The 72089-nt window shown below is 40.7% G+C and overlaps 1 protein-coding gene across 1 annotated transcript; it reads left to right on the top strand.

Moving 5' to 3' along the window:
* Positions 1 to 26665: 26665 nt before the first annotated feature.
* Positions 26666 to 45550, top strand: ITM2A (integral membrane protein 2A). The gene is made up of 6 exons (XM_043973983.1): positions 26666 to 27075; positions 33291 to 33416; positions 33774 to 33968; positions 35609 to 35719; positions 41397 to 41547; positions 44533 to 45550. Exons 1-6 carry the CDS (start codon positions 26995 to 26997, stop codon positions 44619 to 44621), a joined length of 753 nt encoding a protein of 250 aa, XP_043829918.1. The 5' UTR covers positions 26666 to 26994; the 3' UTR covers positions 44622 to 45550.
* The last annotated feature ends 26539 nt before the right edge of the window (positions 45551 to 72089 follow it).

Below are 72089 nucleotides of genomic sequence, written 5' to 3'. Positions count from 1 at the left end.
AGCAGCTCTAGATCTAAGATCCTTGAATCTTCCTTATGGTTTCTTTGCTCCTTTGCTGTTCCCTCACTCCCAGCCTAGCAGACTTTTCAATTTCCGCCAATGCTCATTTTTTCCATGTTATACTATGAATGTAGAACAAAACCTTTTTTTAAAAATAAACCCACATGGGGGCAGCTAGGTGGTGCAGTGGATAGAGCACCAGCCCTGGATTCAGGAGGACCTGAGTTCAAATCCAGCCTCAGACACTTAACACTTACTAGCTGTGTGACCCTGGGCAAGTCACTCAACCCCAATTGCCTCAATAACAAACAGATAGATAGATAAATGAATAGATAAACAAACAAACAAACAAACCCATATGACAATTATTCCTCTATTCATTCCTCTCTTCCATTCTCAAAGTTTAGTCTTTCAGGAAAGATGCGTAGATTACTACACTCAGTTGATGCTATCATACAGAGATTCCCATGTGCCCCTCCAGCCTCAAAGAACAGAACTGGGCGCAATGGATGGAAGTTTCAGATTTAGGCTTGAAGAAAGGAAAAAAGGCTCGACTGAAGAGTTTGCCCAAAGTGGAATGAGTAGGTAGGCAGTCGAGTGAATATGATGCTGAACCTAGAGTTAGGAGGACCCAGGTTTAAATCTTGCCTCAGACATTTACTATCTAGGTAAAACTAGGCGAATCACTTCAATTCACTTCTCTCAGCCTCAGCCTCAGCTTCCTCACCTGTAAAACAGGGATAATCACAGAATTGGAGACACAGAGGGGATCTCAGTATCCATTTAATCCCATTCATACCCAAAGGGATACCCAGTGTAACATACCCAACAGTAACTATCCAGTCTCTAATTGAAGACCCCCAGAAAGGGGGAGCCCACCACTTCTTGAGGCAAGCCATATCACTTTGGGACAGTTCAAAGGGTTAGTTTTCCTGCTATCAAGCCTAAATTTGCCTCTAATAATAGCATTTTCATCACAGTTGTCATGAGGCTCAAATGAGATTATATGTAAAGTTCCGTAGAAAAGTCCACTCTTCTGATTCCCATAAATTAGTGTCCTTAGAGAGAGACTGAGAAGTTGGGGGGCATAGTGTAGACAGCGGCTATTCCTACTCACATACAGATGGCTTCCCACCCCCACCCAGGTCCTTGCCACTCTACTGTACATGGCTGTCAGTCAACCATCTTTCTTTTCATTGATATCCCAAATGATCTCTGTAGAAAACCCAAATGTCACAAGACCCTGACTTTAATGGTGCTTCCTGCCAAAGGTTGCAGTCATATATCAATCAAGCATACAAATGTTATGTATTTTAACTTTGGGGCAAGTTTTTTTTCTCTTTTTTTGGGGAGCAATGAGGGTTAAGTGACTTGCCCAGGGTCACACAGCTAGTAAGTGTCAAGTGTCTGAGGCCAGTTTTGAATTCAGGTCCTCTTGAATCAAGGGCCAGTGCTTTATCCACTGCGCCACCTAGCTGCCCCGGGGTAAGATATTTTTAATCATCAGTTTCTTAATTTAATTTTTCACTTATTGATATGTTGTGGAAAGGCAACTATTATGTAGGGAAACAAATTTCCAAGTACCAGGATTGTACTTTTTAAAATTTAATGTTCCCCTTTCTCTCAGTAGAATTGAATACAGATTGGTCTTCATTAAAAATATAAGTAAGAGGGGGGCAGCTAGGTGGTGCAGTGGATAAAGCACCGTCCCTGGATTCAGGAGTACCTGAGTTCAAATCTGACCTCAGACACTTGACACTTACTAGCTGTGTGACCTTGGGCAAGTCACTTAACCCCCATAGTCCCCCCCCCACAATATATATATATATATACATATATATATATATATATATATATATGTAAGAGCAGATCTGTGTTTAGCAACTTAGTTTTCTTCGTTTTTGGCTTTTTGGTTTTTATTTTTCAGGGCAATGAGGGTTAAGTGACTTGCCCAGGGTCACACAGCTAGTAAGTGTTATGTCTGAGGCCGGATTTGAATTCAGGTCCTCCTGAATCCAGGGCCAGTGCTCTATCCACTGAGCCACCTAGCTACCCCCTAACTTAGTTTTCTTTATCAAATTTGTACTGAAAATTAAGAAAGTCTATAAAAGGTGGATTTAAAACAAAATCAAATCCTAATGATTGTGACTTGGAAATACATGTTATCAACTATGGCTTCATACCTCATGCAGATGACTTTCTTCATTCAGGAAGATACATACCTTATCAGAAGTTCAGGGTTCTACTGACTAACTCACCGAGATGGAGAGATAGAAAAACTTGTAGCGCTGCTTTTCTCTTTTGTTGCCACAAATCTCTTTAATTGAAAGCACCTCCAAATGTGTTATTTTTGCAGGTGCACTGTGGTATTTCTATTCTTAGCAAAACAGGTTTAAAGGAAATTCATTCAAAAGCCCACCTGGGTGCCGAAAAGAAGGACAAGAGAAAGCCACCACCAAGCCTTGATTACCCAGGTAATCATCAATTTAGAAGCAGAGGATCATAAGGGGCCTTAGAGGTGAATGAGTCCAACGCTTTTGGGTACCGTCCCATTAACCACAGGATTCCCACAAAATTTTGTGACATTAATGCATTCCTCCAAAGTTGCCCATAAAGTGAGCTCCTCCACCTCTGTCATAGCCAAAGGCCAATGCCGACTAATCATTGCTGGCTAACAGCAATGTTAATCACTGGGTCATGGCTAGTGTTAACATGTGATTCAATGATTCCCACCCTTTTAGAGTTACAACACCTTACCAAAACCAAATCTACAAACATTCATCAAGTCCCAACAGCATGCATGCTCAGCCCTATGTGAAGAACTATGGCAGATACAAACAAGTACCCCTGTATTCTCAGTTCATAACCTTGAAATCATCTTGCATTCTATGTTGTCTTTCACCCCATGCATCTAAAGTCTCCAAGTTCTGTTGATCTCAACTCCACGGTATTTCTTCTAGCTCCCCCCTCCCCTATACTGCTACCACACTTGTTTAAGCCCTCAATTCTCCTTGCTTAGACTGGAAAAACATGGTAAAAACATGTCAAAACTGGTCTTCCTAAGTTGCCACCAAATCTCATCCCCAAAACTTCCTTCTTGTCGTTCCCCAGTCAACCAAGCAATCGATCAACATGCATTCATTAAGCACCACGTCACAAGCACTGTACCGGGCACTGGGTTACCAAAACAAAATATCAAACAATTTCTAGTCTCAAAGAACTTACATTTTATTAGAAAGACATGTAATATGCAAACAGAATATATACAGAAAAAATATAAGCTAAATGTAAGGTATCTGGGGAGGGAAGGCACTAGCAGTTTCTAGGGGCGGGGAGGAATGGATGAGAAAAGGCTTTAGGAAAGCGGTGCTTGAGCTGTGTCTGGAAAGAAGTGAGGAATTCTGTGAGGAGGATGTAAGGGGAGAGTACATTCCAGGTATGTGGGCAAGCCAATGCAAAGGCATGGAGGTAGGAGATGTGTGTGTGTGTGTGTGTGTGAGGAACAGAGAGAAGGGCAGTATGGGCTAGACCACTGAGTGCAAGATGCGGAGTAGTGTCAACATCTCCCTATCTCTCAGGAGAATTTAAAACAGAAGAGTTTTAAAAGGCAGGTTGTGGAGAGGTCCTAAAGGGTTTTAAGAGCCAAACAGAATTTATATTTTATCCTAGGCATAATGGGGAAGAATTCAAATTTAATGATTAGAGGAATGACTTGGTCAGATCTGCACTTAAGGAAAATCATTTTGACAGCTGTGTGGAAGACTGATTGGAGAGGGAAAAGACTCGAGGCAGAGAGGAAGACCAATCAGGAGGCCAATACAATCGACAGAGAGGCTGACAACTCCAACTAAGACAGTAGCTATGTGAGGAGAGAGAAGAGGCCAGATGCAAGAGATGTCATAAAGCAAGAAATGGCAAGATTTGCCTGTTGACTGGCTATGTGGAGTGAAAGGGAATGAGTTGAAGACAACATGGAGGGTATGAATTTGGGAGATCAGAAAAATAATAGTGCCCTTTATGGAATTTGGTAAGTTAGTAGGAGTGGGTTTGGGGCTCTCCCAAGACAATGAACTCTGTTTTAGACGTGTTGAGTTTAAGAAATCTAAGGAACAGCCAACCAGAAATACCTAACAGGTAGCTGGTGTCACGGACTAGAGCATTCCAGTTCATTCCATTCAGGAGCGAAACCAAATATTCCAAGAGGGGGAGCGGGGAAAGGTGGTGAGAATAATGTATAGAGATAAACTGGTTAACTCTAGGGTCAAAATCAGCAAGTGAAGAAACTGAAGTTAGAGCACTGGTCAGAGTCTGAGAAAGTACCCAAGAGAATAAAGGGATTGGAAGTCACTATGTAGGCTGAGAAGAGGCATAGGAAGGGTGAGGCACAGGGAGAGATGGAAGGATAGAAGGATGGAAGGATAGCAGGTTATGGTCAGAAGAATGTCAAAGAGTTTATTATGAAAGCAGAACATTTTTGGGTAATGGTGACATTCGAGGTGTGCTCATCCCTGTACCTGGTTGAGAAGGAATGGAGAAGTAAGTTGTGGAATTTGAGGAGACCAGAACTGGGGGATCCAGGGTGTTTGAGCAAACATCAATGGGAGTGTCTAAGTCCCTTAAATATAAAGATGATAGTTGGTCACAAGAGGAAAAAGGTTAACCAGGTACCAAACTTCTTGAGAAAGGAGACAAAATGATCTGAGGGCCAACAGACAGCCACCGTGAAAAATTTCAATAAAGTGAACTTCAAAGGAGGAAAGGGAGCTGAGTGGTGATGGCAATGGGAAAGTCAAATGAATTAGATAACTCAGGCTGGAGGTTCTTCTACAAGGTCTTTTCAGTTTAGCCCAGCAGATGGGGTAGTGGGCAAGGCTGAGGCAATGGGGTGTTTAGCTGGGTGGGGCCTTGCTTGTATGTATGTGCCCCTCTGGGCTGGGGGGAAGGGTGGTAGGGCCATGGGCAGAGCCCCCAATATGAGCAGGGCCTGTAGTATCATTCCAATACTCGGGAAAAAATCGGTGGCTCTCCATTACCTAACAAAAAAAGTATAAGTTCATAATCCCTGATATCCAAGGTGTTGCAGAACTTAATTACCTTATCTCACACTTCTTTATACATTCAATATTCCATCTCATCTGGACTATTCTTAGTCCTCCTTCTTACCCTGCCCCATGACTATAATGGACCCCACTGCCCTAATCAAAAGCCAACTCAGGTGCTGTCTCCCCCTTGAAGACTTTGTTGATCATTGCCTAGTGAAAAAGTAACCTCTCCCCCTTCAAATTTGATAGCACATTGTCTGGCCTTTTGTTTAGCACTGATCTCACTCTCCCTGGTATAAGTTATTTACGTACATGCAAGGCATGTGATGTGTACACGCAGTTATTTGTGTAGCAAGTACTAGAGGGAGATTAGGATCGAGAATATTTGATCAAATACCACTGGAGACAGAAACAAAAGCAATAGTCATCCGTATATACTACAGACCACTTGTAAAGTAAAGGGAACTAGATGAGGAATCTGGGAAATGGATCACAAACCTGGCACGGAGGCATTTCATAGTAATAATGGGGGACTTCTCTCATTGGGCATCTGTAGAAGATCTCTTTCTGCCGAATGACTAATAATTTCTTGACATGCTTCAAAAACAATTTCATACTTAAATAGTGGAAGAATCAACGGGGGAAATTCCATCCTGGAACTGATTCTTACCAAGAGACAAGAACTGGGTAGGGTGGAAATGATGGAAACCATAAGGAGACAGGGCCACTCCATATTGATTTGTGACAGAGGGGAAAAGAAAGCCTGGAATTGTCTGATTTGCCTTCTGGATTACAGGAAAGCAGATTTCAAATGGTGCATGAGAAATAAGAAAGAAGATTGGCTGGGGGCAGCTAGGTGGCTCAGTGGATAAAGCGCCGGCCTTGGATTCAGGAGGACCTGAGTGCAAATCCAGCCTCAGACACTTGAAACTTACTAGCTGTGTGACCCTGCGTAAGTCACTTAATCCTCATTGCCCCGCCCCCCCCCCCCAAAAGAAAAAAGAAGATTGGCAAACTCTTGAGAATGCAATTCTAAGGACACAAAGAAAAAATTCCAATGAAGAAGAAAAAGGGCTATTGTCTAAAGAATGTGAGAGCATGTGGAACTTACCAATGAACTTTAATTAAAAAAAAACATGTACAGGAAACAAAAGCAAGAACAAGTAACAGCATGAATACAAAGGCGGCCCAGTCCAATTCTGTTTGGCCCTGGGCTGTTTAACATTCCTATCAATAATTTGGATAAAGGTATAGATGGCATGCTTATCAAATTTGCAGATGATAAAAAAAGTAGCAGGGAGAGCTAACACAATGGATAAAGGGGTAAGAGCTAACACAGTGGATAAATGGATAAGGGGGAAATCAAAACACTCTTGATTGAATACTGCTTAATCAAAAATATAGTAGGGATGAAATGTAAATGCTTATATTTACGTTAGATAAATAAACTTAACAAATACAAGATGGGCTAGATAGCAATTTGACAAAGAGATCTGAGGGTTTTAGTGGACCATAAGCTTAATGAGTCACCAGTGTGGTATGGTAGCCAAAAAGGCTAATGCGATCTTGGACTGCATTAAGGCAGGCTGGGCTTCCAGGAATAATAAGGTGATGGTACCTCTGTCCTCTTCCCAGGTTAGACCACATCTGCAATATTATGCTCAGTTCTGGATGCGAGTTTAGGAGAAGCACTGATAAGCTGGAAAGCACCCAGAGGAAGGCAACCAGGATAACGATAACAATGTCAACAAATCTATTAATATTATCATATATAATATGTATCTAATATATAACTATGTATATTTAGTATATACATAACAATGTAATAATATTATATTAACTTAATGTTGTTATTATTATTATAGCTAACATTTATCTAGTGCTTACTATGTATCAGGCCCTGTGCTAAGCACTTCACAATTATGATATCGTTTGCTTCTCATAACAATCCTGGAAGGTAGGTGCTGTTATCATTGCCATTTTTACAGACAAGGAAACTGAAGCAAACAGAAGTTAAGTGACTTGCCCAGGGTCACACAACTAGGAAGAGTCTAAGGTCACATTTGAACTCAGGTATTTTTGACTGCAGGTCTGGTGCTCTATCCCTTGTACCACCTGCTGCCTGACAAAGTAAATGAGGGGCTGTAGTCCATATCAAATGGCATTTGGCTAAAAGATCTAGGGATGCTTCACTTAAAGAAGACAAGGCTAGAGAGGGGAGCTACGTGTAGTTTCTGACTAACTCTGCAGGTAGCTCAGTTTAGGAGTGAAGGTAAGTGCCAAACTGAAGCCAGGGCATCTGTGGGGTGATCGATATGTATATTCAAGTCTCCAAGAATAAGGACAAGGGTAGAACTGGGGGAAAAACACTGGGACATAACCAGGATCAACGGGGCTTTCCTCTGATCAATACAATGATCCAAGACAGTTCGTAAGGAAGCATCATGAAAAATGCTCTCCACCTCTTGAGAGAACTAATTGCAAATCGAAGTCTGGTTTTTTCACTTGATTTTTCTGGCTTTTTTTTTTTTTTTACAACATGACTAATCTGGAAATGTTTTGCATCATTTCACATGTGTAATTGATATGATATTTCTTGTCTTCTCAATGGGCAGGGGAGGGGCTGGAGGGAGATAGAGAATTTGGAATTCAAAAATTTTTCAAAATGAATGTTAAAAATAAGAAGAAGAGAGGTAGAAAAAAAGAGGAAGCGAGAGGAAGGAAGGAAAGGAGGGAGGAGGCTGTGAGTCATTCCTTGAAAAAGAATAAAAGAGGGCTCCAGATGAGTTAATCTAGATAAATAAGAGTGAACTTCAAGGTATAAAGAGATCACAGAGGGATAACAGCAGAGGCAGAGTCTGGAAGTGGTGATGGGAGAAAGGAGTTAGTCAATTTTACTTCAGGGCCCAGCGCTGGAGGACAAGAGGCAGTCAGTCAATAAATGTGTGCCTACTCTGTTCCCAGCACTGTGCTAAATGCTAAACATACAAAGAAAGGCAAAAGACAGTCTCTCCCCTTGAGGAGCTACCAATAAATGGGGTAGACCATATACAAATGAGTGTAAAACAAGCTATCAACAGGATTAACAAGAAATAATCAACAGAAGGCAGGAGAATTAAGAGAGATTGGGAAAGGCTTCCTGTAGAAGGTGGGATTTTAGCTGGCACTTGAAGGAAGCCAGAGAAGGCAGTAGAGGCAGCCAGATCTGGCTCAGTGGATCAAGTGGCCTGAAGTCAGGAAAACCCAAGTTCAAATCTGACCTCGAACACTTACTAGCTGTGTGATCTTGGGCAAGTCACTTAACCTCTGTGTTTCCCTTAATTCACTGAAGGAAATGGACAACCACTCCAGTATGTTTGCCCAGAAAACTCCCTGGCCAGTGTAGTCCACAGGGTCATCAGGAGTGAGATGTGACTGAACAACAAGAGAAGCCAGTAAGTGCAGATGAGGGGGGAGAGGTGCGGAGAACAGAGGATGCAAATGCCCCGAGCCAGAGGGTCTTGTTCAAGGAATAACACAGAAACTAGTGTACTTGATTGTTGAGTGCTTTCAGGGAAGGTGAGGACATATAAGAAGACCGAAAAGGTAGGAGAGCATGGCTAGATTATGGAGGGCTTGGAATGTCAAGGGAAGGATTTTCCATTTGATCCTAGAGGTGATAGGACACCACATGAGTTAGCAAGGAGGGAAGTGACATGGTCAGACCCGCACTTTAGGAAAAACTATGGCATCTGACTTTGAGTATGCACTGGAATGGAGAGAGACTTATGGCAAGCTGACCAAGCAGAAGGCTACAGTCCAGGCATGAGCAGATGAGAGTCTGGACCAGGATGGTGGCAGTGTCAGAGGAGAGAAGGGGGCATACTGGAGAGCTATTACACATGGGAAATCGCCAGGCCTTGGCAATACTTTGGATGAGAGAAACTGAGGAGTCCAGTAGGATTCCTAGGTTGGGAGCCTGGGAGTTTGGCAGTGCCCTCAATAGTAATAGGGAAGGGGGCAGCTGGGTGGCGCAGTGGATAGAGCACCAGCCCTGGAGTCAGGAGTACCTGAGTTCAAATCCAGCCTCAGACACTTAACACTTACTAGCTGTGTGACCCTGGGCAAGTCACTTAACCCCAATTGCCTCACTAAAAAAATAGGGTTTGGTGCGAAAGATAAGCAATTCAATTTGGGATATGCTGGATTTAAGATGTCTCCTGGACAGCCATTTTGAGCTGCCTAATGGAGAGTTAGAGATGCGAAATGGAAAGGCAGCAGATTGGCTCTGGGGCTGGATAAGTAGATTTGAGAAGCATCTCCATGGAGATGCTAATTAAATCTAAGGGAGCAGATGAGATCAGCAGGTGAAATCATACAGAGGGAGAAAACAAGAGGTTCCAGGACAGGGTCCTGTAGGCTACCTATGGTTAGTGAGCAGGAGAAAAGCAACATATACTGCTCATGTCCCACTCTCTGTGACCCCATTTGGAGTTTTCTTGGCAGAGATACTGGAGCAGTTTGCCACTTTCTTCTCATTTGACAGATGAGGAAATTGAGGCAAACAGGGTGAAGTGACTTGCCTAGGATCACATAAGCTAGTAAGCATCTAAGGCCAGACTTCAGGCCCTGCACTTTATCCACTGTGCCGGCTAAGGGCCATGGAAAGAAAATGTGGGGATTAAAGGAGAGGTAATGAGGGAAATAGGGGTAGCTAACTGGCACAGTAGGAACAGTACTGGGCCTGGAGTCAGAAAGACCAGAGTTCAAATTTTACCTCAGACTAGCTTTGTGACCCTGGACAAGTCCCTTAACCCCTGCCTGCATAAAATTAGAGAAGGAAATGGCAAACTACTCCAGTATTTTTGCCAAGAAAACCCTATGGAGAGTTGGTCCACGGGGTTATGAAGAATTGGACATGACTGAAAGATTGAATCATAAGGGAAAAGGATTTTTGCCTCAGCAGACCCTGACTTTAAACCACAGGGATAAAGAGGGTGGGAAGTGGTAGTTTTCCATCTACAAGACAGAGAAAGAACTAGTTGATTGGGGTCCCTACCCTCCAGGGTATTGAGATGAAATAAGGTAGAGTTAGTTGAGCTGAGGATGTCAGCTTCCGTGCCTTGTCATGTTAGACAGCAGTGAAGACCACAAGGAATTCTGACCAAATGTCTACATCAAGAAATACCTGGTAACCAGGTCCCCCAAACCAGACTGAATTCCCCCTCAGTGCCAGTGCCAAAGTCTCATCCCAAAATGTCATGGTTCATGGCACACCCAGAAGATAATAGCACACATGGGGAATATATTTCTGATCTGGGTATCTGAGGCCCTGCAGTGCTTCTGACTTACTAAGGTTTGGGATCTCTGATAGTAATATGTATTCAAGAGATATGGATTTCCGAAAATCACTTCATTCTAAAGGATGAAGTCAAGGAAGACTTCCTGGAAGAGGCTACATTTGAGGTGGGGCTTGAAAGCTGTTACGGTTTCAAGAGGTGTGGGGAAGGAAGAACAGACAGCAAAAGGAGGGAGGGAAGAGCAGGGTATTCCAGGCAGGTGGAACTGAATGAAGAAAAGCCTGAAAGGTGGAGTGAAGAAACAGTCCTTGGTGTTGGATCTTGAAGGACCTCAAATGCCAGGTCACACATATTGGGCTTTATTCTGTAGGCAATAGGGAGCTACTGAAAGATTTGGAGCAAAGAAGTAACATAAGGAAAGCAGGGTGTTTTGTTTTGTTGTCGTCGTCGCTGTTGTTGTTTGAGGAGAGATGAACCTGGGAAGATTACTCAGCATAAATTGGAAGAGGTAGAGACTAGAAGCAAGGAAATCTAGGTTTGTGAGAGACTTAAAATTACTTTTTATTTGAGAACTTTTAAGCCGAATTTTGGAATACCCTTTGGAGGTATTTGGAGACTGGTTAGTTTGTGATCCAACCAAAAAGGAAGGTGGTGTAACGTCCCTGTGAAAGGCCGAAGTCCCAGCCTATAGGGAAGAGCCGAGTGGACATTAAGATCTAGGAAGACGGAACTTCTCAGCAGGGACTGCAACATGTTCATCAGCTGCCTGCTTTCCCCTTGCTCTTAGGTGACTTTGAAAAAAGCCTCTGGGGCAAGGGCATTAGCGCTGTGACTTCACTTACCTACTGACATTAGACAGGCCCCTCAACACATCAACTCCTGACAATACTAACACCGTACATATGTCCCTTTGGGGGACGGGAATGACAAACTGGTGGTAAGGCATGATAAAATCATGCTTAGGGATGTCGTATACCATCCCCAAGTCACCTATTTGTAAATGCTTTTCTTAAAAACACATTCATACTTAGGGGCAGCTAGGCAGCACAGTGCATAGAGCACCAGCCCTGGAATCGGGAGAACCTGAGTTCAAATCCAGGGTCAGATATTTACTAGCTGTGTGACCCTGGGAAAGTCACTTAACCCCAACTGCGAGAAAGGAAGGAAGGAAAGAATATTAATACTGAGGAAAGAAAGAAAGGAAGGAAGGAAGGAAGGAAGGAAGGAAGGAAGGAAGGAAGGAAGGAAGGAAGGAAGGAAGGAAGGAAGGAAGGAAGGAAGGAAGGAAGGAAGGAAAAAAGAATATTAATACTTGAACACATCACAAATATAACTGTAGAATAGCTAGAACCTCCAGGGGATCCATGGATAAATTTCAGGGGATCTCTCAGTGAATTTGAACAGGAAAACAAATTTTATCTTTATTTTCACTAACCTCTAAATTTTTGCACATAATTTTAAGAAGGGGGTCATAAGTTTCACCAGACTGCCCAAGGGGTCTATGATAGAGAAAAGGTAATGAACTAAAAGAAAACTATGCCAGCTTCATAGACAAAGCCCACTAGCCTGCAAGGTCCCAATGGTATTCACCAATAGGATAACATGCAATTCTCTTTGGCTTCTTAGGGTCTGGCTTCTAGCATGCTGTGTAAACTGTTGGCTTGGTTTATGTCTCATTCCACAGATGAAGTAACTGAAGTCCAGAAAGGTTCAATGAACTCCCCAAGATCACACAGGTCATAAGCAGAAAAAGTGGGATTTGAACCCAGCTGGGTCTTCTGCCCCAAGCACCAGTGCGCTTTCCCCTGTACCAAAGTGGGGACCAATGGATTCTACAGGCTACCCATTTATTATCTTCTCATTCTTTCTTGATTCCAAGCCCACCTCCTTTTCTACTCATACACCTCGGTGCCAGTGTTTGTTTGTTTGGCCAGGCAATGAAGGTTAAGTGACTTGCCCAAGGTCACACAGCTAGTAAGTGTTAAGTGTCTGAGGCCGGATTTGAACTCAGTTCCTCCTGAATTCAGGGCTGGTGCTTTATCCACTGTACCACCTGGCTGCCCACGGTGCCAATGTGTTTTACACAGCTTTTGGTAAATAAATCTTTGATGGTGCATTTCTCCCCCACTTCGGTGGCCTGGAACTCACATTCATCAGAGAACATGTTATGCCATAATTTCCTGCCATGTAGCATCACAAAAAAAATTATGGTTGAAAAAAAATAAGCCTTTGTTTCAGAAAGAAGTTTTGAGTCATTCAAAGCATTGTGAAATTTCCCACATGGAATCCAGCCCACTCTCTTCCTCCTACTTAATTCTGGGCCCAGTTCATTGGCCATTGGCAGTGTCTATCCAAGGCACACAAAGCACATGTGTACATGTATACACACATATAAACCACACATGCCATGCACATATATGTGCACAACATGCCTTGTATGTGACATGTTATACACACATGATGCAGCAATGTGCTTATATTATGTGTAATATATTATGAATAAATATACATACTGCTCTATTGGCTCTTCACTTGTCCATCCAACTGTATGTCGAAGTGTGGATGGCAGGCATTCTTCAATCAATTGGCTTTTCCAGTGTGGAGAGGTAGGCTGAGCCTTTAAAAAATGTTTTTAAAATATTTTATTGATGCTCTTTTCAACAATACCATCACTGCCCAGTAACCCTCCCCTTAATCCCTTGGAACTTTCCTTTGTAGCAAAGAGAGTTTACCTAAATAAACTCATGGGTTGCATCTGACAATCCATGGCTCATTCTGCACTTATAGTTTACTAACATCTCTGTCGAAACAAGGCATGTCTCACCCCACCAGCCCTCTGAAGTTGCAAGTGGTCTCTGCCATGATCAGAGTTCTGATGTGTTTCAATGTTGTTTTGCTTTACTTTACTGAGGGATTTGTATAATTGTGTTCTTGGTTCTACTTACTTTGCATCAGTTTATACAAGTCATCCAGGTGTCTCTGAATTCTTTATACTTGTTGTTTCTTATGGCACAATGATATGCTATTGTGTGTTCATACACTATAAATTATTAGGCTGAACTATTAAGTGATTATGGATTTCATTTAAGAGGTTCTGAAATGTTCTGAGGGTTGATGGAAATTAACACTTCTTTTGGAACTTTGTGCTAGATATACTCCATAATGGTGATAAACACCTTTGGCAAGTATATGTCTCCCTGTTTTATTCCTTGATTGATGGCAATCAAGAGAGTGGGAGAAAAAAGTGAATTCTGATGCTGCATCTTTCAAGATCTCATATGATTTTAATCTATGCATGGTGTATACAGCTTCTTGGAGGATAGTCTTTTATTCTACTGAATCAAAATTTTTAAAAATAGTAAACAAAGAAAAATCAGAGTAGACACTTTTATTTTTTGCACCTTTTAACTGGGTGACTAAGACGAGGTCTCTTGTAGAATATGCGTTGCAAAAGTCTGCCCATTTTCTTCTTAAACCTACATTGAGGATGCCTGTGATACATGTCTAGATTTCTCCTAAAGATTTAGTATAAATGGGAAATTGCAGGCATATAGGTTGGTATTATCTTCTTGATCATCTTTTTTGGTAGTGATCTCTAGTAAATTTGGTAGTGAAATCTGTCATTGTTCCTTGGCTCTCACTATCCCTTAGTCTCTTTTATAGCCATCTTGAGAATCAATCTCTCTATGCCCCCCAAATTGTGTCACCTCCAGGATGAAACTTCTCTATCTGCACGAGGCCTAGCCTCCTCCCACCCTCATTTTCTTTAATGTTATTTTGACTTTCACATACATACAGAACATCCGGGCTTGTGATATCCAAACATGAGGACCACACTGGTTTTGAAGGGAAAAAGAAATCTAGCCAATCTGAACCTATATTTTCCATTATTCGGATGCTTGCTGTACTCCAGTTTTACCCACAAAACCTCTCAGGATGCTGGATCCAATGAATAGTCATCAACAGGCTGACTTGGGGGGCGTTCTAGTGTTGTGCCCCGGGCATCGTTTCTGGCCTTGTGCTATTCAGCATTTTATTAGTTATTAGGGTGGAGGCACAGATGGAATGATTATCAGATTTCCAGATGACAAAAGGTTGGAGGTGTTGTTAATACATCGAATGAACAAGTCAGGATACAAGTAAATCTCAACAGGCTAGCATGATGGGTCAAATCGATTAAGATGACATTTAATATGTGTAAGTGTAAAATCCTACCCTTGTATTCAAAGAATCAACTACGAAAGTACAGGATTGAGACAGGCAGCTAGACAACACTGCATGTGCAAAAGTTAGGAGGGTGTTAGGGGCTCTACATTTAATGTGGGTCAAAAGCTAATGATTTGGGAGCTGAGATAAGAGGGCAGGAGTGTCCAGAAGGAGGTGGCAATTATCTTGCTGTCCTCTCTCTTAATCAGATTACATGTGAAGTATGATATTCAGTTTTGGACTGCCCATTTTAGGAATGACATCGATAAACCAGAGAACATCTGGAAGAGGGCAATCAAAATGGTGCGGTTATGCCACAGAAGGATGGGATGAAGGAACAGAGGATGTGGGGGCTGGAAAAGACTAAAAAAGCCATAAAAGTCTTTAAGTGGATCAAGGGTCACCATGTGGAAAAGGTATTACACTTGTTCTGCTTGGCCTCTGAGGTCAGAAGCAGGAGTAATGGGCAGAAGAAGCTGCAGAGGGGTAGACTTAGATTAGCTGTAAAGGAAAACTCCCTGAAACCTACCAAGTAGAATGGGCCACCTCTGGGTCTAGTAGGAGAGGTTGGGTGCCTGTTTGTCAGAGATAGGACAGAGAGGATTCTTGCTCATGCACAGACCCTTCCAACTCTGAGATGCCATGGGCATGCCGAGGCTCCAGTGATAACATCACCGAATTTCAGTTAGACACCGCGTGGTCCAACCTGGGCAATTTCCAGTTCAGCAAGGGGAAGCGATTTGTCCCAAGATATACAGTAAGTCAATGTCCTCTCCTATTTCCAAATATAAACATAGCCAACATTTCTCAAGCACTTACACTACGCACAGTAGTGTGCTATGTCCTGAGAGATATATCAATCTTAGCTAAGACAGGATCCCTGTTCTCAAGAAGCTTAAAGTCCAAGAGGGGGACAAAATACCAACACAATCAAATATAATAAACAGTATGGGTATTCTATTTATTATATTATATTTCTAAAAATGAATGACCAAATCAAGAGTTAACGTGAGGTCTGAGGGGGGAGGTACTTAACAACTAGGGGATCAGGGCAGGTTTACAGAAGGAATTCCTGATTCGTTATAATTATGTTGATTCCATAACACCAAGCCTTTCCTTGGTCACTGTCAGGGCTATAACCTTCATACTCCAGACAGGAATATGGAGAGGATCTCCTTACACGAGAAATCCTTAAGAAACCTGTTCTCCCTGATATAATCTTGGCTCAACTATCATGCTCCAGCTGTGAGTTCCCTGATTTATGGTGACAAAAATGCACAAAGATCCTTTTCACTACCAATGCAACTCAAAACATTGTCTTGCACTGGATATTAAATGTGAATGTGCTCATATGACAGGTTGGATGATATTAACAGCTGACATTTGTTTAGCACTTCAAGGGCTGTGAAGCACCTGGCACAGGGCCTGGCTCAGAGCAGATATTTAATAAATACTTGCTAATTAATTAAATAACTATAGAACCTAGTAGTGAGGCAGGCATTACAGGGATTATTATCTCTATTTTACAGATGAGGAAATTGAGGCCTGGAGTAGATAAGTGACTTGGCCAGGGTGATACAGCTAGGCAGAATCTAAGGTAATATTCAAACCCAAGTCTTCCTGACTGTAAGCCCAATAATCTATCAACTCTGCCTCTACTACCCTAGTCCCATGGAGATTTGATCTTTTCCATAAAAGCTTTTTGCCTGGCTCACTTCTTTCAGAGACAAGGGAGGAGACTTTGTTTCATTCTAGTGACTTTGTACTGCTAAGAAAAGGGTATGGATGCAGTGGTACAGAGAACTCTTGAGTGAGGAAATCCCTTTACCAGTGCAGCTTGGCACCATCTCTGCAATTTATAGTCTTCAGAGAGATACCTAGTGCCCAGGGAAGTAAAATAATTTGCCCAGAATCACACGGTCAGTATTTGTCAGAGGCAGGACTTGTCAGAGGTTCTTGTCTTCAAGGCCAGCTCTATCACTACCACTATGTTGAATTGCCTTCCTTGAGTTACTAGTATAAGCCACATCATTCTTCCACATGCATAGGGAACAAGCTCTATTAGGGATATGCATGCTACCTTGCTTTACACCGTTAAAATATTTACTTTTTTACAAAGTACTTTCCAGTTACCTCATTTGTGTCAAACTGTCTAGAGACTGTGATGCCCATTTTTTTAACAGCTGAAGAAACAGGCTCTGAGGGGGGAAGTTACTTGCCAAATTCACACAGCTAGTAAGTGGTACCAGCCAGAAACAGAATTTGGGGCTCCTGACTCCCTAGTCCAGTGATCTTTCCATTATATAAAAATGCAGAATCATTTATCACCACTATATTGAAAACTTGAGATAAACCAAAAAAAAAAAAAAAAAGACTCTGCCAAGTCGAAAGAACACGTACCAAACCTGAACCCAAAGGGGGCATTTTGACATTAGAATTTTGGTTGTGATTATTAAAGTACAATTTCTTCTTTAGAAAAAAAACCAAGAAAACAAAAGACTTTCAAAGTTGTCAGATTCTTGGAAAAACAAAACTGGAAAGGACAGAAATGCTGAGATCTTGAAATTAGTGTGAAAATTGAATGCTGAATCTCATTCAAAAGGTTAAAATCTAAGGCTAAATGTCTTCTTAGCTGTTTAAAAGATTTGTTCAACTGTAAATATAAAAACCTATTGGCGGTATTTTTCCTGATGCCAAACCCAGATAGATTTTCCCATTCCTCCTCTTGACCCTTTCTTTTTGGTAGGCATGTTTACAAGCAAACAGGTGCTGAAGTGAAGGGTGCTCTCACTGCACATGTGCGGATTAAATAACTTAATGGCATTTTCCCATATCTAGAAGAATTCCTCAAAATGGAAATGATGCAACCTTCAGAGTTAAGTTCTGAGACCCGAGGCCTGAAATCAGGCTTTCTACTCCCAGAATAATATCATCTAGAGCTGGGAAGAGACCTCAGAGATCAGAGAGATCAATGGGTTCGAGAGTAATCCCCTCACTGTGGTCAGGGGAGGCTTTGCTTTATAATTATAGTATTTATTTACTGTTTGAAGGGCAGCAGAGTGCTTTACATAAAGCATTTCAATTTAATCCTTTCGTGTGGATCCTGGGAGGTACAGAGGTGCTGCAGGTCCGGAGGTGCTGCAGGCATAGGTCTCCCCATTTCACAGATGAGGAAATTGGAGCTAAAAGAGATTAAGGGATTACTTTGGATTATGCAGCTAGTAAGTGTCTGAGTGGGATTCAAACCCTGATCCCTTTTTACTTCTGACAGAGAGGTGATAGATTCCAGATGCAGAATGATCCATATATTTTTGGACATGGCTAATACAATAATTTGTTTTGCTTGACTATGCATATTTGTTACAAAGCCTTTAGGTTTTATTATTTTTAATGGGGGGGGTCAGGAGGGAAGAGGAGGGAGGGAGGAAAACTTTAGAACTGAAAAAAAAGAATATACATTTAAAAAAATAAGATCCCAGGAAGCACAGTGAAATATGCCTCTTCCCTCACAGCAAAGAGTAAGATGATTACTGGGGCAAATATTTATTACACCTTGTCAGATGTGGTCATTTCTGATTGGGGGGTGGGGGTTGCTTAACTTTTTCTTTATCGTAAGGGAGGGTTTAGTCTGGAGGGGCGTATGTGAAATTACTGTGAGGTAGTCAACAGATCTCAGCAAGACAGAAAAGAAATAAAAATCCAAAACAGTAAATTAAAAATAGGGGGAGATAATGAACATGTTGAATTTGAAATGCGTACATGAAGTCCAAGAAGATCTGTGCAGCAAGCAGGTGGTGATACAGGCTTGGCGCTGCAGAGAGAGATTTGGGCTGGTTCTATCGATTTGAGGGTCATGTGCAGAGATTATAATTGAATCCATGGAAACTGATGAGATCACTGAGAGAAGGAAGAAAAGAGGTTTCAAGAGGACAAAACCATGGGGGATAGCTCTGGTATGGAGGCAGACATGGATAACAATAAGCAAAGGAGACTAGGAAGAAATGGTCAGACAGGCCCAAGAGCAGACTATCCGGGAAGAGGGATTGCCTGGCAGTGTCCAATGCTTCAGGGAATCATGACTCCAAAGTTCATGGATTTAGGAAGGAAGAGATCTTGGGGAACCTTGAAGTGAATGTGCATTAAATTAAATGGAATGGCAGAGACTGTTGGAAAGAGAGGGGAAGGATGAAGGACAGTCTTTTTGGTTTTTTTGCATAGTTACAGGCTAATTATATTTCTATGAACCTCAATTTATTTTTAGCACCAGCAGGCTCCACCCACTACCTTCTCTCACTACTAAGCTGCCTCCTTGAGACCTTCTCCAGCTGCTAGTCTTAGCAGCAGCCTAACTTCCCAAAAGGCAGGCTGGGGACCTATCGACGGTACCCTCTCCATGGTTTTGTCCTCGCTGTTTCAGGCATGGAGTCCTGGAACACGTCTACTACCCCTTTAGGCAGAATCAAAAATGAAATGAAAAATATTAAGAACTAAGAGGGAAGGAGCCATGGCAATGCCGTACTAGACTAGGGTACAGTATGGCTGTCCCAGCAAAAACCTTATCCCCATTCCCGCCACCTTTCACAATATACAAAGCCGAAGAGATGTGCCATGCAGGGCATTTGCAAAGGGGGCGATGGGACATGAAAAGACCAGATGATCAGGAGGGTGCTGAAGTGAAAACAACCAAAATGCAAGTTCTTAGGAAATTTCAGAGGACCATTTTCTTCTTTGGATTGTCTGCAGACACAATTATTTATTTAGTTGTTTGTTTATTCTGAGTCCTATACATCATATGTATATTTATTCTGAGTTAAGGGTAAGCAATGGTTCTAGACAACTCCTGTGGCCCCTTGAAATTGGATTCTGTTTAGTTCAATTCCACAACCATTAGTAAGGGCCTATGTTGTAGTTCTTGATAAGCACCATGTTAAGGAGCTGGTGATACAACAACAGAAATGAACACAGTCCCTGCTCTCCACAAGCATATATTTTATTGTGGAAAAAGAGAATAAGCAGATAAGTAAAACCAAAGTCAACCCAAACCCTGGGGAACTCACTACCAACCGGGATTGGGGTTGAGAGAGAGCCTCACTTTAAGAGACATACATGAAATGATCCTCCAATGGAGGTTGGAACTCCAAAAGGTACAGAAGGGGACCATTTCCAGCACAGGGGCAACAATAAGTCCCATTTTGCTGGAATGTCAAATGGAGAGGAATAATCTGAAAAGCAATCTGCAACGATGGCTTGGAGACATATTGGGAAGAGCTTTGAATGCAGAACAAAGAGGAGTGTGTCATTTTTCCTCCACAGGCAATTCTCACATCTTTGATGAGCTATGATTCCGTGAGGTTTTTGGCTGAATTGGGACTGCAGATTGGGGAATTTAAAAGGTTTTGTGTTTTGTTTTGCTTTGAATTTGTGAAGCTGCCAGAAAGAACTTGCTGTGTGGGTGGCAGAATCATCCTCTGCCTCCAGTCTGACCAGAGTCATTACAATATCTAATAGGGACTACCTAGCTAATCAGTAGTCAGCATCTCCTCTGAGCCACCTCCAAGCTTCCTGGAGTTCAGTCCATGGTATATAATTTTCTCCAGGGAGACCAAACTTCCTGGGAAGCTTTTAAGAGTAGATGATTACTTTCTTAATAGTGTCCTTTTCTATTGTTTTTAATAATAACTCCTTTATCCAAATTAATAACAATTCACATTTCCAATAGTACCTTAAAGGTTTACCAAAGACTTCACCTACAGCAAACCTGGGTTGTCAGGGTGCAAGTATTATTATCCCCATTTTATAGATGAGGAAGGTGAAGTTCAGAGAAGGGAAAGCGACTTGCCCAGGGGCTCACAGGGCTAGCAAGTGTCTGAGGCAGGATTCTGCCCCTGGTATCAGCACTCCAAGCTCAGCGTTCTTCATACAACACTCCACTGCCTCTCATCAAGCAGCAGCCAACAAAATCTAGAGTAACATTTGTAAACACATCCGTTTTCAAGTATAGATCCAGGTTCACATATAACTGAGAAAGCTGGAAAGGACCTCAGATAAGACACCAAAAGCAAAACCCGAGGCCAGATCCTCTGCCCCTATCATCAATGCTCTTTCCATGGTGCTACACAAGTATCAATGTTCCCAAGGTACTTAAATTACCATTGCCGTTGGACCCCAAAATCCATGCCAGTAAGCAGGATGAAAGGGACACAGGCTTAGTGAGAGCTTTTTTTCCCCCCAAATTAGGATGGGCCAGAAGTCGCTCTGGCTTCCACCTGTTCACACCAACAATGTTCCATGAAATCAGCATTTCAGAGTCCAGTTGGTAGAAGGTATTTAGAAATCTGGGAAGCGAAGAGGCTGACATTCCAATGAGGAGGGAAATAATTCCTATCTATATCATGATTTAGAATGGTGTTACAGATTCACTGGCTTAGCTATTTAATATTTTAAAATATTTTGAGCACAGAATTACAGCCTTGGAGTCAGGAAGACTGGGTTCAGATGTTGCTTCTGGCCCATAAACATTATATGACCACTAGGAAACCACTGGACTTAGCAATTGCTGATCTGCAGCAATGGAATGAGTTTCCATACCTGTAGCTTCCCAAAATAAGGAAAATCCAGTTCTGGATTATTTATAGCTCCATACATTTCCAGGGAGTCCCCAAAGTCTTAGTGCAGTGTTAAACTTTAATGGTTTATGACTATTATACATATCCATAGATGGACATGCTGAAATATGCAGTAATACTATACACATATGAAATAAAATACTGAAATAATGCCAATTATTCTAATCCCCATTGGAATGACTAAAAAAAAATAAAATCTAAACGAGCCCTGAAGTTAAAATTTCAAAAAGAAGTCATTTCCCCTTTGTCAACGACCACACCCAGAGTGGAAAGGTCCCTTCCTTTCCTGGAATGCTTGGGTGAGATTTGTACCTCACATTCTTCTGCATGTATATTATTAAGTCATTGCTAAATGTCAAAGCTCATCCTCAAAAGTACAAAGTTCAAGGTGCCCAGGGCCACTTACTTGCCAGGCAGTTCCTTCCACCATCCTCACAGAACCAACGGCGCTGAAGAATTAATTCAACTTTCACGGAAACGCAGTTCACTACCAGCTGAACTAGAAATGCTTTTAGGCAAGCTGAGAATGAAAACAACTGCTCCCTGGGTGCAAAACATCACTTCCTATCAACCTGGAGTTGTAGTTAGGAGATTCCCAACTAGGACTTTCACATCATGACCTTCAAACTTCTCTCTGATCACAGCATGGGTGGAGTAATACCATCAGCCTCAAGGCAATCCATATTTGAGCCTTCATTTGCTGTCTGCACTGCTGGTATCCATATTAGGACCTGTTCCAGTTGTCCCAAATGCCTACTGGACTTTGGGGTCAGAGACTTTGGGATCGCACTGGATTTTAGAGCTGGAAAGGACCTTTTAGATCTCAATGGTCCAATCCCTCCTTTTTATACACACAAAGAAACTGAAAGCTAGAGAGGGAAAAGCATTTGCCTCAGGTCACACAGGTAGAAAGGAGAACTGGGATTTCAAGGCAAGTCCTTTGACCTCAAATTCAGTATCCTAGTTGCTAAAGATGATGTAATTTATAGAAATTCAATGAAATTCAAATTCAATGAAAAGTTGAAGAGCAAACTGTATCCCTAGCATTTAGGACAATGTCCTCGTACATAGTAGGCATTTAATAAATGTTAAATTATTGAAATAAATTGCAGTACAGAGATTTTTAAAAGTAAATCATGTAACAACTTGGGGATTTTCTTTTCTTCAACACCACACAATCTGAGTTAGAAAGGACTTCGGAGGCATCTAGCCCAAGCCCTACCTGAATAAAAATTCCCTCGACAAATCCCTGCCAAGTCATCCAGCCTTCTTCGAAAACTCAGAGGGAGAAACACCCACTACTTTCTGATGACATTCTACTTCTGAATACTTCTGCTTGTTGGGAAGTTTTTCCTTACATCAAGACTAAACTTTCCTCTTTACAAAGTAATGCTCCTAGTCTTCACTCCTAATTTTGCTAAGCAGAAAAAAAATAAATCTCTTCCCTCTTCCATAGGACCACCCTTCAAAAACTTGAAGCATATCCCCCAGTCTATTTTTTTTTCAGTCTAAACACCCCCAGTTCCTTCATACGATCCTCTTATGGCAAGAAACTAAAGGTTTTGACTATCTCAGTCTCCCTCTCCTGAACCCTCTCCCGGGAATGTGGCAACAATACTCGAGACGTGGTCTGCCCAGGACACAATACAGTAGAACTCTTGCTTCCCTCTTCTTAGATATACTTGTCTTAATGATGCCAAAGATAACTAGATGTTTCTTTGGCTCCCACACCACACTGCCAACTTATTTTGATACTGCACTCATATGGTCTGAAAATTTTCAGATCATTCTTTAGGTCAAATGCTTTTTAGTCGTGCCTTCTATCCCCCACGCCAGATTCCCCCTTCCCCAACCCTTCCCCCCCCCCAACCCCATCTTTTACCTGTGAAGTTGATTTTTTGAACTGCCTTGTAGAACTTTACATTGAGACCTGTTCAATTTCACCTCATTCCATTCAGCCTAACATTCTAGTGTGTCAAGATATTTTTGGATCTTAACTCTTCCACTGAACCCCTCCCTGATCCCTCCCTCCCAGCCCAACTATGTACCATCTGTAAGTTTGATAAGCACATGCCATCTATGGTGATCTGATACAAAAGTTAAAGCAGTGTCCTTGGGGTATTCTCCTGAAAGATCAGTACACACAGTAAGGCTTCTCAGCCCCAGTTGTGAACTGGTTTAAAAAATACTTTGATAGTATAGTTCGATAGGACTGCTTTTCTTTATAATCCTACATATTTTATTTAATGAATTTAAAAACACAATTCTGAAAAGGTCTGAGAAGGGGTCAACAGGCTTTACCAGGCTGCCAAAGGGATCCCTGACACAAAAAAGAAGAACCCTGGTCCTATCCATAAATAACTACTCTTGGGTCTGGTTACTTAACCAGTGACTGCATCTAACTCTAGCATTATCTAGCCCACCTCTCTCTATTTTGTATACAGCAATAACACGCGTCTTTGTCAGATGCTTAACTAAAAACTAGTTGTATTAAATTTATGGCATCCCCCTCATCTACCAGCATAATAACCCTGTCAAAAAAGGAAATGAGGTTAGTCTGGCATGACCTGTTCTTGATCAAAGTGGGAAATGAACAGTTTGATCCATTAGAAAAGCATAACACATGGGTAGAAGAATATCCAATCCAACAATAGTTTATTAAAAAACATAAGTACCCTTACATCACTTTCTCCAAAAGGTCACTCTCAAAATCACTAAGAAAAAAACACACACCTTAATATTATTCTGAGGCTACGGCTGCCACAAAACAAGCATATGAAAGTATTCTCTGGAGGTTCCCTGGCTGTACTTGAGCTTCTCATGTAATATTGTTCAAGGCTGGAACAAGCATGCAAAACACCATAATCAGATAAGTCTGAGACTACGTCAAAAAGGCATCAAAAAGTCAGCGAGGCTAGGCTGAAATGAAATCAGAACTTTAGGAAAGTTATACTTTGGAGTATAGTCTCCCGAGGTTTGTCTCTATAAATAAAAAAAAATAATAATTTTGTCTCATTCAAATTCTCATATTTTATGAACCAAAGAGTAGAGGGTGGGGTACCTCTGCCTGGAAACCTTGAGCCTATGCATGTATGGCCACATCATTAATCCACCCTAAGGATGAAATGGATTTTTCTATTTAACAATAACAAAAATTCCCATTTCTCTAGAGCTAAGTTCATCGTTCCAAGGTTTAAAAAACGCTTTCCTCACAACAGCCCTGTGAGGTAGGTATATTAATTATTACAATCTCCACTTTTACAGCTGAGAAAAGTGGGACTCAGGCGGAATTACTTACCCTGGCCGTCACCCAGCTAGCAACGATCAAACCCAGGATTTGAACCCAGGCTGGGCTCTGTTGGCTCCACAGCCAGGTCTTTCCACTGCTAAGTTAAGAAAAAAAGTGTTTGCTCCTTCGCTCATTTTCTTATAGCTTCCTGAGAGAAGCTTAGCTGGAGTCCAGGAACAAGGAGCTGTTATACAGAGTGACTGTTGCGTCTACTGACTTTGGTCAGCAGCTATAGATCTGATTTTAAGCTCTGGTTAAGCATGTAGGGAAATAGCTAAGATGGTTTCTATAAAGATCAAAACCCCACTCCAAATCGTACCCAGAAATAGACAGGGTGCTGCTCTATGTAATCTGCTGACTAAGGACGTTGCAAAGCTCTGGAGTAATATGGTCTATGATTATAGCCCAGAGTATTTCACAGGTGGGCCATGGTACTTTTTTAGTAGTGAAGTCAGAGGCTTTTCAAATGTAGTTCTAAACCAGTTCACTGCAATCTGAGTAGCCTGCTTTAGGACTTCGGACAGGGTAGAGGTCCCTTACAAGCGAAAATACATTTCCAGTTGCTTTTAAGATACAAAAAGTCCACTTAGAAGCGACTGAGTCAACGTAATTCACGCTTTCCTAATGTTACTGTTAGGCTTGGGGCAAGCACTAGGGTGAGCTACCATTTATGTCCCTAGAAACCTAGGTAACAAGCCTTGCCTGTGATGCAGGGGTTCCTTTTGTTAGATCAGGGTTCTTAGATTCTGGACACTCTAGATAACCTTGGCCCATAGTTCCAAGCCCCCCAGAGCGAAGGGGGATGACTGCTGTGCACATCCTAGTGGGCAAAAGCTCTGCGATCAATGAATCAGGTATTATTTTAAACTTGGATGGAGTGGGGGTTTAGATTCCTAGCATATTAAAGTTTCTTTGGCTTATAGCTGGCCGGGTGTTTGGGGCACAGACTTGGTTTTTAGGTTTTAAACAGAGCCCTCTCTTGTCTTACGTGGTAGGGCTATTTATAACCCCCACATACTAGCACATCCTAAACAGGGCGAACCTCACGTAATTGAATGCTGTACATGTGCGATAGATAGAGAGACCATAGAAACCAGAAATTTTTTTGGGGGGGGAGGGAATAGTCCTCAAATTTCAGGGAAAAAATTGAAGGTTCGCCTTCCTTTTAACAAGCGATTTATCCTTCACACTTTATAAAATAGGTCTCCGTTTTTAGTCTTGAAAATAACGTTCCCCTGGATTTTTAATCTAATTAAGGTCTCTAAGTAGGGTGGCTATAAGGAATTAAGTTTCAATTTAGCGCCTAGTCTCGGGGCTTGCGCCTTTCCTTCCTTTCCTTCCTTCCCTCCCTCTCTCCCAGTTCTTCCGACTGCCTTGCATTCCCCCCCCCAATACATAGACACACATAGACACACAGACGCACACACAGTCACAGACGCACACACAGTCACACACACAGACGCACATAGACACATATATACACACACATATCCCTGCCACCCCATCCCCCGTGGGAGCAGAGGGCTCAGCAGTTAGAGGCGGGGGGGAATGGGGGGCAGGAGGGGGAGGGGGGAGGGGGAACCCAGAGGCTGAGGCTTGGGATTCTGCAAGTATTGGGGGGGGGGAGAGCGAGCGAGCGAGCGAGCCTGAGGGTAATGGGCTGGAAAGGAGCCCTGAGAGGGGCTAGACGTCCCCTCAGATTGCAGGGTGGCTCGAAGCCACAGTGGCCATTTGGATGACATTTGGGGAGTGGGAGTGGAGTAGGGGGTCCAGGCGAATGGATGCGGGTGCGCGCGCGCCTGTGGGGTGTGTGTGTGTGTGTGTGTGTGCGTGGGTGTGTGTGAAGCTCACAACTCACGTCGCAAGCCGCTGGGGGCCAGCGCAGAAGACTGGAGGGCTGGAGACTCCAGGCCAGGCCGGGCCAGGCGCGGAAGGGTACAAGGCGCTTTCTTCGCACTTGGCCCTGAGCTGCGGGGCGCAGGAGGGGGCGGGCGAGCGGAAGGCGGAGGCGGTTCGGAGGTGATTGCCGTCAGGATGGACTGAACGACGGCGGCCGCACCGACGGATGCTGCACTGCCTCCCCGCCAGCCTGCCGCCCGCCTGCCTGCCTGCCTGCCGGGAGGGGGCGGGGCGAGGCTCGGGCCGCCCCCAGTGCGAGCCGGCCCCGCCCCTGCTACTTGCCAGCCCCGCCCCCGCCCCGCCTGGTTTCGCACCCGGCAGTGGGGCCGCCTTAACTACATCTCTGGGTGGAGGCGGGAGGCAGCCACTCGCGGAGGTTGTGTGGGAGCTGTGCGCAGCCCTCTCCTCTCCTCTCCTCTGCTCCGCTCTCCTCTCCTCTCCTCTCCTGGGCTCTCCTCCTCTCCCGATCTCTCTCCTCTGTGCGTCTGTCTGTGCGTCCGCGTCTCTCCTCCCTCCGCTCACTGCCGCCTCTCCCTGCCCGCCCGCCTGCCCGCCCGCCGTCCGCGCGCCGCCTCGCAGATCCGCGTGCCCGGTCGCAGAGCAGTGTCATTGCCGCCGTCGCCTCCGCTGCTGCCGAAGGCGGAAGATTCATCATGGTGAAAATCTCCTTCAATACGCCCTTCGTGCAGAAGCCGGGCCCCAAGAAGGACGTCGAGGCCCTGGTGGCTGAGAGGGTAAGGCCACGGGAAGACGACTGGGGGGGGGGGGCACGGGTGGACCGGGGCTGAAAAGGGGCACTTGTCGAAGGACAAAATGGAGATTTCCTCAGAGCGCCCCCCCGCTCCCCCCCCCAGTTCCGTCCGCTTTCGGGAACTCGCTAGCTCCCGCCTTTGCCCCCACCCCCACGGTGGCGGCTGCCAGGCTGCGATAGGGTGGTGGGTCAGGAGAGTTGGGTGGGACCGGACACCATGGCCCCTTCCCCAGCCCCCTCCCCTCGTCGGGCCTGGGGGGTGGTTTGAGCTCTTGGCCCCAGGTGGCAGTTGTGGGTGGGGCGGACGGACCCCCCCAGAGATCCTGACCTGCACCCTGGACGAGCGGGTGGGCAGAGGGATGGAGGGACGGGAGGGGTGGAGTAGCAGGGGGCCAGGCCAGGATGCTGAGGAGGATGCTAACTGGCCTCTCTGTCCTTGAGAGCTGTCAGGATCTGAGATCCTACCTACTCCCCAGGGCTGGACTCTGAGCGCTGGGCCAGGGGCCAGGGGCCGAGGTGGGACTGGAGGAGCATCCCGTACATATACCTTTGACTTAAAGTGTTTGTGAGTCTTTTTTTCTTCCATACAGAAAGAATCCCCTCCCTGAGGAGAGGCTCTCAGACCATCCGGTAGAGGAGCTGTTAGAGTTAAAAGTTTGTCTTTATATAAATTTGGGGTGTTTACTGTTCCCTCTTACTGCGGGGAGCCTTGCATGTTTTCCCTGTGGCGTTTCTAAAAGAAAACACTCTTCTTCCGCAAAGAGGAACTTGAGTTTCCCCGCTCCCCACCCCCACCAAAAAGCCATCTTTCAATCCCCAATTCAGTTCTAAAAACAGGTCTCGTTTTCAGCTTTCATTCTGAACTACTCCAGGAGCCAGAGGATTTTCCCCAAATGTTAAGATATTATTAATCCACTTTGTTTTTCCTGTAAATACTTAAAGGCCACCTAATTTCCAAAATGCATACACTCTTTCTTCCTCCTTATTTCTGAGTAAAACTTTATTTTACTTGAGTAGGTGTTCGCTTGGCAAACTGTTGGACCTCGTGGTCCCTTGTGAATTCTAACTTCCATATTCAGAACCATAAGTTAGAGAAATGAACTGCCTTCTTGGGAGGCTAAGGTACTCTGAAATGTTTAGATGCTCTCTGCAGAATTCTCATCCACAATCAGCTGGGTCAGTAAGATGTAAAACCTCGGTGAAACTAGGACAAGTTCCTGAAAACATTCTAAAATGTTTTCAAAGAACATCTTCCTGCAGGCTTAGAAGTTTTTTGATTAAATTACAGCTCCAACATATAACTCTTACCAAATTTACTATTTGAGTGAAACTTGGCCAAATTTTTGGAGGTCTAATGGGACTCCTGTAGTTAAATATAGCCACCCAGTAATCCTCTTAAATTTTTCCTAGTCAGTGAAAGCGCTGACTTGTAGTTGGATTAGCTCAATATCCAAGTAGTTCTCCTAGTCCTATAGGAGAATGAGAAACAAACAAAAGTAACTCTTTGTACAATGATTGTTTCTATATCAGGTGTACAATAATCTCCCATGGGATTCTGACCTGGCCACTTTGGGAGACTGACTTAATACCTGGCAACATATACAGTGTATTCAACCTCTGAACAGCTTTACAATACAACTATTATAAAACAGTCCAGAGGTTGTGACTTGTAAAAGCGGTTCAGAGATAAATTAGCAACCAGTCAGCCCAAAGCCCAACAAGTGAATATGTGGGCAAAAATAATAATTCCTAGGTTGCAGAAATCCAGAGAGGAACTGAGAAAGCTGTGGAGATCTCTAATATGCTTAGTAATAAAATTTAAATTGTTAGAAGGAGAACCGAAAGTGAAGGAAGGTTTGTTTTTTTTCATCAGTTTCAGTAGCAAGGTTCCCTTGAGAGTTTCAAGTTTCCTAACTTATTATGTGACCTTAGACAAGTCACTTATCTTTCCTGGCCCTCAGAGAAGTTACCTATAAAACCCTCTTTTTAAAAATAAAATTATGTGAGGGTGGGGAACTAGATGATTTCTAAAGACCCTGGGTTTCTTGTGATTCTAAATCATGCTCTGCAATAATTGGCTTATTAAGATTTATATACCTGAATTTTTAAGTATAACTGTAAGTTGGACAAGTAATTGCTCAAGATAGCAAGGTCTATTAAATTTCTTTTAGCTGTGAACATAAAAAAATCCCAATTCCATGGTCTTTTTTAGAAAGAAAAACATATTGTTTACCCTTTGGGTAAACATTTGATATGTGCCCTGTCTCCCTCCCTCTCTCTCATTCTCTCTCTCCCCCCTCATTCCATTCACTCCCTTTAACCCCTCAGATTTATTTTCATAAAGTTGTCAAGGTAGGTAATTCTCACAGATGTTATCTTGTCATGGCCAGGACCTAACTGAAAGAAATCTTTCAGACCGATCTATTGACTTAATAGCCTGAATGATTTACCCACTGATTATCAGTATCCAGATTTGCTGACTTTATAATTCTGTCCTTATGTCATAATGCTGCTGTGGCCATATTGTGACATACAGATTGGGCAGTAAGGGCCTCCGGGTCCTCTGCCCCGGGAGGTTGCTCAGAGTTAATCAGTTACTCAGTTGCTATGGACTTTTGAGAGTCCAATTCCTAAGAAAATGATTGATTTTGCCAAATTATAGTCACTTACACAGGTAGCTTTGTATCTGGCCATCTAAAATATTTGGATTAAAAAAGAGGGCTCTGCCACACTTGCAAAGCCTCTCTCACCATTGTGGTCAGCAGGATAAACTAGCAATCGCATGTCCATATATTGCTAATTACTGTGACTGTGAAAATTCTCGGGATTCTAAGAAAGAGACAAAGGTAATTTCAAACAAAGGGAAAATTCCCTGTGATAGGGTGAGGAGGAAGATGGAGGAGAGTGAGAAAGATGATAAAACTTAAAAACAAAACAAAACAAGTATCAGTATGCTAACTTGCATTCTGTTTTCCTTTCTTGAGGATTTAGGATAAGTAAGAATCACTTTCTATGTAAACATCCCTAAAGAAGAGCTTCTTACTAGTTAATACTGGGAAAGCTAATCCATGTACCTTCAACTTTCAGATCTGTAAAATGATCTCTAGCCATCACATGTTTGCTTCAGAGAATTGTTTCCCAAAAAACCTAATAGTTAAGAAACAACTTTGGAAGGAAAATCAACCAATAGACCAAAGGATGAGTATTCTCTCGTGAGAGCTCAGACAAGTTGATTTTCCATTAAGCTAAAAGAGAAATTCACTACATCAAACAATTATTAAGTAGCTACTACCGGACTAGGCACTGGGGATAGAGGTCCCCCCACCAAAAAAAAAAAAAATGAGGCAAGGCTTGCCCTCAAGGAAGCCTATGTTTTATTGGGTTGGAAAGACACTAAAGAAATATAGTAGTTTCTAGAAGGGTCACGGGATCATAGATTTAAGAAGGAATTTCTGAGGCCATTTAATCCAATGACCTTGTTTTATAGATGAGGAACTGAAACCCAGAGGAGGTAACTGACTTGCCAAGTGTCACACAGCTAATATCTAGGGTGGGATTTGAACCCAGAGCTTCCTGACTGTGGGTTTAACACTTTATCCACTACATAGTGCTGCCAACGTTGACAGTCAATATCTATATGGGGGACCTCAGGCAAGATAATTACCAGACCTGTAATATGAGGAGGCTGGACTAGGTGGTCCCTAAGGCTCTTGCCAGCTCTAAGTCTGTGAGCCTATCAGACCCAAAGTGATCTGATACAACAGCTAAACTGTCCTTATGTATTCAGATTACCAGGCTCAGTACAACTACCAATATTGAAAGGACTAGTGGATGTGACTGCTAATTACTCCAAAGATCTTGGAGAAAGGGAGAGGTGCCATGGACCTGGGGAAGGGAGAATACCCTGATTTTCAATAAAAACAAGAGAGGAGAGTCTCCAAACTCCAGAAACTTAACTTTGATTCTTGGCAAAATTTTGGAATACATTTAGGAGATAGTTAATGAACATCTAGAAAAGGAAGTGGCAAACACAAAAGGCCAGCATGAGCCCACAAGTCATGCCAGAGCAAGCCCATTTCCTTTTTGGACATGGTTATCAGGCCAGATCACGGGCCTACTGTGTGTGTATAGAGAGATATAAACATGTAAGTGAATACGTAGCTTACATCGAGTTCATCTGATTTGTTGTTTACCTTATGAAAACATTTGACGCAATTTTTCGTGCTATTTTTTGAGGACAGTGGAGAAGTAGAGACGGGGTAATAATTAATTAGGGGCATTCATACCTGGTTGAACATGGAAGGAGGGCTTAGACTCGTTTGGCTCGACATCAGAGAAAAGAACTAGGAAATGATGGGTGAAAATTGGAGATAAGCAGCTTTAGGCTTGAGTGAGAAAGAACTTCATGACAATTTGAGTTATTCAGTAGCGGAATGGTCTGCCTTGGGCAATTGTTGCCTCCCTTTTACTAGACTGTTTCAAGAAAAGGTCAGATGACCTCTTGTTGATGATTTTATAAGGGGAAATCTCGAGTCTGGTATGAACGGGCTGGACCATATGGCCTGTGAGATTCTATAAATGTTTAAGAAGTTAAATAACAAAGGATTTCAGTAGCTATTAGGGAGGTCTCCCACGGCAGGAGATGATTAATTGGCAAATGGACTGCCTAGACAGTAATGGCTATAGAAATTTAGACAAGAGAGCGGCCCCTTCAGAGTTGAGGTAGGCAGAGAAGGAGATGAGATCTGCATTGGACCTTAAAAAGGAAAGTTAGGATTGATACAGTTAAGGAGAAAAGGGTAGTACATTCCTGTCAAATGTAGAATCTGTAGATAAAAGACATAGATCTAAGATGTGTTTTAGGGTCAGTGAGTCTCTCCAGTTTGGTTTCTGGCTGGAAAAGTATGTTGGACAAAATTTGAAAGAGGTTTCTTAAGTACCAGCTTAAAAAGCTATTGAAGGCTTTTAAGCAGGGGAACATAGCACAAAGAACAGAAGAGAGTTGGCTTTGGACTCGGAGACCTGGGTTCAGCTTCTGTCTCTGTCAAAAATTAGCTGTGGGATTTGGGGTAAGGCATTATCTAGGTCTCAGGTTCCTCCCTTGTTAAAAAAAAATAGGGCTAGATCGGATGACCTTTAAGGTCTCTTGATGCAAAGAACAATTCTGTGATTCTGTGACCAGCAAGAGGACTTGAATGGTTTGTGTAAAACATGGCACTTTGGGGCAACAGGATGGCCATTAGAAACACCCAAGTCACTGCATGGCTTGTATCACACCAGCCTGCTCACTGAACCCCTTTTATGTGGAAATAAGGGCTGTGTGGAAAATAACTTACTCCCTTTGTTTGAAGAACCGAAAGCACCTTGCTGATGCTGACATGAAAGGACCTCATTACTTCTCTGCGGAGTAGGTAGTGGTGAGGATTATCCTGCCGATAGTTTCCTGAACCTAACAGGCAGCTTCTGTACAAGTTAAAATGTGTCTGAAGGCTTAAATGCTAAGCAGACGTAGGGATACAACAGTATAAGAGAAGGTGGTGATAAGGGACTTTGGCATTGGAAAAGGTAGAAAGATCTTTGTGCTTGGAATGCTCACACATTTTCCTGATGCTGATGAACCTGTGAAGGACTAGAAAGAGCTTTAGAAGAAACATTGGTTGATTCTAGAACCACTAGGAACATCAATAACATCTACTCGATACAAAAGTTTCTGCTGTCAGCTTTGCCGGCCCCATCTGTCTCTCCTCATAAAATGGTTTACACAGACTTGGGGTAGGTTTTATGAAGTGTGCAATATGGTAGCAACACCATGAATGCAATAGACTCTTTTCTCTTCTCCAAAACCCTCTTAAAATGCCTGGGTGCTTTCCTGAATGATTTTTCCCCTCTGTCACTTATTTGGAGACTTGCGAAATTCTATGTTTATTTTAACTAGGCAATTATAACATCGTAGATGATTAAATATGATGCTTTTAGTTTGATTCCAGGGCTGTGGGACTTGCTAATTATCCAATATCTACACTTTGCAAATCTTTGAGGAAAGAAGTTTAAAAAGATGGGTTTACTTAAAAGGCATCACACGCCTTGTACAGTGTGAGACTCTGGGGTAACTTAATATAAGCTTTAAATCCTTTAGGATTAAAGGTAGGTCTTCTCCACAGAAGCACCTAAGTTAATTTTGTTCCTTTATTTTCACAGGAGCTAGAAATTCTGACGCACGACAGTTCATCTGGAAGATGCTTGCTGACCCTCCTGGGTCTTGCATTCATTTTAACAGGAGTTATCGTTGGTGGAGCTTGCATTTATAAATACTTCATGCCCAGGGTAAAGTCATTTTAGTTTTTTAAAGTTTAGCTGGTTTAAGGTAGTTGTTTTCTTTTTTAGTAGCACTTACACTGAATAACCCCTAATGAGAAAAACTTCTATACAACTCTAGAAGGAGCAATTCGTGGTTTCTCCATAATCTAAACATTTGTTATAAGATGATAACAGCATTATGAAATTGAAGAACAGCATTCAGATTGACTGCCACCAAATTGATTTGTGCCCGATGTTGACTGCCTCACGAGGCCTGAGAGATAAGAACAGTGTAGTGAATTTATAGGAATTGCAAGTGTGAGGAACAATTCTAAATTTTCACTGTTTTAAATGTTGGAGTATTGTGTCCCTTTCTGTTTTTAGCACAGAGTATTCCGTGGGGAAATGTGTTACTTTGAAAATGACGATAATGGCATGGATGGTGAAACAGAGCCCTATTTCCTCCCTGTTTCTGAAGAAGCCGACATTCGGGAAGATGAAAACATAGCCATCATTGATGTACCTGTTCCAAAATTCTCTGATAGTGACCCAGCTGCTATTGTTCATGACTTTGATAGAGTAAGTTGAATATTCATCATTTCCTCCGAGACTAGCTGCTTTTGCTTTGTTCCCTTGGTAATCATTTACATCTTTTTACCGAGTTCACATGGTAGTTTGTTCCTTACTGCTCCCAAAATGTTCTTTTACAGCAGACTGTGAGCTCAGTACTAAATTCCACAGAAAGAATTTTTGGCTTCAGTTTGTTTGGTATTTTAGCCTAAGTCCTTTCATGAAAATAAAACTTTTTCCAATAGCCACTAGTCAGCCCCTGTAATCTCTCATGTGATACACTAATGACAGAGCTATTACACCTAAAAAAATGAAGGGATACCCGATTTTAAATTCTAGTTTTTACATCTAGAAAGCCAGATGAGAATTTTAACAGAAACCAAGGAGGGAGACACACGTTCCACTGGTTTTAGTCCACTTTCAAGATCTCTGCTATAACTGGAGAAGGATTCACAAACAATGTGTTAGAATTCAAAATAAGACAATTATTTTAGGATTACAAAGATTATTTTAAGGCTGATGTTAGTTTAGGTTTTGACCAATACTTGAAGGAAGTATGCAATTTAGCTTGGAGTAGACATTACAGAGAGAATCTTGTGAGCAAAAATAGTAGAAATAGAAATGAATTTGGTGAATAAAGGATGCAGTATCTAAATGAGCCTAAGTTAAGCAAGAGGGTCCGTATCTGATAAGGAGACACAAGGTAGGATGGGGCGGTTGATGGAGCACCTTGAATTGCAGACAAGTTGGAACTTGAACCCCTGAAGGCCTTTAATAAGCAAGGGAATGACATGAAAATGACATAGGAAGATTAAACTGATAAGGATACATTAGACGACTCGGAGGGAGAAGAGACTAGAAATAATAAGGCTCGTTAGGAAGCCAACTTTGTTTTTTTTAAAAAGAACCTAGCTCATTGGTGTGGGTGCTTCTCCACTGACACAGATCTTAACTCCTCCATTCCTTACACATGGTGAAAGTCTCATGGTTGCTGTGACCAAAACAATATTCATCACCTTCTCTTATTAATGGGCCTCTCAGCTTATTCTCAGGTGACAAATATTCTTGGGTCTCTTCTTGGAACTTTTTTTTCTTGATAGAAACCTGCAGACCCTGCATTTTGCTAGCATAGCCTTTAAGAACCTAGGGTCACCTTCATGCCCCAATGAATCATGAAAGGAGTATTTTGGTGGGGAAATCAGGAAGCACTACTGCAGGTGGGAGGGGATGATGAAGACCCCACATTGGAGTTAAAGAAATCAGAGAAAAGGTTTTAAGGCAGACTCAATAGTAATTAATGCCGATTATTAGGAGGGTTGAGGGCAAGGGGGAGGGGACGATAAAGAAAAGGAAGGAGTCAAAGATGCTTCCAGGTTTTGAGACTGGGAGATGCTGCCCCAGTGACCTGAAGTTGTCCCTGACTTTTGCCCCCCCCCAAAATAAAATTCCGAAAAATCACTCCAAAGAAGAGACGATCGAGCTTGTCATTTAAGAAATATGTCCTCATGGTTTCACCAGCAATTTGAATGTTTTATCTTGACCCACAGCTTAGTTGACTTAGGCTGTAGCTGTTTAGTTTTAATAACAGAAATTTCATTGTCAGCACTCTGATGCATCATTATATTGATCATGACTAACTTTTTCAATAGCTTCTGACTGCTTACCTAGACCTGCAGCTGGGCAACTGCTATGTAATCCCTCTCAATACTTCCATTGTTATGCCTCCAAGAAATCTTATGGACCTCTTTGCCAAACTCTCGGTATGTACTTTTTGGATAGAAGTTTTGGTGTAAGTATAGTTTCAAATTGATTTGTCACCATTTTTATTTGGAAACATGGTAAGAGATCCTGAGAAATAGACTAGATTAGAGAAATGATTTCTAACATGGCTTCTTAAAATCATTTTGAAACCTCTCAAAAACTGTGGTTTCCATCAGAATTTCATTGAGCTACATGAGCAATATGAAATAAGGCTCTTCTTAATTATAGACTATCGGATCTGGGAAAGACCTTCTTAGAAATCATCAAGTCAACTGTCTAATCTTATGTATGAAGGGAAGGGAGAGCCCCAGAGAGCATAAACTGACTTGCCCAAGATGCCATACATGATGGCAGAGCAGGCGGCCTAAGAATCAAGCTTAGCTTGTTAATGTCAGCTTCCCAGGTCAGCATTCCTTGTGGTCAGCGTTGATTTCTACTTGCCGCCTCACCGGCAAGCTAAAACTCTGACCTTTGTCATTGTCACAGACACCACCACCTCAACTTTCTCTTTTGCTCTACGATTCAACTCTCCCAAATTGTGCATTCATTTCAACAAACAATATATTATCAGAAATAGATAATGTGCTGCTCATGCTCTCCAGGGCATATTTTGAAATTTTTATTATCTATGCACCACCCAGAATGCTTTCCCAACAGTGGTCAAGCACTGTACTGGAAAGCCTATAGGTCTCCTATTTTTAGTAGAAATTTTAAAATGACACACAGAAAGGACTTACATTTGATCATATAAGTACTTAGATGATGGAATCTCTAGCATCACATCATTCTATGAAATCTATGGTTTTCTGAGTTCTTTCTACCATACAGTAATACAAAAGTATAGTAGAAAAATCACTCAGCTCAGCCTCTGAAAACCTGCTTTCTGAAATCCCTCCTCTGCCACTCAGTAGCTTTGTGGCCTTGGGCAGTCACAATCTCTCTGAGCTTCACTTCCCTCATCTGTAAAAATCAGGCTAAATACTCCTTGCGCCATCTACCCCATAGGGCCGTTATGAGGAACAAATGACAGAATGTATGGAAAAAAGCACTTGGTTAATATAGTGGCTTTTGTGACTGAAGATTAAACTCCAGTTAATTCATGAATTGGGTTTTCATTTAGCCTATTGCCAAAGCTAACTGTTTAAGGCCTGCTGCCTTGGTTTTATTCCACAGGGAATAAAAACATGCTTGAATTTCACAAGTTTTCTTACCAGGGAGCCAGACTCTGCACTTTTCTCATATGCTAACACTTCTCATATAGACAGAGGAGCTTACAAGATGTTTGGCAATAGAAATGAACAGTTCATGAATTGGCTATATAATTATTGTTCTTGTTTTGTGGTCATGAGCTAAATAAAGACTGGTCGTCCTCTGCAAACAGACATTGCTTACTTCTCTCGTGGAGAGGAAAAGTCAGATGAGGCAGTAATAACTCCTGACAGATACAACCAACCATACTTTTAGTCTTGAGTAGCTAAACTTATCTGGGATATAGGTAGCACAATGCAAGTGTGCTGATGGCATCTGTTATTTTGGTAAAAATCAATTACATAACTTAAATGTCTTTATGTACCCGATATTTTTCCTGTATTTGGTATGCTATAAAGTTCACATTAACTATATTGTGTGTTTTGCTGTACATCATCATTCCCAAGAATATACGTGTTTGGTAGCCAATCCTAAAAGATTCCAGCCAGATCTTTCTAGTCACAGCTATGGCCAAAATTATTGTTGGGGTGAGTCTTCCTGCCTTCACATATGGTAACGGCATCTCTGAAACCCTTAGGCGATTTCTTCTTCGGGCCTTCATAGATCAGAGCAGTATTTCCCCTACTACTTAAAGATTTCAGGTTTGCCATTAATTCCATGGCCTTTCCTATTTATGTCTTTTCCTGCAACATTGGCTTCAAAGGTTGAAGCCAAGGCAAGCCATAGACTTTGCCCTTTCAGTAGCAGCCGGTATTGCTATGTTCACTGGCTTGCCTTTTTGGTGTGGATTTGGGTGTGGCCTAATCAGCCTGTTTTTATTCAGTCTGGTCAAAACAGTTGTAAGAAATGACAGAACATAGGACCTGATATTTGACCCTTGGGCTCTATTTCTCTTGATTATACTTCTCCTGGATCTTTCGTTTCTATAAAGACCAGTATGAGAAGTCAGTGGCTTGACTAATCCCAGGAATGAATAAATATTGATGATTGTGCCCTCAAAGTGTGTATATGTATATACACAGATAACTTAGATAGCAGCTGACTGACAAAAGAGTTGAAAATAAATTTGCAAAGACCATCCTGTCTTTTGAAAGACTGACAAATCAATAGCTGTCAAATAGACAAGCCAGGTCTACAGAAATAAGAAGGGAGACTCTTTTAGAGACAAGAATTTCTAGAGATCATGGACCTGAGGCAAAGTATCTAACATCAACAGGAGCAATCACAAGAGCCTCCACAAATTGGTTTGTGAGTGGAGGCAGTGATAATAAAGGACCTGGTACATACACCAGGCTTGGGAAATCTTCCTTTGTAGATACAGCAGTCATTTTAAAAGAGCCTCCATAATACTTAAGAATAATTGAGGGGGCAGCTAGGTGGCACAGTGGATAAAGCACCGGCCCTGGATTCAGGAGGACCTGAGTTCAAATCTGACCTCAGACACTTGACACTTACTAGCTGTGTGACCCTGGGCAAGTCATTTAACCCTCATTGTCCCGCAAAAATAAAAAAGAATAATTGAAAAACATCAGAACTGGAAGGGATCTTTGAGATTACTGACTCCGAGGCTCTCCTTTTAGAGGCAAACTAAGCCACATGAGGAAGGAGAGATCTTTCCATGAGTGTCAAAGCTAGAATCAAAACACAGATCTTCCAACTCCCAGGCCAGTACTCTTTCCATTGTATCAGCATGTCACAGAGGGAAACCTAATTCTCTGGATTTAGCTATTATAGGAAGCATACTGTCTCTGTTCTACAGAAGGCAGTAAGTAACTCACTGTTCTAATTGGCTCTAGGCACACAGACCCCATGGAGATAGTACATACTTTTCCATAATTATCCTTAAACTTGACCTACCAGTCTGAGATTTTTTTTTTCGTTTTTCTTCATGGGACAAGGGCTGTGGCCCGAACCTCTCTCCATCCCATCTCCAGACTCCTGAGGATTTATATATGTGCTCCTTCCTGCTCCTTGTCCTCAAGTGGTGGTGCCCTTTGGTAGAGTCTGTTTAAAGGGGAGCTTGACAGAGAGCCAAGTAAAAGGCCTGATTATAATGAAATGCAGACATATGCAAGGCGGTGTGTTCACCTCTTAATCCCCCCTGCCCCGCCACATGTTTGGGGACAGTTCTGTTGTTTTAGAGCCCATCTTTAGCCGTGCTTGTCCTCTGATGTGGGGGGCCTGCATGCTTCAATGTGTAACATAGCCATGCCCCTATATTTACTGAATGACACAGACTTCAGGAAGAAGACAGTAAGGCAGACAACAAATGCCTGAGGGCAGAACATGTTAGGGTTTTAGACCGAAGGGAATCAGCCAGCCCATAAAGGTCTTTCCAGTTGAGTAAGAAAATATAGTTGCTGGAGGCTGCCCCTAGAGAATAGAAACCAGACTTTGATCTTTTTGGTCCCTTCTGGCTCTAAGAGGTGACCAACTCACCTAATCACATACATCAGCCCTTGGCTAACCTAGGCCCTGCTGGAAAGGGTTTATAATGCAGGACACAGTACCTGGTGATTGGTACTTTTGGCAAAAGATTTTACTGAAACATACCTAGACTAGATATATAGATAGCTCCCCTCTGACTGCTGGAACCTTGGACAGACCCACCATTCTTGGGACCCACACCATTCAGCAGGCCACAATTTAGTCCAGCTTCGAGATATAATGGCAGTCAAAAATCAGTGCCTTCACGAAGCTTCCAAAAAGCAACACCAACAACTTCAGGTGTGAAATGCAACAATTGCAATTCTAACCTAGAAACACATAGCTCCATTCCAAGGAAGAGCACGCCCAAATTGAAAGTAGGATAAAACCTCATTAATTTGGATACCCTCCACTAATTTAGAATCTGCTCCTTTCACTTGGGCTTAAGGTTACTTCTGTGCTATCAATAAGAAAAGGCTTCACTAAGCAAATAAATGTTCTAGCAGGAAATGAGGCTGGTCTCCTTAAGAGAATAAAACCACTTTTAGGGAAAACTTATAATTGTCTACTAGCAAAACATTCAGGGCAGCACTTTGTGGTTCCAAAAAAAAAAAACAAACCCAAACAACACAAAACCTAGAAACAAAGTGGGTGCCCATCCTTTTGGAAATGCCTGAACAAACTATTATATAAAGTATAATGGAATATTATCACACTGTAAGAAACAATGAATATGAGGAATTCAGAGAAACTTGGGAAGAGTCGTATATTGAACTGATGCAGAAGCAGGAGAATGATGTCCATAAGGAGGCAATAATGTAAATGTCAACACTAAAAGGCAGCTGTACTTGGATTGACTACAGTGACCCATCTCCACTCCAGAGGACTGATGAGGAAACAGACTTTTTTTGGTAGAGAAGTGGTGAGCTACTGGTGTGTAGTTTTGTGTACACTGGCAGATGCAGTGACTGTTTCTGTTGGTTTTGCTTAATTCTGTCTTTGTTACAAGGATCGGGGTAGGGGTGGGCTGGGTGGCAGTGCAGAAAGAGAGATTTGTAACATATCCAGAAATTACTACAGTGTAAAAACAGAAAGCATCAACAAACAATAGGTTGTGTTCCTGACATTTTGTTTATAAGTCTGTTTGGAACCCTCAACACAGTTTCTCCTTAGGAACAGGGTTATAAATGGCAGCTAGCTACCCACATCAGCTCATAAGAGCTTATTTAATCCATAGTGTACCTCAATTCTCTGGTTCTAAAACCACCATTTATAACCCTGATTTCTTGGGGAAATGCATTCGAAGTTAAACCTATGGATGGCAGGAATACATCTCCCATGTCCTTTAACCCTGATGTCCCCCTTCTCTCAAAGTACAACATAAACAACCATTCTCTTATTCCTTATACACTGTGAACCTCCTGTATCATTTCCACTGGTAGCCCGACAAGAGTCAAACCTTGGCTCCTTGATCTAGCCCGGCCTGCCCCAAGGGACACATAAACCCTCCCCACCCTAACTGACCCATGTCTAGCACTACCTGCTCTTTCAAGTTAATAGCTCCTTACCATACCAGTATTTGTACCCATACCCACGGTATTTTCAGGCAGTATGAACTAGAAGTGAGACTCTGGACTCACATTGTCCCATTGTTCATCTATCTGGCTTGGCTAAATATAAATTGCATTCATAAGTTTGGGACTGCTTGTGCTGATATTTTGCCGCAGAAATTGTGCGAGCTATGTGGAATACCCCAGAGAGTGGTGATACTGGGTAATCCAAATAGCAATGCCATCCAAGGTTTTTCAGAATGTACTTACATTTGCAGGGGGGGGGGGGAATGATTTGATTCATGTTTTAAAATGTGATTTAACTTTTGATCAATGGGGTCCTGGTGTAATGAAAAGAGTTTTATGTAATCATGTTTGACTCTGTATTAACTGTGTGAGCCGATTTCCATTATGGGCAAAGTATAAATGATGGTGCTTTGGGGAATTCGTCATTTTGAGTTTGTTTGTTTGTTTGTTTTTCCTCTCTTAGACTGGATCTTACCTCCCTCAGACTTACTTGGTTCGTGAAGAGTTAGTGGCTGCTGAAGAAATAGAGGACGTTTCTGATCTCGGCATCTTTATTTACCAGATTTGCGGAGGGAAGAAAACCTTCAGACTGCAGCGTCGGGAGCCAATAACTGGTAGGGATTTCTTTTTGTGGCGTAGTCCCCCTTTTGCTGCCATTCACATCTTTTCAGTCTAACCAAAATGTCTTCCTATAGTTATATAGAGAAGTTACAGTGACTCAATGGGAACGAGTCACCACTGTAGTCTACTTCAGGGCTCAGAAAGTGAAAGCGTTGCTACCACATCAATAGCGGCTCTTCCCCTCCCTCCAAATCACTGGGTTTCCTATTTATGGGAAATACTTTTTTGAGTGTGGTTTGTGCTTTTTCGGTTTGTTTTATTTTTAAATAGTTCCATTGCACTGCAGTTTCATGGGCCATTCAGTTGGCATGAAAAAATACGGATTCAGTTTTCAGTGGTGGTGAAGACTACAGAGCATTCTGTGGGTATACGTGGCGGGTGGGTGGGTGGTCTTAGAGCAATCACTAGCAACTTGGAATCAAGAAACTCCTGTGTTCAGGGAAATGGAGGGGAGGAGGGGCAGGAACTGTTGCTAGAGGAAGCTGCTGTTACATCAGTAATACTTGTGGCATATGTGCCAGAATTTGACCGGAGGCATTTAACAGTTTAATTCATTATTGCTTTTTGAATTTGCATGCACTTTTAACTAAAAGGGGGGTTTTATGTCATTCCAAAGTATAGTGGAAATTTTACCGTACTATGTAGCTGTTTAATGAAGTCATATTTTAACACTCATTCTTGCCCTACCCAGAACCCCCCCCCCCCAAAAAAAAATAAATTCGAGCATCGTAGGCAGGAATAACTGTGTTCTTGGACACAGTCCTAAACAGGGTCTTCTTTTTGGTAGTTTGATCAGTGAACTTTTACCTGTTGAAGAGACTTCCATTTAGAATTCAGGCCCTGAATTATATGCCCACTGCCCTTTCCCTTTCTCCATATGTTAAAATCATGTTCATCTTTCAAATCCCAATGCCAATCTCCTTTCTTCTGGGAGGCTTTTGTTACTCTCTCTAACCCAAAATAATCTTTTTTTCTTTTCTCTAGCACCTTCTGGTATGTCTATATCATTTGCTGCCTTGTATTGTTTCATGTCTCATTTCTAGGTTATTATTCCTTCGTTGGGGGCAAAACCTGTGTCTTATACTGCTTCACACCTCTCTCAGTGCCTACCTGTTAAATCACCGAGTCTCACTTGTAAGGGACAGGGTCTATCTCATCTAACCCGTATGTGAACAGAACTTGCCTCTGCAGTATCCCTGAGTCAAACGACCAAGTCAGGATTTGCTTGAAGAACTCCAATTAGAAAGCAACCCACTTCCTCCAAAGACAGCTCACTCTATTTGGGAATTACTTTGATTATTAGGAAGTTTTCTCTGCGTTGAGCTTCTCCTTTGCACCTTCTGAGGCCAAGCAGTACAAGTCTAACCCTTTTGCATAGTCACAAGAGATAGCTATCACATCGTACATCCATCTTTCTCTGTCTCTTCTAGGTGACTTTTTTGACTGCTCTGTAAATACTGTTGACATATCTTAAGTTTGCAGTCCACTAAAACCCTTAAAAATTTCACATATAGTCACATCTTATACATATTATACTTGCTAGATTGATTCTAACCCAAGGATAAAACTCTACATTTATCTCTTCTTTCTTCCCAGTAGATTTGGCCTACTGTTCTATACTATCTACATCCTGTCATCTAACATTAACTAGACCAGCTTTTTTCCATATTCCGATTTGATAAGTGTACTGTCTGTACTTTCAAACAAGTAATAATTGATTAAAATGATAAACTACATGGAGCCAAAGACAGTTCCCTAGAGCACGCTGCTAGAGACCTCTCCGTCCAAGGTGACATCAACTTATTAATGACTATTAACTGGCTTTGGCCACCACATACCCTAGATCTCTCCATGCCCAGAAGGATAGGATGGTGCTGAAATCCAGGCTCTAGGATTCTTTAAATCAGCCTACTCTTCACAAAGTTATGCTAGCTCTTCATGACCACTGCACAATTGATAATGCTTCTAGATCATACTCTTAATAATTTTTTCTAAAATTTTGCCAGGAATTGATATCAAGCTCACTGGACTATAGTTCGGAGATTCTGCTCTTATTTATCCCTTTTTTTGAAAATTAAGACATTGTCCCTTGAATCCTGGAACACAAAATAGGTTCTCCACACTAGCTGATAGAATGACTTTTGGCAGCAAACGGGTGGGTACCTCTCCTCATAGGAAGTGAGATTATGGGAGAAATGGGTGAAATACACTTAATTTTGGCATCTAATCATGTAGCCCACATTGGGTGAAAATGGCTTGGTTTCTGGTTTGGGCTTTAACCAAAATGATCTTTTTGCTCTTTTCCATTTGGGACTTGAATCTTTACTCTGCAGTACTGAAGTATAACATTGTCAAATGATGTTAATCAGTTTCAGTTTAGTTCTGCTTCTTAAGCGTGCTGAAAAATGCCATCCAAGGAGCACAGTAGAAGAGTGTTCTATTCTTCCCAGCTAAGAGGTTTTTGTTTTTTCCCCCTTGGGTTTTGGAGGACAGCTGTTATACATCTTGAAGAATGAATTAGATGAGTTCACTGAAATTGTCCCAGATTGCAATTGGTTTTATGTCCATGAGATTTGGTTTGAATGTTTACAATCAGAATTTTTAGATTTGGAAGGACCTTGGAGATCAAAGGGAAGGTAATGTGATGTATTGGAAAGAACACAAGTCTCGAGAATTGGGTGCTATTCCTGGCTGTGTTTCCTGACTTTGGGCAAGTTATTTCACATTGTTTTTAAAATGAGTGGTTTGGACCAAGGGCCCTTTGGGCTCTAAGTTTCTGTGATTGAACACAGATAAAGTGGGAAATACTTGGATCTTGCTTCCAGCTATAACAAATTATTTGAATTTATAAAAAAAAAATGATTGCTACTTTGCAATGGTGTTGAGTTCCTCTGGTGAATTCTTTTTTTCTAGAGAAAATACTTTGAATGTATATATTTCCTAATTAAATAAGTTCAACTTTGTTTATCTTCACACAGGCTTCCAGAAGCGTTCTGCCGAACGATGTCTGAAGATAAGACACTTTCCCAACGAATTTGTTGTCGAGACAAGAATTTGTCGGCAGTGAAAGCCCCCAAGTGAATGAAAGAATTCACATAATCATAAAGTGGGGCTTTACAATGTGACTTCAAAATTAAATTGTGCTGTGATAATCAAAAGCCTTATTTGTTATGCTTTTTGTGTGTGTCTCGCTTATATTTAAAAAAAAAAAATTCCCCACTGCAAGCTCTTGGTATACTTAGTATAATTAGCATCCGTAGTTGTTTGAAATTAACATAGAAAATAAGTAAACTTAATCATTGACTAATATAAGCTTTAGCTTTTTCTAGTAACCACATAAATAAATGTTAGCTAGCATCTTAATAAGAATAAACGCTGATCTTTTTCTTAAGAAAGGAAATCCAAACCAGAATAAAGTTATGTTATTTGGTTTGCCCTTGCTATATAATTCTTGGAGTGTTTCCTCTGGCTTTTAATAAAAAAAAAATATTAAGTACAGATAAGATTTTGTCAGGCATTTGAAACTACTTAAGGTTGCACATCTTTATTTGGGGGGTTCCGTTTTGTGCAATTGTCTGTATTTGGTAACTTTCCTGAATTCTCCAACTCCAAAAGTTCAGTCTTTTATCTGTCAAGTGTTCTTCAGCTCACCGGGTTATGTTCACTTACAGATACTTTGAAGAAGTTTTTTATCCAATCTATTTGCTTACCGAATTTTTAATACCAGCTTGTCGTTAATTCCAGGAAGGCCCATTTTATGAACATAATTGTATTTATGAAATCCTAACTCCTCTGGCCTATATGTAAACGTTTTAGATCAGCAGAATTTCTTATGAGCAAGTCATTTTCATTGCGGTCTGTTTTTAATAAACTGATTCTTCTTCACTGAGATCTGTAGCGTAATTCCAGCAAAGAATTGTATGTGTGCCGCACACTGTAAAGGCATTTATATGGGTACATAAATTTGATACCCTTACAATAAATGTTTCTCCAAAAGAAGTGTTACTTTTATTTCGTCACAGATATTACATTTGGGGCACAAGACACAATTCAGTGTTTCGTTACCGAGCTCAGAATTCTCACATTTGTACTTCTATGTAAACCTTTTCCTCTTTAGTGGAATATTGCCTCCCAAACCTTGTGCCTACTACTCCTTCCTCCTGCCCCACCCCACACACTTTCAAATTCCAGACTCCCCTTGAGTCTTCATTTGTCCTCCCTCTACAAATAGTCCATGGTCTGTGTGTTCTCTATCTTTAGAGTATCTCCAGGCTTCAAGTCCTTGAACCTTTCTCTCCACATAAGGAAAATAAATGTCTATGTAGCTACAGTAGGTCAATAAGACTAACTTTGCCAATTGAAGCCCAGCCAAGGCAACTGCTCTTCTAGGAGCCTCATGTGGGGTGAGCCCTGCTGGTCATTTGCCATGGGGTATAGACTTTCCTCCCAAGTTGGCCTTATACCAAGGTGGTTAATACTGTAATCTATTTCTGTTGTAACTAGAATCAGGTTGCTTTTTTACTGTTCTGACCCCTCATAGTATCTATGTTCCTGTTTTGATAGAGGTGTCTTCCTTCTGATCCTTTATAATTTCTTTGTACAACTGTTCTGAGAACATCAATCCTTATAAACAGATTCTTGTCACTCATATTTGAAGCATAAATCAGTTGATTTTCATTCCACTTAGAATGGCACCAGGCCATCCCTTTATGCCTGAGCTTTTGAACTTTTCAGTTTGTTATTTAAATGAATATGGGGTATACGAATGTCAAAAACTAACCTACCAAAAACACTTCATCTTTCCTTTGGATGGAGCCCATGACCTTCACAAACTAGTCGTCTCAACCATCGTATTCCTAATTTTCTTTAGTATGCATCTCATTCCCCACATTTTATTGCCAAGATAACTATATTACTTCAGTGTTCCTCTGCTATGTTTATATTGCATTTCTTTTCAAAGTTGAAAAGTGTCTTAAAAGTCAGCCTCAACCCTAGCCTCAAAACTGCTTCATCAACAGCACAACAAACAGTTTTCAAAAATCCTTAGGGCATGAGACTCCTCACTTGGAGGTTACAGAGTTTAGGATACACATGAGATCAAGTGATATATGCTTAGAAGGTGAGGCATTCTAAAATGTACCAACACTAGACTGGAGCCATCTCATCAGTGAAGTCAAATTTACTGTTCCCAACCTTTGTGTTAAATGATTTACATGGGGTATGTATTTATGAATAGAATTCAATGATTACCTTTACTACAAGATAAAAAGAAACATTTGAATAAATGAGAAGATGGCAAAAACTGGGTAGTTAGCACTTAGAATGAGCCCTCATTTTGTATTTGTAGAAATCTTTTTGTAGAAGAAATGTTAGGTAGTGGGGTGGGGGGCAGAAAGAAGACACTTGGTTAAAATTTACAATTATTTTGATCTTTTTCCTGTGGATTTTTCGGCCTAGATTATACCCTTTATAGTGTGAGTTTGAGGGCTGGTTCTCATTCTTGTAATGCCCAATACTAGTGGAAACCATTTAAAATTTTATTTTCCCTGAGGTTTATAGATTTCTGTGCAAATCCAGATGTTATTTTTAAAAGTTATTTATAAATTGTATTATTGAGACAAGTACAGTATTTTATCCTCATTTCTGTACACTTTCAGAAGACTAGCATCATTTAATAAATTGACCATGCCAATCATAGGAGAGGGTAAGCATTCTTTCCCTTTTTTGTTTTCTTTAGTGAGAAATCTGAACCAAGTTAACTATCCATTAAAGACAACTGCAGCTACCTATTTAGTATATATTTCCCCACAGGATGTCTTTTAAATGGCAGGAAAGGAAAATTAGAATAGTTAAGGGTGGGAAACAGTCATTAGTCTGGTTAATCTGAGTTCTTTCATTGGCTTTTACATTTTTTCCTCTCTCTGGTCAAGTGAGCATCCTCTGCCTTTCAGGGATGTTACAAGGAAGGCCCTTTGTGAACATTAAAGCCCTATACTTTATTAAAGCTTTATTGGTCTCTTTTTAAAAATATCACCTTCATTCCCATATATGTCCCTCTTCTTCCCTACTCCAGAGAGCCATCCTTTCTAGGAAAGCATAAGAAGAAAAACATAAACAGCTCAGCAAAATTAACTAACTGATCAAGTGACTCAGCTTATGCAGTGTTCCATACCCTGTCTCCCACCTCTTTAAACAAGAAAGAGGAGTACATTTTTCTCTTCTCTAGGGCTGAATTTAATCATTATAATTACACGGCATTCATTCCCCTCCCCCCCTTTTTGCAGGGCAATGCAGGTTAAGTGACTTGCCCAGGGTCACACAGCTAGTACCTGTCAAGTGCCTGAGGCCGCATTTGAACTCAGGTCCTCCTGAATCCAGGGCTAGTGCTTTATCCACTGCACCACCTAGCTGCCCCTCAGCATTCTTTTTTTTTTTTTTAATTGTTCTTCACAATGACACTGCCATCAATGTGGATGTGTTATTCCTGGTCCTGTCTACTTCACTGTATGTCAGTTCAAACAAGTCTTCCTATAAAAAGCCCGCTATTTCAGTTTTAACTAGGTATATACTATTACTGTTGCCTGCGAAATAACATTAAATCCGGTTTTAAAAAATATTTTCATTTAGGAAAAGCATCAAGCACCACTGAGCGCATGTTTTAAAGGTCCAGAATTTTTTTCTTTCTTTTATTGCTAGGCAAAAGAATCATGTGGAAGAGACCTCCTAGACATTATTTACTTTGTTCTCTCCATGTGAATATATGAGATAATAAGGCTGATGTTTTTCTTTAACATGCACACACCAGAACTTAACTAAATGAATGTCACTACATTCAAAATAATCACCTTGGAAGGCTATCCTTTTGTTCCCAAAAAGCTGCTATTGCTCAGAGTATTTTCAGAATTCTTGGAGAATAACTTTGGTGCTTAGTCTTTTGAATATTCTGAGGGACTAAATCTTTGACTTCTGACTGATTCTAAAAATAACATCCACCCTCAAAGAACATGCAGAACCTGTTTTTTTTTAATTAGTTGAGTAATCAATTTGGCTAATTCTGCTTTTGCTTCAAAATGAGGTGTGATTGTTATTCTGGGGAATGTCATAAACTGCCTGTGAATTGGGAATCCCAAAGCACCCCTTTGTGACCTAGACAAAGCTAATAAAAAGATTTTTAAAAATAAGTTAAGGACCTGAGCAGAATTTTAGAAAAATTCGATATGATGAATCTCTGGCAATTATTTAATGAGAAAAGAGAATATACTTCTCTCTGCTGTGCATGGTGGCTTTTACAAAAATTGAACATGTGCCAGGGCATAAAAACCTCATAAGCAAATGCAGAAAAGCAGAAGTACTACACATACGCTTTACTAACTACAAATCAATAAAATTATATTTAATAAAGTACTTTAAAAAACCATTAAAAGTAATTGGAGACTAACTTAATTCCAAAGAATTTTGTTTTTTAAAAAAACCCCAAATACTCAAAAAACATACTTTGAATTCACAACAATAAAGAGGAAATCAAGAAAATTATTAGAAATCATTTTGCCCAATTAAATACCGATAAAATGAATCACAAATGAAAGGATAAATACTTAGGAAAACATCAAATGCCCAGCTTAACAGAACAATAAGTAGATAATTTAAATAATCCATAATGAATTGGATATGTCACAAATGAACTCTCAAAGTGAAAAAGAAAAGGATAAAATGAGATGGATTAACAAGTGAATTATATACAACATTCAAAGAACAATTGATATTACATAAATTGTTTGCAAAAATAGAGAAAGAAGGTATTCTATCAGACTCTTTCAATGGGACAAATCTGGTAGATACCTACCAGATACCTACCAGGGAGAGAGAAAGCAGAGAAAGAAACCCAAAGACTAATATCTTTTATGAATTTTGAAATTAACAAATTTATACAAATTTTGTATTAACAAAGGGGCTCCCGAATAAAAGGAAAGGGGGAAGCTAGGTGGTGCAGTGGATAAAGCACTGGCCCTGGACTCATATCTGGCCTCAGACACTTGACACTAGCTGTGTGACCCTGGGCAAGTCACTTAACTCCCATTGCCCCACAAAAACAAACAAACAAAAAAAGAATAAAAGGAAAAAGATTATAAACTGTGATCAGGTTGGATATTTATACCAGGAATGTAGGATTGGTTTAATACTAAGAAAACTATCAGTTTAATAGACCAAATAACAAAGCAATACAAATCACATAATTTTATCAATAGATATAGAAAAGGCTTTTTAACAAAACACAAAACCCATTTTTGTTTTCAAGAAATGAAAAAAATATAGAAATAAATGGACCTTTCCTTATTATGGTAAATATTGGATATCTAAAACCAAGAGCCGTAATGGAGGAATACTAGAAGATCCCAATCTAAGCTTAATTAACAGGAAAAGCTAGGATATCTACTATGGCCATTAGGCTTTGAAATAGTTTTAGAAATCCTAGGCCTAACAATAAGACACGAGTAAGAAATTGAGAGAATAGCACAGGCAAAAAAGAAACAAAATTCTCTCTTTTTATAGAATGATATGTTGCTGAGAATCCTAGAAAGATAACTAAAATTAATCAAAACATTAACTTCAGTAAAAAGTAGTCCAAAAGAAAACAAATGTGCAAAATCACAGTTTTGTTTATTATCAACAAAATTACCAGCAACAGGATATTTAAAAAGAAATTGCATTCAAAATATCCCCTAAATGTATAAAACACTTGGGAGTCTACCTACAAAGACACATGTGAATTATATAAACAAAACCACCAAACACTTTACAGGAATAAAGGTAGACATAAATAATTGGCAAGATATTAACTGCTTATGGTTAGGTCATGCCAATGCAATAAAAAGGACCTAAAGTAATTTAAAGATTCAGTGCCATACCAAACTACCAACAGGTCACTTGATAGACTGCAACAAAATAATAACAACTATTATTATTATTGTTACTATTTAAGGCAATAGGAAAGATCAAGAATTTCAAGGTATAGATTCTGAGAAATCTGAGAGGTCATATATGAATTGATACAGAATGAAGTAAGCAGAAGCAGGAGCCCAGTTTATGTAGTGACAACAATATTGAAGAAAATAACTCTGAAAGATTCAAGAACTTTGATCTGTATGATGACGAATCATGATTCCAAAAGATTGATGATGAAGCATGCTTCCCACTTCTTGGTATAGAGAGATGACAGACTAGAGTTGCTGAATGAGACATTTTCAGATGTGACCAATGTATGAATTTGTTTTGCTTGACTATACTTATTTGTTAAAAAGGAAGGTTTTTGAGGGGGGAGGGAGGGTGGGAAGAGTTGTTGGGGAGTATAGTGGTACAAAAAACATTAATGCAACATTAAAAAAATACACAGAAGAGAGCAGAAGGAAGTTCCCAAAAGGACACAGACAAGCACAGCCGTGTTGTTACTATTGTGTTAACTTTAATATATACTTAAAAAAACAAGCGGCACAGAATAGAGTCATGGTTTCATATACAATCCTTTCTCTGTTCTTTGTATATGGAATGTTCATGTTTGTTGATGTTCCATTCAGAATAAGAAAGAAAATTTTTAAGTAAAATGAAAATATACAAAATAATAAACTGGCTCTGAAGATAATTTCAATGGAAGGCTTCCAAACATGCTTTGAACAATGGCAACATCTATTCATGTTTGCTGGGAGGGACCTTAAAGGTCTATTCCAACTGCTCATTTGAGAGAGAGAGATGCTGAGGGATGGCTTGGTGATACTACAGTGGCTAGAGCACTGGGGGTCTGGAGTCAGGAGGATCTGAGTTCAAATCTGATCTCAAGAACTTACTAACTCTGTGGCCCTGGGCAAGGGGGGAGGGAGAGAGGGAGAGAGAAAGAGATATGAAGGATGTATGTGAAGACCTAGGTCTAGGTTCGAGTCTGTCTCTGACCAATGCAGGTTGTGTAATCCTGGGCAAGTCACAACCTCTTAATGTTCTATGCAGCTCTCTAAGAATATAAAATGAAGGGAAAGTGAAGAACTGCATTGTTAGGAGTTTATTCAGCCAGGATATCCCTTCATCAATGAAACCATAGATCTATTCCCTATTCATATGAACAAATATTCTATTTTTTTTTTTTTGCGAGGCAATGAGGGTTAAGTAACTTGCCCAGGGCCACACAGCTAGTAAGTGTCAAGTGTCTGAAGTCATATTTGAACTCAGGTCCTCCTGAATCCAGGGCCAATGCTCTATCTACCGCTCCACCTAGCTACTCCTGCAAATATTCTATTTTATAGACTCAGAATTTAGCTCATTAGATTTGCAAAAAACCCAACAGAGTACCTAAAGAAGTCACTGGAGACTATGGCATCCCTCTCCTCTGCTCTCTTAAGGTTGAGTCCTGGGTAAATTTTAGAGAGTACCTCTAGCACAGGTCCCTGGTAAGGGCCGATTCTTTTTGACCAGCATCTATAACAGGTAAGGCTCTCTCTACCTACTGCAGTTCTGGCTTCTCTTCTGCACAAATTGGTCTGCCATGTAGACCATTTCTATGTGTGTGTGCCCCATATCTTTCTCCCCATCAACCCATATACCTTTCCCCATCTAAGAGAATTCAACTATCAGTTAGTTTTAGGCACAAGGGAAGCCATTTCATAATCTGAGCCCCTTGAGAAAGCCATCCCACCATTATTATATTTGTATAGCTGTACCAGTCTGTCTGTCTGTGTCTCTTTGCCCATCTGTCACACTCTGTCTGCCTGTCTACATCTCTGCCCATCTGTCACTTTCTCTCTGCCCGTCTGTTGGGCTCTGTCTATGCCTGACCACATTCCTGTGGCCAAAAAAAATCATCACCTGGTGGCCAACCTTCTGGTGATGAAGCTCTCCAAATTTAGCTAGGTTGATACTCAGATAACAGCCTGTTCCCAGGCACTGCAAGTCTTCCCAGCTTGGTACAGCCTGTCAGAGGTTGAATTTCACTCTTATAGCCTTCAAGAACTCAGGTCACGTCCATTCCATACAAAGGCATCGGAGAAGGAATTCGGCATAGGATATGCTACGACACAGTTAGACATTGACATGTGTGCCAAAGAATGAGAGCAAGCTGTTTATGGGGCATATTTTGTAGAACATGATCCAAAGCCTATTGGAATTATGAAATGACATTCTTTTCCACTTTTGTAATTAAGCCTCATGCCTTGATTTATTCATTTATTTTTGGTCTGGTCTAGACCCCTAATTTCAATGGTGTAGAAAACTCCTAATGTGGAAACACCCTTCAATAAAGTTTGGGGCCTGTCTATAATTTGGAGAATTGTCTGGAGCACTGACAAATGAATCTACTTGCCCACTGTCCCAAAACTTGTATACAGCACAAGCAGAACTCAAAAGAAGGTCTTCATGTCTCCATGGCCACTCACTGTCTGCAGCTCCACCCCAATGCTTCCCAAATAAAAATGACAATTATCTCAGTATGATTTGTTCTCCACAAAGCCTTTAAAAAAACCAATTACCTATGAAGTTAGAAATTCATTATTCTTTTCTCTTTAAATTGCCATGGAATGATGCAAAAAAACAACAGATTTGTAATCTGAGGGGATTTTTGGAAGCCTCTCTTTCCCCCTATACCAGTGCTTGGATTACAGTAAACCCTATAATCCTTATCAGTTCTTAAGAGATTCTTTGTAAATTAAAGGTAAAGTCGACTATTGGTCATCTGAGGTAACGGAGGGTCAGTGGGATGGTATAGCTAATTGAAATCCAAAAATCTCTCATTAAATATTTTATGGTAGCTGCTAATAAGTAGCAAAATTATCTGCTTTGCTTCACTCGCATTTATATGATGCCTAAAATGTTTGCATGGAAAACAATAAATCCAGCCAATTTGCTATATATTTTGTGTGCCTGACTCCAAACATCTAGGTATTTGGGAAGAAAGGAGATGCATTTAGACTGACCATTTTCTAATTCTCATGGGAATGTCTGATGGGGCAGAAAAATAGTATGGCAAGATGAACACTAAATTTGGAATTTTCAAAATTGGATTCATACCCCAATCCTAAGTCTTCCACTTACTAATTGACCTTCAAAAAAATCACTTCACTTCTCCGGGAGTCAGTTGCTTTCTCTGTAAAATGAGAGTTAGACTAGGTGGTCTCTAAGAACTCTTCCACATCCTGTTCTGTAGACCTTGCCTTTCTCGTTTTGCTCATGCCTGCCATCTGGTGGAAGTGCTGATGATTGGGGGAAATGACCCAAAGGCTGACAGCAAAGAGGAAGGGAAAGCAGCCAAGGGCTGAGACGGAGATCCAGGAATGGGTTTATTGCCAACCCCAAAAGTCAGCTTCTTTGTAAAAACATGTTTTGTACTGTACAGGGAACTTAATTAAGAGTCTCATCTAGTCCTATAATTTTTGGGGGGGATTTTTGTTTTGCGGGGCAATGAGGGTTAAGTGACTTGACCAGGGTCATACAGCTAGTAAGTGTCAAGTGTCTGAGGCCGGATTTGAACTCAGGTCCTCCTGAATTCAGGGCCGGTGCTTTATCCACTGTGCCACCTAGCTGCCCCTAGTCCCCTCATTTTACAGAGAAGAAAACTGAGGGTAGGGGAGCATGACTTGCCCAAGAACAGTGAGTCAGTGTCAGAGTATGGACAGAAACATAGGTCTTCTGATTTCTTGTCCTTGTTCTTTCCATTCTCCAATGCTGGGCCAATGACCACTTCTGCCTCCATTTCTACTAGATTCTAAAGTAAGTTTGGTAGTAAGAGCTTTCATTTTAAAATATGAATGAGTGGCAGGTTGGTACTGTGCCGGGTAGTAAAGAAAACAATTCCTTTTTTAATGTTAAAAATTATGAAAATAGGGGAAAGCTAGGTGGCGCAGTGGATAGAGCACCGGCCCTGGAGTCAGGAGGACCTGAGTTCAAATCTGACCTCAGACACTTGACACTTACTAGCTGTGTGACCCTGGGCAAGTCACTTAACCCTAAATTGCCTCGCCCCTCAAAAAAACCCCCCAAATTATGAAAATATAGAAATAATAATATGAGAAGCAAAGGTAAGAAAATCAAACTTAAATTGTTCTGTGACCCAACCAATGTGGGTATTCTGTCCAACAATTCAGATCATAGCCCAGTCACACTGACCCATCTCAAGAGACTCTTTTTTAAAGTCAACAAACAAAAAGTACAGTGGGAGTGTGTATTTTCTACATTTTTCCATCAGCTATGGGTTCTACTGTGTAATATTCCTTGCAAAAGCTTACCCATCCCCTTCTAATACCCTCACCAAAGAAGCTGTCAGAGAGTGGGTTAATTATTCTCATTAAAATTCTATAGATGGAAAAGTAAGCAAATAAATCTGTAACTGTTGATGTTTTCTCAGTCAACTTTTCTTGGCATTAATACAATCCAAGATTTTTTTTCCCTCTCCCTTGGTATCTTCCCCTCCTTCTTTCAATGCCTTCAAAGTGATCTCTTAATGCCTCACAATCCTGTTACCTCTACCACAGACCTCCTCAGTATATACTTAGCCTAGTCCAGCTGTTTTCCCCATCTTTCTAGTCCTAGTTCTACTTCTTCTTACAAGGACATCCAGGACAGGGATGTCAAAGTCTAAGTGTGGGAGCCACACCGTTCTAGACAATAAAAAGAGTTTGCCATAGAAATCTCTGGAGACTTCTTTTATCTCTAGTTGTTGTCTTCTTTCCAGATTCAACCTTAAATGCCCCAGGACAACTTTCCTTAGTTGGGTCCTTTGCCAAGCTTTCTTTAAACTAGTTTTACCCTTCACTGCTTCTCTCTGCTTTATGAGGTGACACTGCTCATAATCTGCCACTATCCTTCTCCATAAGATTTTACATACAAGTTTATGTTCTAAGCCAGTGTTACCTTTGGCTGCCATATCTCCGGCTTGGCAAGTAGGTCAGATATTTGTTGGCGAAGGCAGTCTGTAGGCTCTTTTGGCCTCCTTGTTACCACAGTCAATTTACAGCAGTTGAACTTCTGTGTTAAATTATAATCAATGTCACTATCCTAAATTTTAAAAATTATAAAGGATTGTATTGTCTAGAAATGCCAACCAATCAAACTGCCTCTAAGACCCCACTTTGAACTTCTTTTCAATGGATTTAACATGTATTTGTTGCTGTTGTTATTGTGGTCTTTAATTATGCAAATGCAGTCTATATAAATATTGTTCTTTTTGCTTCTGCTTTGTTCATTCTGCATCACTTCATAGGTCTTCCCAAGTTTTTTGGAATTTTTTAGATGCATTGTTTCATATGGCAAAGTAATATTCCATTACATTCTTCTACCATAACCTGAACTGTTATTCCCCAATCATTAGGTACCTTGCTTATTTCCAGTGTTTTGCTATTACAAATTGTACTTCTAGGAATTTTTAAACAGGTCTGTTTTCCTTAGGACATAATCTCAGTAGTGGTAACACTGGCCAAAAGTTTATGAATATTCTTATAATTCATATCACTCTCAAAAAAGGGTGAACCAACTCACATCTTCACCAGTAGCATGTTACTACTGTGCCTTTTTTATTACAGCCACACCAGCAACAAATCTTGTCATATTTCATTATCTTTGCCAATTTGATGAGTATAAGACAATGAAGTAAAATATCAATTTTCCAAATGTGTATTTCTTTAATTATTAGAGTTTTTATTCTGAATTTGATAAACACCAATTGAAATGTGTGTTTCCATATACATTGTAAAACAGGACAAGATTGTACATGACATTGCCAATGACTATTAGAGTTTGCTTTTTTTAAAACATATAATAAATTCAACATGTAACTTTCAAAGCTATCCTGCTTGTCTGTGTTTACTTTCTCTTCTTTCCTCTCTTCTCTTTTCTTCTCCTCCCCCTCCCCTTAATACTCTGCCCTTTCCAATTATTAGAGATTTTAAATGTTTTCATGTGCTTGATAATTTGAGCATCTTTTGAGAACTGCCTTCTACTGGAAATCACTTTTAGTTATAAATTTGTATCAGTTCCATATAGATTTTAGATGTCAGACTTTTACTGGAAATATTTAAGGCAAAAATTGTATCTGGTATACTACTTTCCTTGCTTCCTTCTTTAACAGTTTTCACTGTGCAAAAGTACTTTTTATTCTTATATAATCAAATTGATCTATTTTGCCTTCTTTATAATTTTTTAAAAGTCCTAACTGGTTAAGAATGTATTTCTTCTCTACAGTTTAGGAAAAGATATAGCAAGTACCCTATCAGCTTGTAATTTTCTTTATAATGTGTTTTTAAAATATTTGGATCATGGATACATTTGAAATTTGCTGTAGTTAATGATATAAGATGTTCTGCTTTCAATTTTTGTCAAACCCTGATAGTTTTCTTATGAATTTTTGTTGAATTTACTTTCCTAGGTGTTTTATAATACTGGATTTAATGAATAGTAGAATATACATGTAGAAATGTTTATACACATGTATGATATACTTTTATATATATATATACACATATACATACATATATATATACACACACACACACATATACAATTAATCGACCAAAATTTAATAATTGTCTACTCTGTGCTGGGCACTGTGCTAAGCATTGGGGATACAAAAAGAGGCAAAAGACAGTCCCTGCTCTCGAGGAACTTACAACTTATATGGATGGAGAGATAGTTTACACACACACACACACACACACACACATCCATTTTATAATACTTTTTTATTTTGCTGACTCACCCATGTATGTCTGTGTGGGTGTGTATATATGTATATATGTGTCTCTCTGTGTGTACAGACACCGTATATGGTTCTCACTCAATATTACCTAATCTAATTACCTATGTTTCAATATAGTCCCAGAAAATTTAGGTACTTTCTGCTTTAAATAGAATAATTTTAAATCTTGACAGTGCAAATCCTTTAAAAATATTCCTTTCTATCACCTCACACCTATCAGATTGGCTAATATAATAAAAATGGAAAATAATAAATGTTGGAGAAGCTGTGGAAAAATTGGAACACTAATGCATTGTTGGTGGAGCTGTGGAGCTCTGGAGAGCAATTTGGAACTATGCCCAAAGGGCTATAAAGCTGTGCATACCCTTTGACCCAGAAATAGTTCTATTAGCTCTTTTTCCTAAAGAGATCATAAAAAAGGGAAATGACCCACATGTACAAAAATATTTATAGTTGCTCTTTTTGTGGTGGCAAGGAATTGGAAATTGAGGGGATGCCCATCAATTGGGGAATGTCTGAACAAGTTGTGGTATATGAATGTAATGGAATACTATTGTGCTGCAAGAAATGATGAGCAGGTGGATTTCAGAGTAATCTGGAAGGACTTACATGAACTGATGCTTGAGTGAGATGAGCAGAACCAGGAGGACATTTACAAAGTATCAACAACATTGTGTTTTGATCAACTGTGATAGACTTCACTCTTCTCAGCAATACAATGGTCCAAGATGGTTCCAAAGGACTCATGATGGAAAATGCTCTCCAAATCCAGAAAAAAGAACTGTGGCATCTAGATGCAGATTGAACCATACTATTTCTACTCTTTTTGTTTTTTGAGGTTTTTCCCTTTTTTTCTGATTCTTCTTTCACAGCATGACTAATGCAGAAATATGTTTAATGTGATTGTACATATATAACCTATATTAGATTCCTTGCTGTCTTGAGGAGGGGGGAAGAAGGGGAGGGAGGGAGAAAAATTTGAAACTAGAAATCTTATAAAAACAAATGTTGAAAACTATCTCTACATGTAACTAAAAACAATAAAATACTTTTATGATTTAAAAAACATTCCTTTAATAATCTTGACAATTTATTCTTAACATATGAATTTTATCATTGTTTTATCTAGTTCTGTGGTATTTTGCTCAGTACAGCATTAAATCCATAAATTGTTCAAAACAATCAGCTATCATCTTCACTATATTAATTTGGCAATCACGCACATTGGATTTCTTTCCAGTTGTTTACTTCTTTTTCATTTCTGTAAAAATGCTTTATAGTTATCTTTATATAAGCCCTGTGGCTTTGTAGATTAATTCCAAGCTATTTAATATATCTCTAATTATTATTTTGGATGCTTTTGTACCATTTGTTCTCTTGGGGGGGAGAATGATATATGGAAATGTTCATTTTCCATCTTGTACCTTTGTTAAAGTCATCCATTACGTAACTTAGAAAATTTGTTTTGCTGCTTTCTCCAAAACAAACCATCATATATCATCCACAAATAGATATTGAACAAAACAACTTGAAACAGGCATGGTTCTGGCCTTGTAGGCACTTACCAGTCACAAATAACAGGGACATGAAAGAACATTACAAGAGTGTTCAGATGCAAAGAGTACTGAGTGTTCTCAGAAAAAAATGACTAACTCCTGGCCATTTTACACGGTACTTTGCCTTATTTTGCCAGCCGACTCTTTTTTCATGTAGCTTTACCATCAAAAAGATCTTAAAGTGAACTTTCACTTGAAGCAGTGTTCACTTCAGAAAGAGAAGCAAATAACATTAATGCTGTGGCTTGGTGTTGTTTCCAAATACCCTATAAGTTAACACACTATCTTTACTCCCCAGAGCTGGACACCAAGTTTTAGGTAGTTGAAAAACTCCCTTAGAAGCACTGTGGGGAATAAATGCAGGAGAAAGCCTATACATAGGTGAGAGTTTCTCAGAGAGGATATTCTTTTTCAAAATTCAAATGTATAATAATCATAGCAATATCTTCTGGTAAGCAAACAGTCCTTTTCGTAGTGCCTCTGTTTTCCCCAATGCACTTTCGGCTCTTTTCATCGCTTAAATTCAACATTTCAGGACCTAATTTACTCCCTTATTATAGAACTTCCCTTGCATTTTCCTGGGTAAAGAAGAGAGATGTAGCCTTTGGGCCCCTGGGGCTTTGCACCTAGCAAACAGGGTAAGCATATCATTCCTAAATTGTCACTTCCCACTTTAGAGATTACCAGCTGGCTGATCCCCTTTCGGAGTGGTCTGAAAAAAGAAATCCAAGCTGAGGAAAGAGAGTTTGCCCAGTTACAGGAGGCAGAAGGGGAGACTGGTCATTTAGTGGCTTTCCAATTTGTGCTCTGGGAATGCTCTCACTTTGTAAACTTCACGGCACTGCATCAATGTTAGTTATTATTGGGGTTTTTGCCTTATGATATCCTAGCTTCTCCCTGGGACTCAGCAATGATTTTTAAAGGTTCTAATCAATAATCAAAAGGCATTTATTGAGTACCTACTATATGCTAGGAACCTGTGCTAGGCACTGAAGATACAAGTACAAAAAGATAGTCTCTGCTCTCAAGAGCTTATATTCTAATGCGGAGATACAATACCGAAAGGGTAGTGGTGACCATGGAAGAGAGGTTTGGTCTAGGTAACCACAGGGATTGAGTGGAGCCATTGGGAACTAAATCGATCCTCCTCTGGGTGAGCGAAAATGCACCTCGACTTACTTACTAGCCATGGTAATAGTGGTTTGAGGTACATTTTCACTCGCTTAATAAGGATAGCTCATCCCCAGGTTAGTACTGAGAGTAGGGAGAGAGGGTGCCTCTGGAGATCCTGGTCTAGATGGTTACTGTTTTTAACGGGAAGAAGAGGGACAGTGATGGGGCAAATAACAAAATACCTCCACTGGGGTAGGGGGGACAGATAGGTGGTGCTGCAGTGGATAAAACACCAGCCCTGGAGTCAAGAGGATGTGAGTTCAAACTGAGCCTCGGACAATTCCTAGTTCTGTGACCCTGGGCAAGTCACTTAATCCCAATTTTCTCAAAAATAAAGATACCCTTTGGATGAAGAAATTAAAGCTATCTACAGCCATATGAAAAAATGTTCTCAATCACTACTGATTAGAGAAATACAAATTAGAACTACTCTGAGGTACCACTTCACACCTAACAGACTGGCTAATATGACAAAAAAGGAAAATGATAATGTTGGAGAAGATGTGGGAAAATTGAAACACTAATGCACTGTTGGTGGAGCTGTGAACTGATCTGACCATTCTGGAGAACAATTTGGAACAATGCCCAAAAGGCTATAAAACTATGCATACCCTTTGACCCAGAAATGCCACAACTAGGTCTATATCCCAAAGAAATCATAAAAGGGGAAAAGAACCCACATGTACAAAAATATTTATAGCTGTTCTTTTTGTGGTAATGAAGAATTGGAAATTGTGGGGATGTATATCAATTGGAGAATGGCTAAACAAGTTGTGGTATATGAATGTAATTGAATACTATTGTGCTTTAAGAAATGATAAGCAGATGGATTTCAGAAAAACCTGGAAAGACTTACATGAACTGATGCTGAGTGAAATAAGCAGAACCAAGAGAACATTGTACACAGTATCAACAACATTACGTGATGATCAACTGTGATCTCAGCAATACAATGATCTAAGACAATGCCAAAAGACTCATGATGGAAAATGTTCTCCACATTCAGAAAGAAGAACTATGGAGTCTGAATGCAGATTGAAGTATACTATTTTCACTTTTGTTGTTGCTTTTTTTGTCATTGTTATTTATTCTTTCTGGCTTTTCCCCCTTTTGTTCTGATCCTTCTCTTATAACATGACTAATGTGGAAATATGTTTAAAATGATTGTAACATATAACCTATATCAGATTCCTTACTGGCTTCAGGAGCTGGGAGGAAAGGAAGGGTGGGAGAAAAATTTGGAACTCAAAGATATCTATACATGTAATTGGGAAAAATCTTTTAAATAAATTAAAAATGAATGAATGAATGAAAGTTAAAAAAAAGATACCTACACTGGGTAGGTTTGGGTATTCTGGCAGATGACAATGACAAGATAGGATGTAAAGTATAGCTTGGGACAGCTAGATAGAAGTACTTATATTCCTTGCCTTATAAAGCTGTAACACATCTGTTGATGAGGTTAGATCAGTCTATGCAAACATCAGGGGCAGCTAGGTGGCTCAGTGGATAAAGCACCAGCCCTGGATTCAGAAGGACCTGAGTTCAAATCCGAACTCAGACACTTGACACTTAACTAGCTGTGTGACCCTGGGCAAGTAATTTAACCCTTGTTGCCTGGCAAAAAAAAACAAAAAACCACAAAAAGCAAAACAAACAATACCCCCCCAAAGTCTATGCTAACATCAGAGCAAAGATGAGTTTACAACTTTGATACAGTAGAAATTGTACCAGGTTTGGGATCATGGGACTTGAGTTTTAATCCTGGCTCTGCTGCTCACTACATATGTGACCTTGGGCAAGTGACATTACCTCCCTAGTCTCAGTTTTTTCCAATGTGGACTATATGATCTCCTAAAAACTCTGAGCCATAAACAGGGTACGTCAATTAGGAAAATGTCATTTCATGAACCATTGGAAATCATTGGTCATAAACTTTCTTATTCGTATTGATTTTGTAATTCTTGTGTTTTGAGGGCCATCCCAGGGACATTGACAAAGTTGAACTTCCTACTTCTGGCTGAACACAGGTGTCTCAACACTTGGGCATGTCACAGATGACAAACTCCTTGACTGATTCTGGCCATATGACAACACTGAAAGGACTCAAATAGCAAACTCTAAGTGATCTCTTTTCCTCTCTCTATCCCATGACAATGGCAGAGGATGGAGTGTTATATCAATTAATTGAGAAAGAGATCATTTCTGACTTACTCTCTTCCTTTGACTTGCATGTGGCAAGTAGATCTGTCACTACACTTTCCATGAGACGTTGTGGATGAGCAGTGCTCTTCCCCAACTTTTTTTTTTGGGGGGGGAGTGAGGCAATTGGGGTTAAGTGACTTGCCCAGGGCCACACAGCTAGTAAGTGTTAAGTGTCCAAGACCGGATTTGAACTCAGGTCCTCCTGAATCCAGGGCTGGTGTTCTATCCACTGTGCCACCTAGCTGCCCCTCTCTTCTCCAACTTTTAACTGCTCCCACATGGAACATGGACACAACTAAGTCAAGTTTGTGCCTGGGCTGCCTGCCTGCCTTGTCCTCCTTGCTTCTCCTTTTCTAGGTAGGTAACCAAACATCATTCTCAAGGCTTGAAAACAAACTTGTGAGTTCAAGAGATTTGGAGGTCCACTGGGTCCAGCTTAATGGCATCAAGGGGGAGTTTCTTCATCAGAGAAAATTATCTAGGAAGATGACCATGAGTTGTTTGGACAGTGCAGAAGTAAGGTGAAATGTGGCCATGCCTGAATGGTCTCACAAATGGCTTTATATTCCGATGAGGTTTAAGTATCAATCTCCCAAGCTATTGAACAGTAGTTATAAGTTGCTACTGAATATTGTTTCAAGTTATTCTGTCAATGCGTGCTTTGAGTTTTATAGCATTTTTTGACCTACAAGAAATAAATACCTGTCCCATATCTGATTCATATTGTATACTGAGTATCTTTCTACTCTCCACCCCCCTTCCCTTTGGGAAGGCCCTAGACCCTAAACCTAAACCTTAAGCAATTTTCCCCCAGGTTGGGAGAATGTAAGTAGCCAAAGAATGTAAGGAAAAAGAGCCTGACCTCTCTTCTAGGTGGCCAGAGTCCCCTACAAGTGAATTTGGTCCAAACTGTATGCATGAGTCTATAGTGAAGAAGAAAGTGGTTGCACTGCCCCAGTCCTTGATGCCCAGCAGTGGTTTCTTATTTTTTTTTGTATTATGTATCAGAAACTAAAGCTGAAAATGCCAGCTAATCTTCTCAGACTGTTGTGTTAAATCTTTCATTTGGCTCCAATGCAAAATTCTACCAGGAGGTGGCTCTTGTAGCAAATACAAATAATTTACATCAAATAAAGCTATCATTTGATAGTTTTAACCTCATCACATTCAATATAATTCATTTCACAAGCATATGCATTAGTCCCTGCCCTCAAGTAGCTTACATTTTACATGAACTGAATATCTAAAAGTGCCAACTATCTTAGTCTGCATTATAAAACCTGCCAGAAAAATGGCTCCAAGGGTATATGTAAGTCAAGGCACTTGGTCACTAGTGGTTGTTGGTTTTAGCAATACTAAAGGATCCATTTCCATTCCATATATCTTGGGGTCTTTATTTTATATCATTATTATTATTATTATTATTATTATTATTATTATTATTAATCTTTTAGACTAACTGAAGTCAAGAGAGAAAGGGATTTTAAGAACAATGGAGCTAAATAAAATAGCATTCAGCCTCTTATCTTGCTTCTGACCCTAGCTGTGTGTCCTAGAGTAGACCATTTAACCTCTTTAAACCTCAGTATCTTCATTGATAAATTAGAGGTGATGATAATAAAAGTGGGAGGCATTGTAGAAAAATGGATAGAGGGCCAGCCTTCGGGACAGGAAGTCAGTGAGTTAAAGTTTTGCTTCTAACATATCTTGGCTGATTGATCTTGAGCAAGTCTCTTAACTTCTCAGTGCTCTAGGCAACTCTCTAACCTCATGATCTGTCTGGGCCAAGAAGTTTCCACATACAGTGGGAATTCCTACACTTGTAAAATCACAAGTACAAACCAGTACGAGAATCATAATAATCATCTCCCTAGTTCTAATAGTTTTATTCAACTACAAAAAGCAGTTATTTTATTCATCTCTGCAATAGTTCATTGAACAATAAATTCAAAACAGGAATAATAACTGGACAGATACTTGTCCCAGGACCTTTTCTATCTGAACTCCATTAAAAAGATGAGAACAAGATGACGATACTTCGTAAAACAGACAACAAAAACAGCACCGATGTTTAAAATCATTTTGAAAAGGAGACGGGAATACTTAAGACTGGAATTCAAAAAGGACCTTTTTAAGTTTGACATGAGGAATCCAATAGCAGAACCTTTGTAACCAAACAGAATAATTTTGAATAGCTGGTTTTCTTCTATAACCATCTTGAACAAATGCATCCTCCCATAGTATTTGACAGAAAGTGTAAAAATGTTTTAGGACCAGTACTCAGTAGTATATGTGGCAGCCATTACTATTGTAAGAACCAAAGGAGGAAAAGGGAAAGTAATCAAGAAATACTCCTAAGGATAGATATCAAGCACCACTGTAGCAAAGGCAATGTGAGCGAGCTATTGAAGAAGTAAAGAAAGGCATTAGGTTGCATCAATATCTAATTGGTACATGTGTAAAGTATCTGAATGCTAAATTATCCAACTAACTGCAATAACAATAAACATGTGGAAAGGAATGCAGAAAGCAAAAGTCTAGAAAACACTGGATTCCCTTAATCAACAATTGAAAACAAAAATCACAAGGTTAAGGTAATACAAAGCAACACAAAGAACAAAGTAAACAATTCAAAATCACTCAAAAACCTTCCTACAGAACCTTGAGTTTTTTTTAAAAGAGGCAAGAGAGAACCTCCCAAGAAGGAGGATGTAGAAAAAAATCTGCTTGTCTACCTACATGGCCTCAAGACCTAAGGCTCCCAAAACACAAATCGGATCAAGTGAAAAACAAAGGCCACATACACTTAATACGATGAACAACAGAAGGCTTCTATCAAAGATGGGAACAAATTAATTTCTCTGAAAAAGTGGAAAGCGGTTGGAATGATAAGATCCATACTATTGACTCAAATGCTTCACAGTTGTATATGAACTTCTACCAATGTGCTTAGCCAGCTTTCTTTCAGACCCAAAACTGATCCCATCTTTCTTAACAGGAGATAGCAAATTATCACTGCCAGCCAGAGAGAGGTCACAGTCATGTAATTAATACTTAGCATTCACAGTTTGTATCACTTTAAAAGAAAATCACATAAGCCCTTCCAAGATAACAATACATTGGCTAAGGAGCAAAAAGAGGGTGCCAGAAAATCCCAGGGGTGTAAACATCAACTTATAATTGACTCCGTAATAGTTAGATAAGCTTCCATAAAATGTTGTAACATGAATAGTACCTTTGTTGATTTTCATGATGCCTTAGACTCAGTTCCTCACTCATGGATTATTCAAGTGCTGCAAATATAAAAACAAAGACCTAAGCATAAATGTTAGAGTATTTGATGTCTACAAGGGAACCTATTTTCTATTTAAAACATACCACCAACATAATGTCAAGAAAAAATGATGGGAAACATGGCACTTTTTTCAGGAAGAGAGTTTAAAATCATTATGATTGCTTGAGTTCTTGGGGGTGGGGGTGGGAAGGGAGGGAGGGAGGAAGAGAAATCGGAACATAAAATTTTTTAAAAATTGATGTCAAAATTTGTTTGTCCATGTAATTTGGAGAATAAAATTCTAAACAGAAAAAAATCATTATGGGTCTGCCTAGCTTTAAATTCATGGCTATTTCTCCCAAAGAGAACTAAAAATGGCTTTTTAAATTTAAAAGGGAGTTCAACCAAAATAATTTTTATTTAGTAACTGAATGTACATAAATGACACCAAGCTATTTGGCCCCATTGGCAGGGTCATACACCTAGTAAGTGTCAAGTGTCTGAGGTCAAATTTGAACTCAGGTCCTCCTGAATCCAAGGCCGGTGCTTTCTCCACTTCGCCACCTACCTGCCCCCCCTTTTTTGTTTTTTTTTCTAGGTTTTCTTAATACTGATGTCCCTTTGTTCTCCTACCTATCTTACCACTCCTTAGTCTCTTTTGTTGGTTCTTCATCATGGGTGTCTCCCAAAGAACTGTTCTGGGCTCTCTTCTCTTTTCTCTCTCTATTCTATCACTTGGCAATCTCATCACTCCCCATAGGTTCAATTCTCATCTCTATGCAGATGGTTCCGAGATGTATTTATATAACCCTAGGTTCTCTCATGATCTCCAGTCTGCCATCACCAACCACTTATAGGACATTTTAATCTGGATGTCCCATGGGCATCTCAAACTCAACAAATCTAAAACTAAAGCCATTATCTTTTACTCAAAACTCATTCCTCTTCAGGTAGCTAGGTGGTGCAGTGGATAAAGTGCCCAGCCTGGAGTCAAGGAGGAACAGAGTTCAAATGTAGCCTCAGAAATTTACTAGCTATGTGACCCTGGACAAGTCACTTAATCCTGTTTGCCTCAGTTCCCTCATTTGTAACAAGAGCTGGAGAAGGAAATGGCCAACCACTCCAGGATCTTCAATAAAATCCCAAATGAGGTCACAGAGAGTCAGACACAACTGACTGACTAAATAACAACATCTTCCTTCTTCAGAAACTCCATGTTAATACATAGAGATCACTACTCTCCTTCTACTTGCCCACAGTTACAACCTTAGTGTAATCTTCAATTCCTTACTCTCTGTGACCCCACATATTCAATCTGCTGCCAATCTTGTTTCTTTCTCCACAATTTCTGTATATGTTCCCTTCTCTCTACTTTTGGAGCCATCACAGTAATTCAGGCCATCTCATCACCTCTCACTTTCCAACAGCCTCCTAAATGATTGTCTTGCCTCAGGTCTATCCCTATTCCAATCCAAACTCCATTCAACTGCCAAAGCGATTTTCCCTATACTTCAGATCTGACTAGGTTACCCTCCTACTCAATGAACTCCAGCGACTATCAAATCTAAACTCCTCTGATACCTAAATCTCTTCACAACCTGGCCCTCTCCTATATTTCTATTTTTTTGCATATTACTCCCTTGCAAGCACTCTACATGGTCTAATTTTTGTTCCTCACACATGACACTCCAGATCCAGTCTCCGTGCCTTAGTACTTACTGGCTGTCCCCCATGTCTAGAATGGTCTCCCTGCTCACTTCAACCTCTTAGAATCACTGGCTTCCTTCAAGACCAAGTTCAAGCACCGTCTTCTTCTGGAGGCCTTTCCTGGTCCCTCCCAGCTGTGAGGGCCTTCCCCTCCGAGGTTAGCACCTATCTACTCTGCTTGATCTTGTATTTATACACATATTGTCTCCCTCCCCAGAATATAAGCTCCTTGAGGGCAGGGACCATTGGGGGGGGTTGTTGTTTGTTTTCCTTTGTATCCCCAGGGCTTAGCATAATTTCTGGCACATGGTTCTCAATAAATGTTTGTTGATTGATTGATTGACTGAAGTCAATACTTGGAGACCAAAATGCAGCAGATGTAAATAAGCTCTTCATGGGCAGAGACTGTTTCATATTAATCTTTTTATCCTAGTAGAGGGTCTGGTACATAGTAAGTGCTTAATTAATGCTCATTGACTTGAATGGAGCACCAAGGGAAAAGATCATTAGGTAGCTCCCAACTTATGAGGTGTGCTCCCTTTTGTGGCAGAAGTCAGAAGGGGGCACTCGAACCTTTGGAAGCCCTCTGGGGCCACTGCTACTAGCTAGAGCTTTCTGCGGTGCAGAGATACAATGATGAAACCACATTATTACTGTTTTCAAATAATTATTGGGTGTTCCTGTTTAAGCTGTTACAGGAAACGCTTCCTCCGAAGACAGCAACCTGAGTTTCAGCCTGGCTATTTCTATTGAAAAGAAAAAAACCCATGTTCCCTGCCTAGAACTCAAGTTTGCAGTACAGGCAGACGTTGAGGTTTAGGACTGGGGTTAAGGTTCGGCAACCACTCTTCGATCGACTTTTACCAAGATGTAGAATAAGCTAACATTTACAGAGTACTTTCAATTTTACTTGTTTTGCCCACATCAGCTCATTCGGATCTCACAACAATCCTGCAGGGTGGCCACTATCTATATTATGATTTTCATTTTCCAGATGTAGAAAATGAGATTCAAAAAGATAAAGCACAAACTCATCAAAGGTCACCCTCACCTAGTGGGTAGGAAGGTAAGATACAAAAATCAAGCCTCTCCTGACTCTGGATGGAATCTTTGCTTCATGCCCCCGTGCTGACTTGGTTACTGGGTTCAAGAACCCTACTATCCAGTAGAGGGGGGAATAAAATGCCTTTGCCATATGTGTAGGCCTTGGGGGAAATAATTTTTTAATAAAAGGGATTTCAAAATTGTTTGCTGTTCCTTAGCACTTTTCCAAAAATGTTTGGGTGGGGGGAGGGAGTGGAGGAAGGAAAAGGAGAAGGAAACGTTTATCTAATACGAAGTCTGGGTTAACTGTGGATTGCAGTTACCTGGGCTACCCCTTTATCTTGTGACTACAGAGAGTCACCAACGTGGTAAAGATGATTCTGGTATCCCAGAGCAACCAAGACTTGGACCTCAAGGACCTTTGTTTAATCTTACCATTGATTAGCTGTGTGATCTCGCACAGGACAGCAGAAAGAGAATGAGATTTGGAATCAGATTTTGAGCTGGAAAGGACCTTAGAAATCATCTAATCCAACCTCTTCATTTTACAGATGAATAAACTGAGGTCTGAGGTCCAGAGAGGGGAAGAGACTAGCCAGAGGTCACACTGCTAGTTACTAGTAGAGTGAGGATTTGAACCCATCTCCTGTGAACTCAAACCCAATGTTCTTTCCACTCCATCAGATGACCAGATAACATCCTTCCCCCACATCTCCACTCCCACCCCTACCACCACCCATTCTCATGACTTCACTTTTTATTGAAGGCACTATGATTGTCCTAGTCATGTCCCTGACTGAATATATCAAAACTATCCATCCTCTGTTTATTAGCTCTCCATCATCCAATAAAGTGCCAAGTTCTGCTAATTCCACCGACAAAATTGCTCCATCATCTTCTCAATCACATGGCCACCATCTCCTCTGCCTGGATTATTGCAATAATTGGCTGAAAGCAAAGGTTTTCGATCTATCTTTCTAGCCTTATTCCATGTCATTCTGCTTTTCAGATAAACTGGACTAACAGCTAGTAACTGACTTCATCCTGCCTTCTCCCACATCCGAACCTTTACACATGCTATTCCCCATAGCAGGAATGAACTTTCCCTACTCCCTATCTCTGCTCACTTAAGTCCTTCTCCACCTCCTCCGTAACGCCTTCCACACACCAGCTAGCTAGAAGTGTGTCTGTCCTCCTTGACTGTTTAGAACCACTCTGACTTCTGAATATGGAGCCCTCTTCTAACTTGTATTATAGCTATTTGCTTCCTCCCCATACCCAACTGTAACCTCCCTGAGGGCAGGGACTGTGTTGTATTTCATCTTTGTATCCACAGCACTGATCACGAAAACCAGGACCTGATACATAGTAGCCACTGAATGAATTGAACTGAACCCAGCCCAATCTTCTCATTTTCCTGATGACATGATAGAGGCCTTGAGAGGATGATGACACAGGGTCCCCCACTCAAATTAATCGTAGAGTAAGCTCTAGGCCCCTAAATCTCTTAATCCAAAGTCCTCTCCATTCTTGGACCACATTGCTACTCCAAGTCACATTCAGGTATTGCAATACATATTGTGGCCTACTATGATTTGGCCACTGCTAGATTCCAAATCGCACTTGGCCTTTTGAGTTACAAAAACCTGATCATTCAAGGTAGAGTCCTCAGTTCAAAGTTCAAAGAAGCAATTCCCCTCTGGCTCTATATCAATTTCTGGGCCCTAAATTGTAGGTCCCTAGTGAAGTTTCCCTATGGCTACATGGGTTCTGTCATTTCAAAATGAGAAGATCCAACTGAAGTATCTCTAAGCCTGACTTCTTGGGTGTTTTCGTTTCTTCTGATTGTAGGAGATAGGAGGTCTTATGCAAGAAGAAGCTGTTACCCACCCACAACTATCAAGTGTATCTTCATGGGCCTTGCAGCACCAAACTCGGAAGCAAAATATTTCTCTGAGGTGGGGGAAGGGAAAAGGAGGAGGGGGGAAACCTGCTGCTTTCTCCACATTACCAACCACTGTTTCCAATGCTGAATCGAGAGATTTGCTGACCATTAAAAAAACAATCCTCAGGGAGCTTTCTGTTCCTGTCCAAGCACTTCCCTGGGGACTCGATGATCAAAGTTTACAAAAATAAACCCCATTTGCTATGCACCTTCCCTCAGCTAAGAGAAATAGCTTGAAATTAAGTAACCTTCAATCAACCACAGCCTTACTGTTTTATCTTGAAAGGAAGCTAAGTTTCTGTAAATTAACCCTTTTTTCCCCTCCGTTCTCTCACTTAGTATTGCACTTATTTCTTAAGGGGCAGATGTTCCTTTCAGTTCCCAATAAGAGGAACTCCCATTTCTCTGCCGCCCCATGGTTCCTGAAGCAGCCCCTAACTTCTCTCAGATCCTCACCACTTGCCAGGCCAATACCCCCAGGTCAGACTTTTGTCTCCTCTTAATTGGATTATTCCAGTAGCCTCATAATAGGTCCTTTCTTCTTCCATCTACCTTCTATGAGGATGCAAACATGAGCTTAAGGCACAAGTCTGACCATCTACCTTCCCTGTTCTGGAACACTCCATGGCTCCCTATCACCTCCAGTATAAAATCCTCCAGAATGCCATCTGACTGTTTACTGGGTAGAGTTTTCCAAGTTTTCCAGGATAAAGGTTAACATAATCATCATCTTCATCATAATGAAAACTACCTTAAAATTGCTGCTTTGGTTACACTTCCAATGAGAATTTATGTCAGGGAAGGGAAGGGCCATGAGACAAGAGTAGTGGGTAATTAGGGCTTTCTAGGACTTTGAGATCACCTTGCTTTTGGGACACCCAATTTGATGTAGAAATCTATCAGGGTTTCAGAGTAAAAAAGTATTTGTCAACTGAATAGGACTCAAAAGGGCTAGAGCAGGAGCCTGGACACTGGATGTGGGCTTTTCTTCCATAGGGCAAACCATGCAAAGGCCTCCTTTGTGACCAAAGCAGGTGCCCTTTCATCTCAAGAACCCAAACAGCTCTGGGACCTTGGGCAAAGCATTGTCCTCTGGGCTGTAAAAGAAGGAAGTTGGGCTAGATGATGTCTAAGAGTCCCTCCACTTCTGTGGTTCTGTCTTCTGCCTCTGCCCTTAACCCCACCCCATGAGCCCACTGCTATTCAGGCTGAAGGTTTGCTAATTATCATCATACTTATTATTTCCAAAGTTCCTTAAGACTTATTAAATGCTTTCCTCACAACAACTCGGAGGTAGCACAAGGATTTTTTTCCTTGTCTATACTTGAGATTTCATTGGTATTGGGCGGTCTCCTAGCATGAAAACTCCCTCCCTTACTGCAGATCAACAGCTTCTCTGTAGTTTATAGTCTCAGAGGATCACCAAGGGGTGCCAAGCAGTGAAGTGCCTTGTGTGGGCAAGATTGGAACCCAGGTTTCTCTGTGTCCAAGGTCCACCCTCTAATTAGAACCCCGTGCTACCTCTCATCCCTACTTTAGATGGGGAAACTGAGGCTCAGAGTCTCAGTCACAAAGCAGCTAAGGGTTCACATTCCCACAGCCCCAAGAGTTCTTTCCTCAGTCAGAACTCCTCTGTTCTCAGATGAAAAGCTTTTACTTTTTTCTGTTGTTTTTTGTTTTGTTTTGATTTGTTTTGTTTTAACCATCTGTTGATACTGCTCTGCTCGGAAATGCCTGGGACCAAAGCCCCAGGAAATAAGCACACAGTCATCCCAAGGCATTAAAGCTGCAGGAGGAGGCCCTGAAGCCAAGTTCAGGGTGCACATGGACATACTGAAGTCAGGCACGGGAAAGGTCATTAACAGCAAGTGTCCTGAAGTAAGAACTAATGGCCTAGTGCTGTACTT

Source organism: Dromiciops gliroides, chromosome X, assembly GCF_019393635.1.
Source record: "Dromiciops gliroides isolate mDroGli1 chromosome X, mDroGli1.pri, whole genome shotgun sequence".
NCBI classification, from domain to species: domain Eukaryota; kingdom Metazoa; phylum Chordata; class Mammalia; order Microbiotheria; family Microbiotheriidae; genus Dromiciops; species Dromiciops gliroides.
This window is presented reverse-complemented; position numbering and strand designations above follow the sequence as displayed.

What these genes read in the sequence shown, in the direction of transcription:
- ITM2A (XM_043973983.1), top strand. Translation starts at nt 26,995, where the DNA reads ATGGTGAAAATCTCCTTCAATACGCCCTTCGTGCAGAAGCCGGGCCCC. An exon ending in AGGCCCTGGTGGCTGAGAGG is followed by an intron (nt 27,076 to 33,290) that starts GTAAGGCCACGG and finishes TTATTTTCACAG; the next exon opens with GAGCTAGAAATTCTGACGCA. An exon ending in GCGTCGGGAGCCAATAACTG is followed by an intron (nt 41,548 to 44,532) that starts GTAGGGATTTCT and finishes ATCTTCACACAG; the next exon opens with GCTTCCAGAAGCGTTCTGCC.